The 70,347-nt window shown below is 51.0% G+C and overlaps 1 protein-coding gene and 2 long non-coding RNA genes across 4 annotated transcripts; 2 read left to right on the plus strand and 1 right to left on the minus strand.

The window, feature by feature from the left end:
- Positions 1–2,645: 2,645 nt before the first annotated feature.
- On the plus strand, positions 2,646–46,023 carry WSCD1 (WSC domain containing 1). Of its 2 annotated transcripts, none has more exons than XM_040243683.1 (9): positions 2,646–2,692; positions 14,052–14,754; positions 21,273–21,387; positions 21,733–21,917; positions 23,635–23,756; positions 38,453–38,612; positions 39,616–39,780; positions 43,101–43,301; positions 44,882–46,023. In XM_040243683.1, the coding sequence occupies exons 2-9, from the start codon at positions 14,328–14,330 to the stop codon at positions 45,232–45,234; spliced, it is 1,728 nt and encodes a 575-aa protein (XP_040099617.1). In that variant the 5' UTR covers positions 2,646–2,692; positions 14,052–14,327; the 3' UTR covers positions 45,235–46,023. The 2 variants fall into 2 exon arrangements, with proteins under 2 accessions (XP_040099617.1, XP_040099619.1); XM_040243685.1 differs by lacking the exon at positions 2,646–2,692 and adding an exon at positions 3,103–3,183.
- On the minus strand, positions 17,645–19,162 carry LOC120866140. Its single transcript, XR_005721598.1, has 2 exons — positions 18,872–19,162; positions 17,645–17,866 (listed from the first exon to the last, which is right to left on the minus strand). It is a non-coding gene; the product is annotated as an uncharacterized LOC120866140 (long non-coding RNA).
- Positions 46,024–46,131: 108 nt separating the features above from the next.
- On the plus strand, positions 46,132–55,516 carry LOC120866141. Its single transcript, XR_005721599.1, has 2 exons — positions 46,132–46,778; positions 54,639–55,516. It is a non-coding gene; the product is annotated as an uncharacterized LOC120866141 (long non-coding RNA).
- Positions 55,517–70,347: the final 14,831 nt, after the last annotated feature.

Raw genomic sequence — 70,347 nt, forward strand, 5'->3', positions numbered from 1 at the left:
GTGGATCTGTCTGTGACCTGAACAGGAATAAGCAGTCTCTGAGTTCTTGGGAAGACACATGCAGACTATTGGGAAACTGTTTGAGTTCCTTAAAAATATGTCATGCATATTGCCTTTTTAAAAACCAGTTAATTATTTATCTAGTAAATATGTGGTGGGCGTGCCTATGTGCCAAGAATTAAGCTAGACACTAAGGATATAGTTCTGAATGAGATGAGAATTTTCCTGGCTTTGTGGGGGCTGAAATTCTAGCTGTGGGGGCTGGGAAGGTCTCGGAGAAGACAGACAATAAGCAAGTAAATCCACAAGATGAGGACGGAGTATGCTTTATGCAGCCTGGGATGTCTGGGCAGGCCTCTGGGGAGGTGACATTTGGAGGATGAGAAGGTACTGTAAGCCCGTGGATCAAGAGACCGTTGCACAGGTGGCATTTCTGGATTGTAGCAAAGCCTTGGGAGAAAGCTCTTCATATCATGTTTACTAAAAGGCATTACGTGTGTATCCGGTGGCAGACAGTGCTACAAGCTCACCAAGCATTTCCTTTGATCCTCACAAAAGCCCAAGAATGGGTGCATTTTCTCTAATTTGCAGATGAAGATGGTGAAGACATGCACCACTTATTTTGAGTTCTAAGGGGGCACCAAGGGCATGAAATAGTTAGGGCCAGCTCCACCGGCATGAGACCCGTGCAGGGCATGGGGCCTGAACTCAGAAGGGCTCTGCGCTGGGTTTCACGCATCTGTTCTCCTTTCCTGAAGTTCTTACCCATTCCTGAACAAAGGCCCACATTTTCATTTTGTACTGGGTCCCACAAATGATGTAGCTGTCCTGGAGAGGGCTTCAAAAATCAAAACGCAATGCAAAAAATGTACAGTGGATTATTGTTGTTGGTAATAATAGCAACAATGGACATGAACTGAGCCAGCTCTGGGAAATAGCGAAGGATAGGGAAGCTTGGTGTGCTGCAGTCCATGGGGTCACAAATAGTCCGACAAGACTGAGTGACTTAACAACAGCAACAATAATAGCAACACACACATTCACACTTCAAAGAGACGTGTATGGGGGCTTTCCTGAAAGCATCACCCCTCACTTCCTGTTCCCTCCTCCAGGTCCTCCCGGGCCCCAGCACTCCCCACCTTCGTCCCAGGGAGGGTGGCTGACTCTCCTAATTCCTGCACTTGGCCTGACTAGCTGGGCTAACCTAAGCGCCTCCCTTTCCTCTCTGGGTGCCACTTGACTGACCTACATAAAGCGGGCTCCGACTGGTCGCCAAGCTAATCCTCTCCCCGCCTGCCCTCCACCTGTTGAAAACGGCTCCTCCCAGCCTTGCCAAACAGTGCTGCCCCTAGTGGGAGTCGGAGGCATGCGACTCCCTTTCAGGAAGACCCGCTTAGAGCCATGCCAGCGCCACCTGTTCCTGCAGCCTCTGCTGGTCCCCAGTCTTCGGAGCATCTCAGCAGCCAGCCCCAGGTGAGACAAGGGCCAAGGATGTGCCTGGCAGGGCAGGGGAAGCACGGTGGCCTGGGGACTTCTGAGGAGCAGGAGTGGGGCGTGGAGGGAGAATCCTAAAGGTTGGATCCAGTCCTTATTTTAAAAAGAGGATGGGTGTGTAGCAGTGTGGTTGTATGCCTGTGTGTCTGTATCAGTGCCTATCCACCTCAGGGGGTCTGTGGGCCAATGGCCAGTATGACTCTCTACACAGCAGTGTGTGTGTCAGTGGACTCCGGTGTGTGGACCACTGCACTTCGGAGTGGGTCTGGCACTGTAGGTCTGTGTGGGGCAGTGCAGCGGTTGGTGGTAGAGTCCTGAGTGTGTGGGCATGGGAGATGGTGTCGGTGTATTTGTCTGTGGGGTAGCGATCTGTGGGTGACTGTCTCAGAGTGTGTGTGTGTGTGTGTGTGTGTGTGCATAAGGATGTCAATGTTAGTGTCTAGCTCTGCATGGGACAGTGATCCAACGTCTGTCCGTCTGCCTCTGTGGGTTGGTATCAGAGCGCTACAAGCTGGGTGGCTGTCAGTGTCCCAGGACAGAGCCCTGTGTTTGTGTATGTTGTGTGTGTGAGTGTGGGTGTCAGAGTGTCTGTGAAACAGTGGCTCAGTGTGTTGGCATCACTGTCGTTCCGTGTGTTTGGGCGAGTGTGGGAGTCTGTTCCTCTGTGTGGCCGTGCTCAGTGTGTCTGTGTAGACATGTGTTGGTGTGAGCGCTAATGCATTAGCCTGGTGTGTATTACAGCAAGGGAGGCTCTTTGTGTGTGTATGGGAGTGGGTGCCTGAGACTCTGCTTCCCAGCTGCGAGTGTGGCTGCGCCGGGTGGGCTGGTCCCCAGGACCTGGGCGACCCCTCCCACGGGCGGCGGGAGGACGGTCGCCTCTAGGACCCGGCGGCGGCCGGCCGCTGTCCCTGGGCCGCGCGAGTGAGCATGTGCAGAGCCGGGCGCCCGCTCGCCCGCTCGCCCCGCTGCCCGCTCGGCGCCCGCTGGCTCTGCCGCCGCGGCTCAGCCCGGACGTCCGCAGCCCAGGGAGCCAGGCGGCGGCGCCCTATGCCCGGGGCGCATCGGGCCGCTCCTCGCCGCGGGCCACCCGGGGGCGTGCGGGCGCCGGGGGCGCCTAGGCTCCGGGCACTGCGGGGCTGCGGGCTCAGCGCCCCAGGGAGGCGGGGAGCGGGCGCCCCAGCCGGCCGCGATCGCGTGGGTGAGTGCAGTCTCTGGGTGCTCCAGCCGGGACCCCTGCGCGGGCTGCGGGCAGGGTTTCCCCAGCCGCGGGCCAACAAGTTTGTGTAGACACGGCCGGGAGCGCGGCGGGGCTGCACCTGCTCCGGCTCGGGGCGCGCTGGCGGAGGGTGCCTCTCGCGGGGCCGGGGCGGCTTCGCCCGGGAGTGTGTGCGCTTGGGTGGAGGGAGGTTTCGGACGAACGGGATGGGGCGGGGGTGCTCAAGGCAGTTTCCCAAGCCGCGTACCCGCCTTGGAACCCTCAGAGACTGTCCGTTTTCCGGGATGGAGCCTTGGATCCGGGCCCCGGGAAGGGGTGAGGACAGGATTTGGGGTGCGCACTGCCTTTTCTAAGAGGAGACGTTTACCTAGCGGCAGCTCCCTTCGTTCTGCCAGCACGCCAGGTTTCCGGTAAGCGGAGGTTTTTCTCCGTCTCTTGGTGAACTTGAACGGAGGCATGGGCAAAGGCGAAACGTATGTATTTTGTCCGGAAAATTACCCTAAGTAGAGCTTTTGCATCTTCCTAAGTGTAGACGGAGATTCATGACTGGAGGCTGCTAATTGCGGTGTTTCGTTTCTCAGGGGAAGCCTCCGGGGGGTCCTCTGCTCCGGATAACCTCCCGGGTGTCTGTTTGCCCAGAGCATCTGTGCCCACGAATGATGCCTGCTCGGTGCCAGCTCGCCCAGTGAGGAGGCAGGGGCGGGGAGGGAGACCTCTGACCCTTTTCTGAGCACTGGGAAGGCTGGACGTGAGGGTTCCAGCCTCACAGCCCTGCCCTGGGATCCCGCTGCTGCCCACACTCGCCTGGTCCCCAGCAGCACCCAAGATGGACAGACTCGGAACTCCACTGCACTTTTCTAACAACATTAGACTCTGTCGTCTTTCTTTTCGCTGGAAGGGCGGGCTTCAGTTTATGGAGCGCTTGGCTTATCCCATGTCGGAACGCCATGGTTGGGATCAGGAGATGGAGAGAGGGAGTGACTATTTCTTTTTCTCCTCTGGATCCCCTAGGTTTTCAGGCACAGGAAGTGAGGGCTGGTGGAGAGGGGAATACAGGCAGCAGAGGGCTGGCTTGCTGCGCTATGTCTGCCCCAACCTCGACCTGGCGGTTGCAAGTGCTGGAGAGAGGGCAAGGTCGGGGGAGGTTCTCTCCAGTATTCCCCTCACCGCCCCCACCCTCCCCATACACTTAGCTCTGACCTCACAAATCCCTTGGAGATGATGCCTCGGTGGGCCCATTGGTTGCCCCCAGAGCCCAGTGGTTCCATGGGGGAAGAGCAGTTGTGTTCATATCCTGTGCACACTCGCTAAAGGAAGCTTGGCCGACAGCTGGGCTGGTGGGGTTAGCCTGGCAGCCTTCATCTTCCTCGTGGAGAAGCCCCCTGGCCCTCCCCTGCCACTGCATCCTCTGGTCTTCAGCAGGACTATTTCCACAGCTCCTCTGGAAGCATGCTTTATTTGGGGATGAGGGGTTCCCTTATTCCACTTGGAGCCCTGTGGGGTGCTGTCCTGTGTCCTGTGTGTCTGGCTGGAAGTGAAGAGACGCCTGGATGAAGCAGATGGCCGGCCCCCTGCTCTTTCCCTCCTGTCTGCCTAGTCAGGCAGAAGTGGATATTGTGGGCCACCAGTTGGCTGCTAAAGCCTGAGCCCTCGGAGCACTGTAGAGTCTGCCTCAACAGGCAGCCCAGAACCTCCAGGCTAGGACTGAACTGTGTTTGAGCAGTGCTTCTTGGGAAGGTATGTTTCTCTATAGACACACCTTGCTTGTGCTTCCATCCGGCTCAGACCCCAGTCAGCCCTGGCGAGGCCAGTCCCCTGGATTCTCCATCTGGAGCTTCACTGAGGCCAGGGCAAAGGACTCTGGGGCAGTTCCATGTTTATTTTTTAATTTTTCAATCAGTTTCTATTGGAGTATGGTTGCTTTACAATATTGTGTTCGTTCTGCTGTACAGCAAAGTGAATCAGCTATAAATGTATCTCCCCTCTTTTTTGGAGTTCCTTTCCATTTTGGTCACCACAGAGCACTGAGTAGAGTTCCCTGAGCTCTATGGTAGGTTCTCGTTAGTTATCTGTTGTATACGTAGTATCAGTCATGTCTGTATGTCCATCCCAATCTCCCAATTCATCTCACCTCGCTTCCCAACTTGGTGTCCGTAGTTTGTTCTGTGTCTATGCTGCTGCTGCTGCTAAGTTGCTTCAGTCGTGTCTGACTGTGCAACCCCATAGACGGCAGCCCACCAGGCTCCGCCATCCCTGGGATTCTCCAGGCAAGAGCACTGGAGTGGGTTGCCATTTCCCTCTCCAATGCATGAAAGTGAAAAGTGAAAGTGAAGTCACTCAGTTGTGTCCGACTCTTCGCGACCCCATGGACTGTAGCATACCAGGCTCCTCCATCCATGGGATTTTCCAGGCAAGAGTACTGGAGTGGGGTGCCATTGCCTTCTGTGTCTATAAATGATCTTATTTGCAAAGCAGAAATACAGCTCAGTGTTTAGACCTTTATCCATAGGATGTGAGTGATGATCAGACCCACCAGCAGGAGCAGAACTGGGATGGAGGCAGGCCCCACTCATCTGGAGAGTGAGAGCTGGAACGTGGCCTTGGACTATCTTCTCCCTGGGCTTCTTTTCACTCTGCTGTTTTAAATCTCTCCTTCTCTCGGCTTTAGTAATCAGCCTGTGGACATATCAGGTGGTGGAGTGGTAAAGAACCTGCCTGCCAGTGCAGGAGACACTAGAGACACTGGATTGGATTCCTGGGTCAGGAAGATCCCTTGGAGTTGGAAATGGCAAACCACTCCAGTATTCTTGCCTGGAAAATTTCATTGACAGAAAAACCTGGTGGGCTGCAGTCTTTGGGGTCACAAAGAGTCGGATGCGACTGAGCACAACACACATGTTGACATGTCACCTGGAAAGTTGTTCGAAGGGTGGCTCTTTTGGAGAACATAGTTAGGCAGGAACTGTATTTCCTAGGGTGGATGTGAGAGTGGTTGGAAGAATGGGCTGGGTTAACCATATGCGGCTTCAAATACTGCGAGCCTCTTGGTAGCCATTAAAGCTTTCCTCCTCCACTTCGATTCTCTGTCTTACTGTTGAAAACTCATGAGGGGGCCAGGAGGGTCCTCCTGTCCTGCTGAGGATGGGAGGGTCCAAGGTGGTCCCCCCAGCATAAGTCCCCCATCCCAGTGACTTCAGGCACAGAGCCAGAGGAGGGCGAGGCTAACTTTGGCTGGATGCTCCACCCACTTGCCCATATTTATCCAAATCACTCAGTGAGGTCTGGACAACCCTCAAGAGTTTGCCACTCAGTGGAAGAAACATCCAAGCACAGGAACAAAATAGGGTTCTACCAAAGAGGTGGCCCAGAGATAGCCTAAAAGAGCCTGTAATTGGCTCTTGCAAGAGTGGGTTGGGCTCCAGACCAATCAACTAAAAAGGGGAGATGCTACCCGCCATGGAGGTGTTCTTTCTTTGCAGCCCTGGCCTCTAGCTGAGTGTCTGGAGGAATGGGTGGAGTTGAATGGATGAAGGAAGGCCACGTGATATGGTAGATGATATCACAAACCTGGAATCTGAAAACTTGAGTTCAGTCTAGCAATAACTGTTTGTCTTTGGTCAAGTTAATTGGGCCTCTCTCTCTGTCTCAGATATTGCTTGTCCATGATGGAGATGGTAATGATTTTGACTTCACAAGTTTATGGGAAGATCACTCATTCATTTGATGATCTGTTGATTCTTTCAGCACACTTGAGAGTGTGTGAAAGCAGTCTTGCAGTCTCTAATGTGGTACATACGGATTTAGTCTTTTTTGTCTGAACCTTCCCTTCTCCAGAGGGTCTTCCCAATCCAGAGCACTGAGTTTACTGGAAGAATCCCCCCTCCCACTACCTGCTTTGCTTTGACTGGAGTTTTGACCTTAGTGTTATGCTTTATACCTTTTAAGCACCACTTCTTAATCTGGAACGTTTCCCTTAAGTTCTGAAGTTCAGAAGATCAAAAGATTTGCCTCTTCAAAGGCAGGGACCCCACTGCATTCCCATTTCCCAAACCTTGTCCCATCCCAGGGCCCAGCAGATCTCAGTTTAGTGGGTCCTTTGTTCTCTTTCTGAGCCTCCAAGACCCAGAGCCTTGGGACCTGGAGGTGAGGGCAGTGTGGCCCTGAGCACTGGAGGGAGGGTGACCCATGGGCACAGATTTCTGGGGTCTGCCCTGTACCCCACAGGCACCGCCTGTGTCTATGAGGGTCCCATAGGCTGGGAGAAGAAGTGGACAGTGTACCTGGGACTCAAGGCAGGACACATCACCTGAGCATCCAGCCTCCCCATTGAGCTCTGAGAGCATCTCTGCTCTGGGGATCAGGAAGGCTTCATGGAGGAGGTGGCATTGGAGCTGAGGCTGGTAGCCGCAAAGCATTTCTGAGCCACAAGACAGAGCGCCCATTCCTGGCTGACAGAAGAGTATGTGTAAGGGGGCTTGAAGCATCACATGCTGGCCAGTGGGGTGTCAAGTTCTGGAAGGAATACTGAAAGGAGTTTGCTGGGAGACCGACCCAGGAAGGGCCAGCGAGTACCAGGCTGAGGGGCTTGAACTTGGTCATCTGAGTCCTGGAGAGCCATTGCAGCCTGGAGCTTTGCTCTTTCTTGGTGTCAGAAAGATCTCTTTGTGAGGCTGCTGGGAGAGGGCAGCCTCTGGGAGAGGGGGACAGTGTCCGGATGACAGGCATTGAGCCTGGGCAGGGCAGTGGCAGGGGTTGAGGGAGGGAAGAAACGGGGAGGGGTGCTAATTCACAGCGCCGAGCCCAGCTGGAGACTCTCAGTGGGGCTTTGCTGAAGTTTAGAGGCTGAGGCACCCTCCTACCAATCATGGAAGCTGGGGCTCTGAGCTGCTGGACCATGAATGCCCATCTCCTTGTCTGCGGCAGCCACACATGGGTCCCTGTCTCTTGTGTGTGGGGGGCTCAGCCAGCCAAGAGCGCACGGCTCTGGATCCGCAGATGGTCACTGGCCACACAGCAGTGGCCGTGGTGTTCCCAAGGCTCCTGGTGCTCTCTCCTTCCCTGACTGTCCTCTCTGGTGGGGGCGGGGGGGGGGGGTGCTAGAGCCACGTGCATGAACCCCAGTGGCTACTGGTCGGGCCTGGGCCCTCTCTGAGCTCTTTCTCCAGCCCTCAGGCCCCAGTGGCTGCCTTCTCTCCTCTCCTGGCTGTCACCACTGCTCCTTTGTTCAATCCTGCGGAAATCTCAGCCTGGTGCCATCTGCCCAACGCCCCCCGCCCCGCTTCAAACGGAGCTATGGCTGCCACCTGGGGTCCAGATGACAACAAAGTAACAGCTCAAGTTGTCTGTGTCCCCACCTGTGCTAGGCTCCTGCTCCCTCCCAGAGAACCCCCCCGAAGCCTCCCTGTCCCAATGTTCTCTTCTCATTCCTTGGAAGAAGCTGAAGGTCTCCCTCCCCTGGGCCCTGGTCTCCTCTGGGGTGGCTTTTGGGCCTCTGGCAGACCCCCAGGCAGGGCATCTGGTGTCCACCTTGTCCAGCCTGAGGCTCTGTGCCTCCTTGGTGCCCCTTCCCTCCTGAGAAGCCTGGAGTCTCAGGCAGGGGTGGGGGTCCCCTGCCCCCCCATCATTCTTTGAAGCACTTTGCATGGTTCCCAGATGGGAGGTGTCACATGGGAAGCATGCCTTGGGGGAAAATGGCCCAGACCTGCAGAGGAGGGGAGGGGTCAGGAGGCTGGGGCTGTCACCACATGGCAGCGTTGGGGAGGTCTGGCTGGGGGGGGTGCTCTGTGTGTGGCACCATGCCTGGGAGCTTCATCCTGGCATGTTTTCAAAGAGGTCTGATGGAGGCATACCAACCCCCTTTCAGGATTTCATCTTGCCTCCTTTGAAGCTGGGGTGGGGAGAGAGGCAGGCAGCTGAGTGGACACAGGGTGGGTTTTGGGAGCAGGGAGCTGGGGTCTGAATCCTGGCCCTGGTTTGTCTGGCCTTGACGAACTGAGCTTTAGAGACCCAGGCTCTTACATGGGAGTGATCAGGTTATCCCCCTCGATGGGAGATATGGAGTAAATGAGATGGTACAGGTGAAACACACAACCCCATGTAGCCTAATTACTAAATGCTGCAAAAGAAGAGGGATGGAAGTGTTAATCGCTCAGTTGTGTCTGATTCTTTGCAATCCCATGGACTGTGATGCCAGGCTCCTCTGTTCATGGGATTCTCCAGGCAAGAATACTGGAGTGGGTTGCCATTTCCTTCTCCAGGGGATCTTCCCGACTCAGAGATCAAACCCAGGTCTCCTGCATTGCAGGCAGATTCTTCAGCATTGAAAAAGCAAGCATGGGCTTCTCTGGCAGTCCAGTGGTTAAGACTCCACACTTCCACCTCAGTGGTGAGCTAAGACCCTACGCGCCTCTTGGTGTGGCAATAAATAAATATTCAAAAAGAAAGAAATAGCAGGCAGTTCGCTAACACCTATCTTAGCATGGAGGGAGCTGCAGGTAAGAATGGGTCCCACTCCAGGGAGTTGGAGGCTAACTGGAGGTGAAGGTGGCTGATGTCCCCCACAGCTCACTGCTGCAGGCCTCTCCTCCAAGGAGTTTCCAAGTTTGCTTCCTTTGCCACTGGCTGTAGGTAAGAGGTTTCCTCTCTCATTCAGTTCTATGACAATGCTGATTAACCCCCATTTCACAGATGGGAAGCCTGAGGTGCCATCCATTCGGTGACTTGCTCAAGGTGGATTTGCTCTCATGGAGGGCCTCCTGGCTTTGGGGTGCAGTGGGCACAGCTGACAGGTAGTGGCTAGATATAACCCCCTCCCCAGGGGTTGGCTGCTTCTGTTCTTCAGCTGCCTTGTGGCTTGGCTCTGAGTCCTTGTGCAGGTGCTGGGCTTGACTCAGCACCCCTCCCCCCACCCTCCAGGCTTTTTCCCATACAGTCACTCAACAGACATTTACAGGCACTGCAGGCTGCGTGCTAGGATCTGGGGATGTGATGATAAATCAGATGTTGTCTGTGTCCTGGGGGAGAGGTGAGTGTGGCAGAGAGTGGGGGATGATTGCAGAGCAGAAGCCTGGGCCAGGGGACAGGTTGCTAATACTGTGGGTTTACATGGCCCCACTCCCCACCCCCATCCAGGCAGCGGCAGGTATTCTGGGCTAGGAATCAGCTTTGCAATGTGAAAAGTTCAGAGTGGCAGCCTGTCTTATCAGAAGCAGGGGTCATGGAGCTCTGGCCTGAAAGCAGCTGTCCCCTGCCCCCTTGCCCAGTGTCCACCTCCCCAGACTAGGGGAGGGCCCCAGTGGGAAGGGGTGGCTCCAGAAAGAACTTGGTGGGGGGGAGGTGCCTTGGTGAACCCAGGTGTGATCACTCAATTCTGGAACGATCAGCGCTGACCATACCTCACCCCACTGCACCCTTTGTAGCGTGTTCGCAGATCCTCTATACAAACGTATATAAAATTCAGGCTGCATCTTGCCTTCAAAATTCTGAACTGTTGATCCATTGCCCACCTTTTGGCTCCATCTCATCAGAACCTTTCTTCCCACAGCAGGGATCCACACTCCCCTTTTATTTTAGTTTTATAGGATTTTTCACTGAAAGAATCTCAATCTTGTAACCAGAAGCCTTTTGCAAGCAGATTTGGAAGCCCCTTTTCCTAAAATGACAACACAGGAAAGATCACATATAAAGCTCAGCACCTGTATTAACTTCCACGTATCTCTAAGGCCTGAACTGGCGAAGCTGTGTCCTTTGTGCTCATGTATTGCTTTGTCTCCCACCTATCTAGGGAGGCCCCCACAGCTCTGGATAAGCGGAATTTGAGATTTCATTGCCCTAAGATGGTGGTTTAAAATAGAAAAAGGAGTACGTCAATGCTGTATATTGTCATCCTGCTTATTTAACTTATAGGCAGAGTACATCATGAGAAACGCTGGACTGGAAGAAGCACAAGCTGGAATCAAGATTGCCGGGAGAAATATCAATAAACTCAGATATGCAGATGACACCACCTTTATGGCAGAAAGTGAAGAGGAACTAAAAAGCCTCTTGATGAAAGTGAAAGTGGAGAGTGAAAAAGTTGGCTTAAAGCTCAACATTCAGAAAATGAAGATCATGGCATCCGGTCCCATCACTTCATGGGAAATAGATGGGGAAACAGTGGAAACAGTGTCAGACTTTATTTGGGGAGGGCTCCAAAATCACTGCAGATGGTGACGGCAGCCATGAAATTAAAAGACGCTTACTCCTTGGAAGAAAAGTTATGACCAACCTAGATAGCATATTCAAAAGCAGAGACATTACTTTGCCAGCTAAGGTCCGTCTAGTCAAGGCTATGGTTTTTCCTGTGGTCGTGTATGGATGTGAGAGTTGGACTGTGAAGAAAGCTGAGCACTGAAGAATTGATGCTTTTGAACTGTGGTGTTGGAGAAGACTCTTGAGGGCCCCTTGGACTGCAAGGAGATCTAACCAGTCCATTCTGAAGGAGATCAGCCCTGGGATTTCTTTGGAAGGAATGATGCTGAAGCTGAAACTCCAGTAGTTTGGCCACCTCATGCGAAGAGTTGACTCATTGGAGAAGATTCTGATGCTGGGAGGGATTGGGGGCAGGAGGAGAAGGGGACGACCGAGGATGAGATGGCTGGATGGCATCACCAACTCGATGCACATGAGTCTGAGTGAACACCGGGAGTTGGTGATGGACAGGGAGGCCTGGCGTGCTGCGATTCCTGGGGTCACAAAGAGTCGGACACGACTGAGCGACTGAACTGAACTGAACTGAAGGTCCCCCACTGTAGTGCTGGAGGAGACTCTTGAGAGTCCCTTGAACAGCAGAGAGATTAAACCAGTCAGTCCGAAGGAAATCAACCCTGAATATTCATTGGAAGGACTGATGCTGGTGCTAAAGCTCCAATACTTTGGCCACCTGATGAGAAGAGCCAACATTGGAAAAGACCCTGATGCTGGGAAAGATGGAGGGCAGGAGAAGAAGGGGGCAACAGGATGAGATGGTTGGATGGCATCACCGACTCAATGGACATGAGTTTGAGCAAACACTGGGAGATGGTGAAGGACAGGGAAGCCTGGAGTGCTGTAGTCCATGGGGTCGCAAAGAATCAGACACAACTTAGTGCCTGAACAACAAGACCCCCACAGAAGCAGGTTTCTGATATCAGGATCCACCTATCAGTGTAGCTTCTCATCCATTTAAAAAATGTATTCAGACACAGAGAGGGCTGAGCATGTATTTTGCTGGGACTCATATTGTGAGCTGGAGTTACCAAAATGTGTGCATAGCATATGACCTCTAGCCTGGAGTCAGTCACAGTCCTGCAAAGATGGTTGACAAGTACAAGGACAATTAAAATCATCCTAGGATGGCAAATGCTGGGATGAGTGTCAGCATGAGGAGACAGAGAAATCTATACCAGTGAGTGGGTGGTGGTCAGGGAGAGCTTCTTGGAGGAAGTGACACTTGGGCTGAGTCTTGGAGATACAGAGGGATTCACCAGGCAAAGAGGGAGGAAAAGACATCAAGTGAAGTATGTGCAAAGGTACCAGGGCAGACATGCTGTGGTTGTTTTGCTGGACCATAGTGTGTGTGTGTGTTTACACACACATGTGCACACCATGAGGAAGCAGAAGGGAAGGGCCCAGCAAGAGACGAGCTGGTTGGGCTGGATCAGGAAGGGGGCCTTGTATGTTACGCTAAGGAGCTTGGAGTTTATCCCAAAGCCACAGGGAGCTATTGAAAGGGGTTTTAAGCAGGGGAGCACTGTGATCAGATTTGCGTGTTAGGAGGATCACCTTGGCAGCCTTACAGAGGATAGATTGGAGGGGCCAAAGCTGGAGGCAGGGGGATCAGTCCGGATTTCTTGGGATTTTCTCTGTGGTTATACAAATCTGACGAGGCTGGCCAGGGTGGGCCTGGCACACACCAGCTTAGAGAGAAAATAAAAGCTTTGGAGACCCATTTGAAATGGCTCCCAGACTCAGCATTTAATTCCACCTTCATTTGCTGACTCCCTACCCTGCCACCCCTGCCCCAGCCTAAAGGACCCATTGGACCCCCCTAATTCTCAGATCCTGCCCTCCCCAGAAGCATCAGAACCTGGTGGCTCTCGGCATTGAATCAGAAAGGGTCATGCTGGTCTGATACCACCCCCTCCCAGACCCTGGAATGCCAGGCCACAAGAGCCCAAACGTTGTCTTTCCTCTCACACCCGGCCACTGTCCCCAGGGCACAGAGCAGCCATTGAGGGGCCGCGGGGTCCTGGCGGGGGTCCCGGGCCTTGTTAGTTACAGGCAGCGGCTTAGTCACGCTCCTCGGAGCCTTTCACCCTGGGACAAGCCTGTCCTTGTGTTCCGGGCTGTCCTTATCCAGCAGCCCAGCTCGCAGCAGCTGCGGGCCCCTTTGCCAACCCCCGACAGTGCACTTCAGAGGCGCCGTCAAAGGAAACCTAAGCCCAGTGTGAGAGCTGAGTCCTGGGGAGCAGAGGGGCACCCTGGGAAGGCTTCTCTGAGAGCCTTTCCCGCTTCCCTACACCAGGAGCCCAGCCTCTGCTGACAGGTGCACGGCCCCAGAGGCTCTCCTGCTCTGGTGTCCTCCCTTCAGGAAGCAGGGAAGACTATGCAAGCCCACTCCCTCCTCTGTGCCCTCTCCTGGGTTAAAACCAACCCACCTCTGCAGAAGCATTTCCAAAAGACAGTTTGCAACCCCAGTACACACATGCATTGAGCACCTGCTGTATACTCATGCACTGGCCTGAGTGCACATTAGGTAGTGGGGTTCATTACAGGCTGGACCACATGGGGGTTTACAGTCCAGGCTCTGAATTCAGGCTGTTCCAACCCTTGGCTCATCTTCTCCCCAGTTGTGTGACTGGGAAATTTACTTTGTCTCCCTTTGCCACAGTTTCCTCATCTGTAAAATGGGGGAAATGCTGTATGTATCTCTCTCTCTAGGTTGGGGTGAGGATTAAATGAGATGATACATAAAGCGTCTAGCTCAGAGCCTGGCACATAGTTTAAGGATTCATACAAGGTCACTGCTGCTGTTTTTCCTCCTTCCTGTTATCATTAGTGGATTGTCCTACTGCTCCAGGGTAGAGCGTTAGTTCCATTTTACAGATGAGGAGACTGAGGCCCCATGAGGTGAAATAGCCCACCTGCTGTCACATAGTCATCCAGTGGCAGAGCTGGGGTTGGAACCAGGCTCTCTGTCCCTCACTTCTGCAGCATAGCCAGCCCCTTTGGCAGACAGCACAGAGGCGTGGGGCTCCTGACCCTAGGGCAGTGGGAGAGGTGGACCCTCCTATTCCCTCTAAGTGCCCTTTCTCTTTTCCAGGTTTCGGAGCCAGGACATGAAGGTCGCTAGAACCCAGGGATGGCCAACTTCCTGACACTTGGGCAGAAGCTACAGCTGCAGGGCCCGGGGCTGGGGCTCAGTGATGGTGCTATCTGAGCACCTGTTGGAAACGGGGCAGGAGAAACAGTAACCCCAGGAGAGAACAGGCCGGTGCCAGCATGCGGGGATGACACCTCCGGAGGCTCCGGCCTCCTTCCGGCCTGGGTGCTAGGAGCCATCCCCGGGCTCCAGCTGGGAGCCCTGCCACCCAGGGGCATGGCCAAACCTTTCTTCCGACTCCAGAAGTTTCTCCGCCGGACGCAGTTCCTACTCTTCTTCCTCACGGCTGCCTACCTGATGACCGGCAGCCTGCTGCTGCTGCAGCGGGCCCGCGTGGGCCTCCCGCCTGGCCCCCGGGCCCCTGGCCCGCTGCAGGCCCTGCCTGTGGCCGCCGTGGCACTGGGCGTGGGCCTACTGGACAGCCGAGCCATGCACGACGGCCGGGTCAGCCCGGAGCTGCTGCTCGGCGTGGACGTGCTGCGGGGCCCCCTGGCCCGGCCCCGGCCCGGCCCCCGCTGGCTCCGCAGCCGCAACTCGGAGCTGCGCCAACTGCGGCGTCGCTGGTTCCACCACTTCATGGGGGACCCCCCGGGGCCTCCCGCACTGAGCCCCGAGGCACCCCAGCCAGCCACCAGCAGCCGAGGTAGGTGCTTAGCCTGGGTCCCCTTACACATATGGGAGCTCTTCCTGGGAGCCCCATTTGGGGGCACAGACTGGTGTCCCCTCTCCCTGGCCCTGGCTGCAGCCTGAGAATTGGGAACTGAGGGCCCGTGGCCTTCCCATATCCTGCTTCCCCCAGCCCCACCATAGACAGGAGGGGCCTGGGAGGGGAAGCCCTTGGGAGTTTTGCTCACTCCCTAGCTGGACTGCATGTGGCTGGGGGTTGAGATGTGTAAGCATCTTAGAGCTGAGACAGACCTGAGCTTAAATCCTGGCTCATTCCCCAAACTTATTGGGTGACCACGTCTCTTGATTTCTCCGTGTCCCTTGAAAATGGAGGTCGAGATTCCTGCCCCAGGGTTGTGGTGAGGATTAAATGTGATAATGTAGAGCAGCAGTTCAGTAAGTGGGATCCCATGCTGGCAACCCCAGCACCACCCAGGAGTTTGTTGCAAATGCAGGTTCTCAGGTTCTCTCAGACTCCCCAAATCTCGACCTCTGGGGCAAGGGCTGCAGTCTGGAGCAGTGTGGTCTCCAGGTGGTTTGCATGTGCCCTGAGGCTGAGGACCACTGGACTAGGGGGCCTATTGTATGCACTGGCAGTCAGGAATTATTATTATTTAATAACAGTAACTCACTCGTGCAGCAGTGACCACACACCTGTAAGTGTTGTATTTACAGGTGCTATTATTATTGTTATGGAGCCTCCCAGGTGGTTGCTAGTAGTAGTAGAGAAGCTACCTGCCAGTGCAGGAGATGTAAGAGACACAGGTTTAATCCCTGGGTTGGGAAGATCCCCTGGAGGAGGCCATGGCAATCCACTCCAGTATTCTTGCTTGAAGAATCCCATGGACAGAGGAGCCTGGCAGGGTATGGGCCATAGGGTCACAAAGAGTCGGACACGACTGAAGCGACTTTGCATGCACGCACTATTGTTATAGCTCAGTTTTGCCGGTGAAGAGGCATGGAAATTGTTAAGTAAATTCTCCAAGATCATTCTCTTAGTTTTCGTTCCTTGGAAGCAAACCCGGAAACTAGGATTCACATGGATGTGGTCTGCTTTGGGTCTGACCCCAGGAACCCTGGTAGGGAGCGGGAAGTGAGACGGGGGTGAAGGTGGCCAGTACAGGGTATGTTATGGAGCAGATAGGGACTTGGAGTGAGGGTAGAGCCTGCATCTGAGGGTGCAGCCTGGAGACAGCCAGGCCTGGGGGACAGGCAGGGCACTGACCAGAACTGCTGGAATCCCGCCACTGGGACTCCATCATGGGGTCAGCCTGGCTCCAGCTCGGAGCTCTTAACACTGAGTTATCCAGACTGCGCAGGGCCTCGAAACTGAGCTGTGTGAAGTGCGCACCCAGGGAGTGTCAGAGCCACTGATGGGTGGTGACTGATCTCAGTCAGTGTCTCAGCATCTCTGCCACCACCTTATTTGATCCTGTACCATGAATTGCAGGAAAACTGCTCTCTGAGTTTAAGAAGTATGGTTGAAGCTTAGAATCCTCAGTGGCAGGATATAGAAGAAGATGGTGGCCCGATACAACGAAGACTGCAGAACTAAGCCTTCCATAGAAGAAACTTCCATAGAAGGAAGTTTCATCTGAAATCCTCTAGGTCATAGCTCTTGGGTGGGATTCCTCAGCAAGGCTTTCACGTAAGAATGAGGGAGAATTAAGGAACCACTTCTGTAGCTCATTTCGTGTAGTTATAATTTCCATAAACTCCTCCCAACACATCAAGAAGCCGAGTCTCTATCAGGGTGATGCCAGTGTAGCTCATTTATACTAAAGTATAAAGGACTGACCAAAGTCACCATGGATTTCTTAAAAAGAAGGCATGGAAAGAGCATAGATTTTGAAAACAGACCTGGATTTGTCTCTTGGTATTGCCAGTTACTGACTCTATGACCTTGGCAGATTAGCCACAATTCCTTTTTTTATTTTTCTCAGTCCACACTTGGCACACGTGAGTCTCCATGTGTGCTATTCACTTTACACTTGAGGAGCTCCGTCTCTGGTGGTGGAATCAGATTTGCAGCTAAATGATTACCACCTAGCATGACTGAGGCATAAGAGAGGCATGTGCAAAAGGCTTGAGGCTCGTTACACAGAAGTGACAAATTCTTAGTAACCCGGCTTCAGGGTGACTGGCCAGAAGACAGGAGGACTCGGGGTGATCTGGTTACAGCCCTGTGTGTAGAATATCTACATCCAGGAGAACCAGCAAACACTCTTCAAGTCATCTTTTAAAGAGGCGATGGGAGAGGCTGTAGTAAAAGCTGAAGAGATGGTGTTGAGATCCAAACAGGACAGACCGTCACCTATTATACACCAGGGTTTCTGCCCTGAGTCTCTGAGTACCTTCTGCACTCTGATTGATCCTCCCTGGTGACCCCCAAACCTGGCCACGGAAGGGTTAATGCCTAGTTCAGCAGGAACAGTCAGGCTCTGGTGTTGAATGGTGACAATTCAGACCAGTCCATGCCTCTCATCAGTGATTCAATATTCGCCCTGGGAGAGGCAGTGGTGTCACACAGTTAAAGATCTTCAGAGAAAGTGGGGAGAGGCGGGCACTGGCCCTAGAACCCTCTGGGAGCCCCCTTCCTCTCTTGGGGCTCTGTGGGGCCCTGCATAGCCAGGCTGGCCTCCCTGGTGGAGGCCCGCCCTCGGGACAGCTGCTGGAGCTGCAGACAAAGAGGGCGTCTCTTCGTGGCCCCGGGCAGCCCGCCATCCTCCTGTAAGGGGATCCGGCAAGCCTTGGAAGCCGCAGGAGGCCCCATCAATCACTGAGCATTTCATTATACCTTGGACAACATCCATAATGGAATAAAATGTCAGTAAGTTTACTAGGGGAAAAATAGTAACTTCTCCATAGCCAGTTTGTTTTTTATTGATAGTAATTTCCAAAGACATTCCAATATCTCCGAAGCCATCGTTAATAGCCTCACGGCATGTCCATTTTGATGTGCAAATGAACAGATGCAGAGTCGCAGACAATAATGCATCGCCTCCGTTTCAGCCGAAAGTAATAAATCCGCCTCAGAATGTGTCCCAGTGCATCCCTGGGAAGTCCTTTCTTTCTACACATTCTCGCCTCTGTCAGGGAGTTAGAAAAGCCATTCATTATTTTTCCAGGAAAAAAGGCTCACCTCCTCCTCACGAATGGGGGGAGGTATCTGGGTCTTGCTACAAACAGAGACGGGGCCAGCCGGGCGTGGGTGTTCCTCCAGACTGGTCAGTTCCACCCACCAGCCAGCTGGGAGCTGGCTAGCCTCTCCTTGTTTTTGAAGAACCCAACCCTGACTGCTCGAAACCCTTTCTTTCTCTTTTATTAATGTGCTCTGCTAATATTTACGGAGCCATCGGCACACCCGGCCCCAGGTTACAGTGTAGGATGAGAATAATAATAGCTGTCGCTTATCCGAGCATCTGTTGTGTGCCAACCATTGTTCTGCCTAGATGGACATCTGTTACCTCATTTAATTTAATCTTCAAACAGCCTTATGATGTCAGCAGTGCTATCACCATTTTAATGATGAAGGGTTTGCATTTTGGGGAAGTAATCTAAAAGTGTTTATTATTAATAATGACACATTACAACAGTAACAATCACCTCTGAGCTCACACTACATGCCACGCCTGCATTAGATAACTTTCCATGTTATCTCGTGGAATTTTCACAACCACCCCATGAATTCCGTGGGACCATGTGTGCATTTTACAGATGGGGAAGTAGAGGCTGCACATGCTAGGTCACACAGCCAGATAGAGCAGAGCCTGGATTTGTATCTAAGGCAGCCCATTCCTGAGAGAGATTTCTTCCCACCCCACCCCCATGCCCCGCCCCACAAATGTGTATGTGCCAATCTCAGCCTCCAGGGGTCTTGAGCCCAGTCACCTCTTGGTGACCAGAACCTTCTGGTTAATTTCCCATCAGTGGTGATAAATGTTTAACAACCCCTGTGCTTGTGTTTTGGATGTTTACTTGAAAGCTGTAATAGAATTTCTTCTTTGCTGAGCACCACATGTCAGAAATCTCTCAAATATTAGTTTTCTTTTACTAAGTAGGCAGGCTAAGGAGAACGATTGATTCTCGCTGACCTGGGTGAAAGCTTTCTGGTCTCGGTAGTCCTGAGATTTATATGAAGAGAGAGAAGCTTGCAGGGCCTGGATGTCTGGAGCCCCGAGTAGAAGAGTGGAGCTTGTATCCATGGATGGACGCTGGGTGTGGCCATGTGTGTGCTGGCGGGCATCCCGGTGAAGGCAGCCTCAAGAGGGTCATAGCCTGGAAGGGAGCAAGACCCTGTGCAGACACTGAAGGTCTGTGCTTTCGCTGCAGCCCAGTGTTCTCTAATCTGAGGTTTCTGGATCTTCAACCATTTCTGGCGTGATAGAGTCCTGTTTCCTACCATCTTGGCCATCTTCCCCTTCCTTTTTTAACCAGGGGCGCTGGGAATTGCACATTGGTATAGCCAGTAGGACCAGCCACTGCATTTGGGCTCCCTGCTTTCCCTCTTGCACCCTCACAGGATGTCAGTGTGGGTTTTAGGAGCTCTGACCCACTATTGGCATCATGTCTGACCTTGGCAGCAAGTCACCAGCTAAGGGGAAGTTGTGGTCCCTGCCCTCAACGAGCCTTAGCTCATGGTACAAAGACGAGACACACAGGTGTACACAATTTTTAACAACAGTTAATGATCAGGATTTGGGTGACAGCAAGCTTTTCAGACGCTCAGTATGACAGTGCAGGGAAAGGAGAGGCTGCAGAAGACTACAGTCATCAGGGCTGTAAGCCATACCGTCAAGGATGAGTAGAAAGCAAAGAGTGGATGTGCAGGAAGGAGCAGGGACATGATCAGACGTGGGCGGGAGAAATGAGCAAGGGGAGGGGGAGGGCGGCATTTATCCATTTGACAGTTGAGGAAACTGAGGCACAGAATGTTGAAATGATTTAGTCAACGCCAGAGACGGATTTAAGCATGCTGTTCATACCCAGGAAAGTCACTGCCTGATTCACGTCCTCAGGAATGTGGGCTGGCAGACTCACTCCTTCAAACCACTCAGCTGGTGGCCCTGAGCTTCTGTTTTGGGCCAGCTTCTTGGCAGGAGTAATCAGCACCAGTCTCGCCTGATCCGGGAGCTCCAGGACTGGTGGACGAGATGGTCACTCCTCCCCGCAAAGCTGTTTGGGAGCTGGCTGGCTGTGGGGAGGCCTTGGGCACAATGCTTCCCAGAAACGCCCAACTTCCAGAGGCTACAGTGTGCTGCTCAGACGCCACTTGAGACATCCCGGAGCTCAGTGCCAATGTTTCCCCGGAGACGGGCAGCATCTTCATCATGGGTGCCCCATCCAGATCTGGGCGCAACTCTGTGGGTGTGCATTCACAGCTCGGATGGTGTGATGGCGTGTTTGCAAATCCCTAATGCATAGTTCCTTCAATGCGCTGTGGTGCGTGTGACATTTACACACCGAATGCACTTGGTAGCGTTCAGGTTCCGCAGGCTTCGCTGTGCATTTCTGGGAGGCAGCTCCCTGTTGGCGTGTGGCAGGGCAGGACTATTTCCCACTGACGTGCACCGTTGGGTCACTGCTTTGTGGAGTCTTGCCCCTCAACATCGTCCCCTCCCAGGGTATGTGCTGGAGATCCCTGACCTGCTGAGGGCTCAGGGTCCTGTGGTCCTAAGGATTCCCACACAGAACAGCCCTCTTACATGTTAATAGATGCCGCTTATACACCTCCAGTGATGGGGGCTACTGCCCTCCTGCGAGGGCTGATATTTTCTTTTCTTTCTTTTTCTTTTTTTGATGTGAACCATTTCTACAGCCTTGGTTGAATTTATTAACAATATTGCTTCGGTTTATTTATTTATTTATTTATTGGCCACGTAACGTGTGGGATCTTAGCTCCCCTGCATTGGAAGGCGAAGTCTTAACCCCTGGACCACAAGGGATGTCCCAGCAGATTTTTTTTTTTCTCTCTTGGACTAGCTCTCCCTGTTTGCAAAATCTCTATATTAGCTAAGATCAGACTTTGCGTATCTCACTTCTTCCTTCTGGATCACAAGGAGGCAAGAGTCTGCCTATCAGTTCATTCATGGGGGCAGACAGGCCTCTCCCGGCCTAGGAAGGGTAGGGGTGAAAAGGAGAGGGGTCCAGGTGAAGCAATTAAACCAGCCAGACTTAATTAAACCAGGTGAGGGCTGGTGGAGTCTTAATTAATAAAGACTTCATTAAACCAGGTGTGTTCTGGCTGATGCCAGGCTCCTGGCAGGGTGTCTACAGGACTGTTGGCCATTAACTAAGAAAGAGGGCGGGAAGGGAACAAGTTGGAAGTGTCCAGAAGCACTGTGGGGAAGGTTGGACCACAACCTTGTTCCCTGGGCTTCTCTGAGAAGTGTCATATCCAGGAAGGGCAATGCCAAGGGTGGGTTCAGGAGTTAGTACCCTCCCGCTCTCCAGGGTGTCTGAGTCTCTGCTGTGGTTCTCCCTCATCCCCTGCAGGCACCTATGTGGGATGCTTCAGTGATGACGGCCAGGAGCGGACTCTGAAGGGGGCTGTGTTTTTTGACTTGAGAAAGATGACCGTCTCCCACTGCCAGGACGCATGTGCTGAGCGGTAAGTGGGGGGCCCTAATGGTCAGCTCCACTGGAAATAGAGGCAATCCCAGAGAGTGGGAGTGGTGTCCCTGAGGTGGTGCTTCTGCTGCCATTTGGCTGTTGGAGTGCGATTAGAGCTTGACCGATCAGATGCAGTTGTCCAAAACAAAGAAGGTTTACTGACGAGACGGCAGGGGACTGTGGGAAGAGCTCTGGGCTCAGTGTCAGGAGACCCAGGGTTCCTGTCCTGAGATTCCAGGACTCACCCTTATCCTGGCCCCAGACCCAGTGGCCATTCCTAGATCCAGACCTCAGGGCCCCAGGCCAGGCTTGGGACTCACCCCAGGCCCCGTTCTGCCTGCAGGTCCTACATCTACGCTGGCTTGGAGGCCGGGGCTGAGTGCTACTGTGGGAACCGACTCCCAGCGATGAGCGTTGGGCCGGAGGAGTGTAACCACGAGTGCAAAGGGGAGAAGAGCTCCGTGTGTGGAGGTGTGGGCCGGCTCTCCGTGTACCGCGTGGAGGAGCTGCAGCCCGGCTCCAGGAAGCGTGAGTGCGCCAGCCTCTCCCTGAGCTCTGTCTGCCCCTGCTCTCTGCCACCTCTGCGTCCACAGCCCTTCATCTAAATTCTGTAGGACGGAAACTGTGCTCTGCCTTCCCTACCACCTTCCCTGGACAGGCCTGTGGCAGGGGGCGAGGTGTTAGGGTTTGCCAAAGATCGCTTGAGTTCATGACCAAATCACATCTTTCCTTGTCCTCTGCAGGAGAGAAAAACCGATCAGGAGGCCCAGAGCCTTGGCCTAGGTGTTTCTTAGACGTGCTGCGTGGCCTCCCGTCTTTGGGTTCCAGTCTATTTTGTCAAGGGCAGAGGCAGACTTTGATTACCGGGGACAGACCAGATAGTAGGGATGTTTCCTAGCTCTACAACACCCTGAAGTGCTGGTGAAAGTGAAAGTCGCTCTGTCATGTCTGACTCTTTGCGACCCCATGGACTATACAGTCCCTGGAATTCTCCAGACTAGAACACTGGAATGGGTAGCCTTTCCCTTCTCCAGGGGAGCTTTCCAATCCAGGGATCGAACCCAGGTCTCCCACATTGCAGGTGGATTCTTTACCAACTGAGCCATCAGGGAAGTCCATGAAGTGCTGGGTAGAACTGAACAAGTGTTGTTGTAAATGCAAAGCTGAACTATCAAGAAAGGAAGGAAATCCCTGGCTCCAGTGGGAACTAGGAATCACGGGAGTGAGATGAAGACAGTCGACGATGCTCTGCAGCACCGGGTCTTCATGGGGGAAGCTGCTGGTCTTGGCGGCCACACGGCTTAGGTTTTAGTGTCCATGGAGGACAGAAAAGGAGGTTTTGAGTCCACCAGCATAGGGACCTGGATTGAAACTTCTTTGTGAAGTTGGATTCAATTTCACTGAAGTATGTACATCAGTGAAATTTTAGATTAAAACAAACTCCTGCCAGAGACAGAAAAATGCGTCTGTTTGAACTGAGCTTCAGGTTGGGATCAGAGGAAGGTGCAGAGTAGGTCATCTGTGGCTCCATCTTGGAGGTGCCCTCCTGCCCTAAGTGGCCTGGGGCTCTCACCTGCAGAGCAGGGCAGAAGGGTGTGGAATGGGAGTGACCGCCTGTGCCACACCTGAAGTCTAGAGGCAGCTGAGGCTCTGCCAGCAGCATCTTAGATCACTAACTTCTCACAGCTCATGCCGCATCCTTACCTCTCAGCATGTATAGGGCACCTGCTGTATGTCAGGGTCAGGACTGGGTGTGGGGTGCAAAAGGGTGACCCAGATGCCGCCTCCCCCCAGGGTGCAGGGAGGTACTCACAGTGGAGCATGGGTTCAATCCCTAATCGGGGAACTAGGATCCCACATGCTACACAGCATGGTGAAAAGGAAAAAAAAAAATCAGATTTGTGGAAGGAAAGGAGAAAGAGAAAGGGGGAAGAAAGGAGGGGAGGAGGAAGGATGGACACTGTCCCCCGAGGGCTGGCGGGAGTTGCAAGTCATGAGTTCAGCAGCTTCAGCCAAGTGGTCCCTTGTCAGTGACCCTGGTGAGCAAGGTTCTGGGATCTGGTTTCTCCCAGGAGCCTGGCTTGACCACAGCCTGTCTGGGCAGTTTACCGTCTCTGATTTGGAATCTGCTTCTCCTAAGTGTAATTCCACCTATTTCAGGATCTGAAGCTGCCATTTCCCCCGGGTCAGGCCCCAAGAAGGGCAGGCTCTGCTTCTCACCAGATCCCTGTTTCTTTCCCTGCAGGGAGGACCGTCACGTACCGGGGCTGCTTCCGACTGCCAGAGAACATCACGCATGCCTTCCCCGACTCCCTGGTACAAGCCAATGTGACCGTGGAGACGTGCTCCGGATTCTGCTCCCAGAAAGTAAGAGGAATTATGACTTCACAGCTCTGTCCTTTAACCATCCAGCCAGAGTGGTGGTCTCAGGGAGGGGCAGGTGCCCGTGGGGGACTGCAGCTCTCTGTCCTCCATGGAGCCCGGGTGGGAGCTGAGGAGGGAGGGAGGCAGGCTTTGCAGCAGAGTTGCTGAGGACGCCAGCAGGGAGCCTGCTGATGCTGAGATCCAAGCCTGGGTGGGGGACTGTCAGTGAAGGTTGTAAAACCGAAAGGATCGTGCCTTTCCCGATGTGAGCTCTTGGCACAAGTGTCAGATGTTAAACTGACTTGGTTTGGAAGCCGGAAGATGCTGGCTTGGGACTTGGGGAGTGCTGATGGATTTTCTGTTATGGGCACTGACAGTGTTGGGCCAAGAATCTGACTTCAGGGGCTGTAGTCGCTCACGTCCCTTTGGTCCCTCAGCCAGGACTGAGGCATGGAGTGTGACTCTGTGCAAGTGCTGGTCTGGGTACCAAAGGCCATGTGCCTGCTCTGCCTGTCGGCTCTGGGGCGGGAGACATCGATCAAGGCCAGACAGGGTTTGCACATGGCATGATTGGGGTGGGGTGTGAAGCAGGGCTGGTGAGACTTGCAGGCTGCCCAAAGAGCTTTGAGATCTGAGGCTGGAGACCTGAGATCTCCAGACTGGGCCAGATGCTATGGCCCTGGAAATGGCCCTGAATGGCAGCAGGCTAGGACTTGGGGCTGCTCCAAATACTGGGGTCCACTGGCTCTGATGGGACTGTAACACGTGGCAGTGTAATCGAGTGGGACTAGGAGATAGGCGGGTCCTGGCTGTGATGGGGATGACGATGGTTGTCAACAGTCCTAACCAGTATTCATCATTTTTCCCATGCCAGTTTCTGTTCCAACTTCACATGGGTTAACCCATTTAATCCTCTTGACCACTGAATGGGACAGGTATTCTGAGTAATTCCATCTTGCAGGTGAGGAAACAGACAGCTTAAGCATTCTGCCTGAAGTCACACAGCCAGGAAGGGGGAGAGCCAGGATTTGAACTCTGCCTAGTTCTGTAGCCTTCTGGTGCTTTGAAGGGTGCAGGGAGTGGACTTCAGTGAAAGCACGTGGAGCTGGACACAAAGACATGCCCTCCACGGGCCCCTACTCACCAGGAGCCGCCTTCCCTCTGCTCTGTGCTCCCAATCCCCTTGAGATGCTTCCCTTGGAGATGGGGTGAGACAAAGCCTTTCCTCTTGCATAAGCGCAGCCTTTGAAGTGGCTCTCTTCCATCTCCAGCATTTCCAAAGCCACTGCCAAGGGTGTCTTGGTGTCAGGGCTCATGAGACACAATACTGGGATCCGAGAAGACCATTTTGTTGATTCACAGATGCCTGGACTGGGGCCCCCTTCTCCCCCTCTCCCGCTGGTAGGGCCAGAGCCAGCAGAGGTGGCAAGAACACCTGCTCGCACAGCAGGGAAGCAAACCTCCCACTCTGGGCTCCCTTCGCACCTGTAGTTCAGAGCAGCTCCCTGGAGAGACCCCCACTGTAATCAGAGGAACTCGACTGGTCCAGATCTGCTGGCCTCCTGGGTCAGCAGATGCACAGGCATCTTCTGTGTGCTGGGCGCTGGGTTGCAGCCTTCCCCCTGCTGGTCAGCTCTGATCCTCCCAGCACTCTGTGAAGGCAGGCGGGGGGGTCCTCTGACCCCTGCTTGCTGCAGAGCCAGCGCAGGTTTGCAGGAGTGAGAGTTCTCATACACAAGCATGGAGGGACCGGCTTTATATCCTACTCTTATCTGTCTGTCTGTTAGTCGCTCAGTCATGCCCGACTTTGCAACCCCATGGACTGCAGCACCACCCCGTCCCCCATAGGCTCCTCGGTCCATGGGATTTTCCAGGCAAGGATATGAGAGTGGTTTGCCATTTCCTTCTCATATATATATAATTTAATTTATTTATTTCTCTTTGGCTGCACTGGGTCTTCACTGCTGTGTGCAGGCTTTCCCTAGTTGTGATGAACCGGGGCTACTCTTCACGGTGGTTCGAGGCCTTCTCATTGTGGTGGCTTCTCTTCTTGCAGAGCACAGGCTCTAGGCGTGCAGGCTCAGTGGTTGGGCACACGGGTTCAGTTGCTCCATGGCGTGTGGGATCTTCCTGGACTCATGTCTCCTGCATTGGCAGGCGAATTCTTAACCGCTGGACCACAGGGAAGTCCCCCTACATCCCACTCTTGACCCCATGTCCCATGCTTTTCATGCTGCTGCCTCTCAGTGTGACATCGATGGAGGAAGGGGACAGGTGGGTGGGCTGTTGAGGAGGAGACAGGAAAAGAAACAAGAGGAAGGGAGCTGGCAGCCTCACAGCTGTGCGTCTTTGGTGCTTTAAATTATTTTTCATAGATAAGATGCTCGCGTGGATCACAGTGAAAGGACACCCAAGGGTGTCCAGGAGAAAGTCTTCCTCTCACCCCTCTGTGTCATCCACTCTGTCCTTCCTTGGATGCAGGTGATGGGCCTAACTTCTCCCTTCCACTCTCAGAGAAATTCTATGAATATTCAGGCAGTTGTTCCTTTATAGAGTCAGGATGGAGTTACAAACCCCACAGATGGTGACGAGCCATACGTACTACCCTGCCCCACTCTCCTTCCCTGTGTCTTACAGATTGCTCCAAATTGGCACAGGAAGCACTTCCTCACTCTTTTATGCCAATACATGGATGTCCTATAATTTATTTAACAAACACCCCACTGTTAAGCATTTAGGTTGTTTCCAATCTTTTGCTTTTACAAACAAGGTTGCAATGACTATCCTTATGGGGGGGGGTAGTTCTGTGTTGGTGATGGATCTGCCAGATACAATTCCTAAGAGGGGCTAGGTCCTTGTTCTGTGAGTAAACTTTGCTGTACTGCCCTGGTCAAAAGCTGTGTTCATTTTATGCATCCCTCCCCACCCCAGCCCTGTGTGAGAGAGAAGCAAGGCACCCCTGAGACTCTGCTGTTGGGGAGGATGGTTTCAAAGCCACATCCCAGGTGGATGCCCCAGTGTATGGAGGCACCTCCCTGGGGCAGCCCATGAGGGGCCCAGACACAGAATTCGAAGCTTTTAAACTCTTCAACGCCTATTTCCAGCCTTTCTTCAGATGTACTGACACAAATCCAGGTCGCTGCAGTTTCTCAATGGAGCATGTGCCAAATGAGACCTGCAGGATCTTGGTACCTTATGCCACTTTGCACCTTAACGCTTCATACTTCTCCCCTTGAGATGCATGTCGTGGATGGGTTACCTGCTCAGCTCTGGGCAGTGATGCTGCGAATTGTTCAGATAGAACAAGGATGAAGGGGCACCCAGGGTTCTCATAAATGGCCTTTGCCCTCCAGGCATCAGGATCTGTGCTAACGGCTTGGCTCCTATCCTCACCTCCCCTGTATCATTGGATGGGGGGTGAGGGCTGTTTTCTTGGGTCCCATTGTTTAGACCCACAGGATGTTGCAGCTGTAAGGAGTAGTCACTATTTCCAGCTTTCATGTCGCAAGCAGGTCTTGGCAGGACACACTTAGTGGGACAGGTGCATACGCTGACACCGGGTGGGGGTTGCCAGTCCCTGCTGAAGAGAGGCTAAGACAGGAAGCAGGGACTCTGGCATACATCAGAGTAAGGTCAGTGCCTGATGGAGATGAAGGAGACTGGGAGGAAGGCTCCGGGAAGAGGACTGCAACTTTTTGGAAGGGTTGTTAGTTGCTCAGTCTTGTCCGACTCTTTGTGACCCTATGGACTGTAGTTTGTCAGGCTCCTCTGTCCATGAGATTTCTCAGGCAAGGATACCAGAGTGGGTATCTCCAGGGGACGTTTCCAACCCGGGGACTGAACCCAGGTCTCCTGCATTGCAGGCAGATTCTTTACTGTCTGAGCCGCTGGGGAAGCCTTAGAGCTAGCAGATGCTGGGCAGTGTCAAAGGGCAAATGAGGGGTGTGAGGAATGCATGTAACTGGCAGGGGTGAGGGGGTTGGGAAAGCAGCCAGCCTGCCCACCCAGTGTGCAGGGCTCCATGGCACCATGTGAAAGGTAGGGCGGGGACAGATTGCGATGGGCCTCAGAGGCCTGCCTCTCAGTCCAGATGTTTTTCAGTTGGTAAGAGGGAGCTATGGACGGTGTTGAGGGGGAGAGGGTGGTGTAACTGGTGTGGGCTTCATAGCTGTGGGTGGGATGCTGGGATCCCTCTGGGAGGCAGTGGTCCTCAGGGCCACCCCCAGAGATGCCTTGGCTGTACTGTGACCCGAGTTTGCCTGTGACCTGCCTCTGGAATTAGGGATTCCAGGTAGGGCGAGGGTGACGCTACAGGTGTGCTTGCAGGTGAAGCCACCATCTCTCTGAGAGAGTGAGCCTTCGGTCCCCAGAATGTCTGTTCCTCCCTTCTCCCTTGTCCTGCCCTGTGGTTGTGAGTGTGACTTGGACTCAGGCCTTCTGGATGGTCCCCATCAGCTTTCGGTGGGAGCTGGACTAGGACCCCGATCTCACTCTACGGCAGGGTTGCTCATCCTTGCAACTGTTATCAGTTGGGTCAGCTAATTTGTGCGGGGATCTGTCTGTACATTGTAGGATATTTAGCATCCCTCTACCCTGCTACAGACCAGTAGCACCACCACACTCTGATATGACAACCCAGACTGTCTCCAGACATAGCCAGGGGTCCCCTGTGGCACCCCCATTGAGAACCACTGTCCAGCGGGCCACCTGGAACCTGTTGGCTCAGCCATGCCAAGACCCAGCTCACATTTGCCATGCATCTGAATCCTAGTGATCGATTATCTTCTACAACTATTTAGGGAGGATGAAGGAGCAAATTCCACCTCCTGGTAGATGCAGGATCAGTCAGAAGTTGAGGCCTGCAGGGGTCATGGTTCTATTTGCTGGAAGGGTTTTCTTTGTCCTCTCCTTGATGTGGAGGGTGAGAGAGAGAGGTGAATTTGGGGATTTCTGGCTGTGCTTTCCTGCCTGGAGTGCCAAGCACTTCCTCTCCAGAAAGGCCAGCAGCAACCAAGGCTGCAGAGACGTCCCAGTTGTAGCTTCATCTCATCCTAATTTGGCTTCTAGACAAGCTCAGATTTACTGCAATGTGGGAATGGTTACGTGATGCCACGGCCATACAGTGGACTGTAATACAGCCATTGAAAATGTTTTCAAAGTCTTTTATGATGGAAATGCTCACAGCAGAATGTTAAATGGGGCACAGCTAAATCGGGGAGTGGGCTACAGGCTTAATTAGGGCTGACTGGGCAGGGGCGCCAGGAGCAGCAGATGCCAGAGGTGGGGCACAAAGGCGGGAAAAGAGGGGGTGCCTTCCTTGTGCCATGCCCCAGTTTTGAGCACCATCTGAGGTTTATTTGTGGCTCCCGATAAAAATCTCTGCTGTTTTTTTTTTTCTTTGCTAGTTAGTTACAATGGATTTGGGGAGCTCCCAGAATGTAGTTTGACAAGGAAAGAACATTTTGGGCCACATCAGCATCTTAATGATCTGACTGTCTGCCAACAAGAGCAACTTGACCTATGTAAATGTGTTTTTAAACACAGTAAAATGATCTTGTCTAATTTTCTGCGATCGTGTCGGAGCTGGAAGAAAACCTGCTCATTCTCAGTCCTCCGGATCCTGTCACCTCCTTCATTTGGACAGAAGGTGAGAATGAGCTGAGCTGTTTGCAGTGCTGCCCATTTGGGTGAGGGGTCATTAATTTTGAAGCCCTGTATTGGTGCACAAGTAGACAGGCCCTTTATGGGAGCGTGTGTTCCACGGCAGGGCTGATGTGTGAAATCCAGCACCATCTGTAAATAGGTTACTAACGTGTGAAGCTTCAGCTATTAAGCCTTGTGATCTGAGGCTTGTTCTCCCAGCGACTGCTAGTAGTTCTACCGAGAAAGGCATCGCAGGGAGAGGTGTTATCCTTTCCGCCTGCCCCCTTTTAGCCTCTTTTGGGGTGTGTGAGTTCTGCATACAGAATAGTAACCACTTGGATGTTTTCCCATCGATGTATCTTCTGAGGTTTTTTCCCTTTGTCCATTTAACTGAGGCACTAACCCAGCCACCTGTGTGATGGAAAGGCACAGATTAACTCTGAGCCTACTTGTTCTCTGCTGGGCGGTGGCCTGACCAAAGCCCCTTGGATCTTGATAGATGCAGTCCATCCTGCGTGGCCCCATTCCATCCACTGGGCATGAAATTTCACATCTCTGCCAAGGACTGGGTCTGTACGGGTCTGGGTTTTGTGAATTAGTACCTCTGTCTGCTTTCTGGGGCTCCAGTCTGTGGAGAGCCGTCGCCCAAGGGGCCATTCCCTAGGGGACACTCTAACGTTTGCCCCAAGCTGTCTTGAGGTAGCACCTTTGAGGCTGGAGACATGTAAGGGGACTAGTGGGGCAGTGCTTCCAGTGGAGAAGAGAGGATACAGGGAGATGGCCCAGTGCCCCCACCGCCACCCCATATGTTAGCCTCCCCCAGATTCAGACCAACCAATCTGCCAAGAATCACTCTCTGAAAGACACCTTAATAGTATGGTTGTTCCTTGAAGAACATGGTTGGAACTGTACTCGTCCACTGATACATAGATTTTTTTCAATGAAAAAATACCACAGTTTACATCATCAGCCACTGGTTGAATCTGCGGACATAGAACCACAGACTTGAGGAGCCAAGGATTTTGTTATCAGCAGTGGGTTCTGGAACCCATTCCCTGCAGATACCAAGAGATGACTGTATTTCATTCCATCCACAAATCCCCTTATAGCTAGAGAAGTCAAGACTCCATCTGTCTGAATTTAAACTCATACCAGAACCCTTAATCATTAAACTATGCCCCCCTTTTACAGATGATAAAATCAAGGCTCACACTGTCCAATAGTCTGTTGACAGTCATGTAAATGGGATTCAAAGCCTGGGATTCCTGGGGCTTCCAAGTGGCGCTAGTGGTAAAGAACCTGCCTGTCAATGAAGGAGACATAAGAGACATGGGTTCTATCCTTGGGTGTAGAAGATCCCCTGGAGGAGGGCATGGCAAAGCCTGGGATTCCTTATGACAAGCCTTGAACTGGGTCCACTTCCCATAACTGCCTCTCCAAACCACACAGCTGCACACCTGCATTCAGGTCAGAGGGAAACATGCTCTCAGTTCCAGGATCAGTAGGTTTACATTCAATCTGACATTTGCCTGAAAACAAGAGTCAACGCCCTCACCCCCCCATCTCCCTCCGTGGGCATCTCCTCTCCTTTTTGTGTTTTGAATGTTACCCAGTTCTGCCTCTGGAGGTGAGAGACTGGTCAAAGCCAACCTCCATGCTGGTTCATGGATTTCATCACAAATCTACCACCTTCACGTGTTTGCCTCCCAGAGGTCAAGTGTGGTGTATGTCAAAGCCCTGGACTAGGAGTCTGGAAGGCTGGCCTCTGCTCCCACTCACATACCCTGACAGTCTGAGGTTGTTGTGGGCTTCCTTCAAGCTACCTCCAAGCCTCAGTTTCCCCTTCTGAAACCTGAAGCTCTTGTCTCTGAAGTTTGGGGTGATGCTGTGTAATCCTAGAGATCCTGAGAAAGATGCCTAGAGAGGAGCAAGGATGGAGGAGAGGAGATCCCAGAGGGTTTGCTGCTCGGGGCCTCACTCCTTGCCTGGTGGAATGTCCACTCCTTGACCCCTTGGCCATGGCCAAGCCTTTGCAAGTGGATTCCCACTCCACCCAGGGATTCCCAGGTGGCACAGTGGTAAAGAATCTACCTGCCAACGCAAGAGACACCAGAGACATGGGTTCGATGCCTGGGTACAGATCCCATGGAGGAGGAAATGGCAACCCACTGCAATATTCTTGCCTGGAGAATCCCATGGACAGAGGAGCCTGGCGGGCTACAGTCTATAGAGTTGCAAAGAGTCAGACAGGACTGAGCACGCATCACGCCCCACCTCTTGGAGAGTCCAGCCCTGGCCATGTCATGACCTGGCTCTAGGCTGAATGCCCACCCACACCACAGCCCCAGCCCGCACCTGAGCTCCCATCCTGGGCACCCAGCCTCAAGCTGTAGAGGAAGTACTGGGATGAGAACGTATATCCCCCCTGCCCTCGGACACAGGCTGAGCCGGCTCCCTTTTGAGCCCCTCATCTGCTTGAAACAGTGCCACGTCTGTGCTCCCATTTTTCTGCCTTGCTTTCTTGGTTCATTTTCTCCTCTTCTTTCTCTCTGTGCACGTGTTCTCTCTGTCTCTCCGTCTCTTTGTCTCTCACTGGAGCTTGGGGTGGAGGTACAGGAAGCAAGGAGGTCGGAAGAGAGATAAGATTCATCAATATTTAACTTTTATGGAAATCCTGTCTTGGAAATCCCCAAGGGGCTGAAAATTGTTCTGTGTTTTCAGAATCCAGTGATGTTGCTGAAGAGCTTATGTTGTAAATAAAACCACATTACTGTCTGCAGCTCTCCCGTTGCTCTGCAAACACCCGGAAACTTGACAGTTTAATCCACTCAAGGAAGCAAAAAGGTTCAGGTCACTGGTGGGGGCAGCCCAGGAATAAAGGCTCCTGAGGCCTCAACATCAGCCACTACCACCAGGGATGGAGACAAAGCCAGGCCAACGAGCAGACTTTTTGTTTTTTGTTTTTTACCATGTGGCTGAGATTCTTGTCTGAACAGGATTTTCAGGATGGCAGAGCCCCCTGGGGTTCCTGTTGTCAGAGAGGGTTTGCTTAGATGGAGCAGACTTTCTTCTCTTTACTCATGCCTGGGACACAAGTGACCCACAGAAGGCTCATATCAAGGTGTATTGCCAACAACTTTGGGGGGAATTGAGATCTGAAAAGGACATTCATTCATTTATTCCTTGGTTCCTCCATCCAACATTCATTAAGCATCCACCATGGTGTCAATACTGTTCTAGGTACTGAGAATGCAGCAAAGCATGCCAGGCACTCAAAAAAATCTCAGCTTACATTCTTGTGGGTAAAGGCAGACAGTGTGTGTGTGTGTGTGTGTGTGTGTGTGTGTGTGTGTTAGTCATTCCGTTGTGTCTGACTGTTTGTGATCCCATGGACTGTAGCCTGCCAGCCTCCTCTGTCCATGGAATTCTCCAGGCAAGAATACTGGAGTGGGTAGCCATTCCCTTCTCCAGGGGATCTTCCTGACCCAGGAATTGAACCTGGGCCTCCCACATTGCAGGCAGAGTCTTCACCATCTGAGCTACCGGGGACGCCCCAAAGACAGATAGTAAACCAGGTAAAATAAGTGAAATAGTATACTGAATGATGACAGGCGCTGTGGAGAAGAAGAAAGCAGAAACCTTACATCCTTATGTATTTTCCCGTGGGAAATGAAGATGTGTGTCCATTGAAATTCTTGTCCAGGAATGTTTATAGCAGCAAGATTCATAATAGGTAAAACTGGAAGCAGCCCAGGGGTCCATCAAGTGAATGAATCCACAAACTGTTATGTCTATACACGGAATAATACTCAGCGATATAAAGGAGCAATCTGCTGCCAGATAAAACAACATGCGTGGACTTAAAAACTATTTTTTTTTTTTCCTGAAAGGAGCCAGACTCACAAACATATGTGCCGAGGGATTCTATTTATAGGCTATTCTAGAATAGACAAAACTCATCTGTGGTGATGGGAATCAGACTAGGAGGAGGGGGGGAGAGATGAGTGGGAAGGGGCCGAGGAAACTGGTGGGAGGGAGGTGCTGTGGGTCCCGATAACCATTCATCAAGCAGGCTGGGTGGTACAAGAAGGTCAGAGCATTCTTTTTTATTTTTTCATTGACAAACTTTTATTTTTAATATTTACCATCTGATTTTTTTTCAATTGGAGTATAATTGCCTTACAGTGCTGTGTTAATTCCTGCTGTACAATAACATGAATCAGCTATATGTATACATATATCCCCTCCCTCCTGAACCTCCCTCCCACCCTACTCCCATTCCACCGCTCTAGGCCATCACAGAGCATGGAGCTGAGCCCCCGTGCTACGCAGCGGCTTCCCACTAGCCATCTGTTTCACACATGATAGTGTATATATGGCAAATCATGATGGACCTACTTACAGGGCAGGAATAGAGACACAGATGCAGAGAAAGGACTTGTGGACATGGGGCAGGGTGGGAGAAGGAGAGGGCAGGATGAACTGAGAGAAGGCTAGAGCACTCTGCTGAGGCAAGTTACGTGCATGAAAAAAAGCAGACAGCACAGTGAGGGGTTATGGCGTGTCTCGGTGATGGCAGGAGGGATTTGCAGCTTGAAGTGGGGTGGCCCTGGAAGGCCTCATGGAAGAAGTCTTACAGAAAGTAAGAGAGAAAACCATGAGGGTGTCTGGGAAAGGACAGTCCAGGCAGAGGGCACTGGAAGTGACCTGCTCGGCTGCCATAACTGAGTTCCACAGACTGCCAAGTGGCTTAAACAACGGAAATTTATTTTTTCTGAGTTCTGAAGGCTAGAAGTCCAAGATCAAGGTGTTGGCAGAGCTGACTTCTTCCGAGGCCTATCTCTGGCTCGCCGATGGCCTTCCTTTCCGTGTCATCACTCCGTCTCTGTGTATCTGGGTCTTAATCCCTTCTTATAACGACACCAGTCAGACTGGATGGGGGCCCATCCTAATGGTCCCATTTTAACTTCATTGCCTCTTGAAGGACCCTCTCTCCACATCCAGTCATATTCTGAAGTATTGGGGGTGAGGGCGTCAATATGGGAAGTTTAGAGGACACGATCCAGCCAGTGTCTTCAGAAGAGCAGGAACACAGATGCAGAGCGCAGTGTGCACTCTGCTGCCGGGTGGTACCCAGGCTGCTAATTTCCGCCGCTCGCTGTGATGAAGGTGTCAGTCTGGGACGAGGTGGGATGAGGGCTTTGCAGGAGAGGATGGATGGCAGTGAGAGAGGCCGGAGGTCGCAGTTCTTGTGATGGCTTTTCACTAACTCATAGCAGCAGGAGAGCTGGCTTCCAGAAAGCCAGCGGCCTTCTGATTGAGGGTCAGGACACAGATTCGCTTTCTTTTGAGAAATGACACGGGGCCCTCGGGGCGGGTGGAGTCTAGTCACAGTTACTGATGGGGCTTGTCAGGCTATTGTCCTCTCTTGGCAAGCCCAGTGGCCCCCCAAGTGCCGGGGCTGGATGTCACTGCAGCTCTGACAGCAACGGCAGCTGTGGCCAAGGGGGTCCTGGTTCCGGGGTTAGGGCCCTGTTGGGGCCACTGAGTCCTCAAAGCAGTTCTTTTCTTTATGTGACTGATCAAGAGAAATGGGACAGATGAACCTATTTGCAGGGCAGGAATAGAGACACAGACAGACGCAGAGAATGGGCTTGCGGACACAGCGGGGGAAGATGGGGGTGGGGTGAACTGGGAGATGGGGATTGACATATCCGATACCACGTGTGAAACAGCTAGTGGGAGCCTGTGAGAAGGCACAGGAAGCTCAGCTTGGTGCTCTGTGATGACCTAGGTGGGTGGTGATGGAGTGTGGGGGAGGGAGGTCCATGGGGGGGGTACGTGTATACTTGTAGCAGGTTCACTTTGTTGTACAGCAGAAACTAACGCAACATTGTAAAGCAATCACACTCCCCCCCCCAAAAAAATGGCTAAGGACCGCAAGTGCTACTTGGGAGAGGGGCTTCCAACCTTTGCTTGATCCTGAGCTTTTGAGGCCTTGGAGGGGGAGCCAAAGTGGGAATTTTAGGAACCAGACTCTCACATGCTCCAAGTGTCTGCAGGGTGGTCTGCGGCCTACCTCTATGATGAAAGGTCTTAAGAGCTAGGAGTAGGTGAGCACCTACTATATGCTGGGTCCTTTTTATGCATAATCTTCCCTCCATCTCCCTACACTCTGGCATTAATATTATTGCCCTCTGATGACCCATGAGACAACTGAGACTTGAATGGGCCGGGGTACTGGCCCAAGGTCACACAGATACTCAGCTGTTGCCCTGGGATTCGAGTCCAGGTCTGTTAGAGCGCAAACATGATGCTTTCTCTCCTACCCGGTGCTTCCTCGTTGGTGCCCCTGGACATGAGCTCGTGGACACCCAGAGTGACTGCTTGCCCCCAGCCTCCCATTCAGGAAAAAATCCTCAACTCACGCCTCATCCAGAAAAAGCATGGGGGGATAGGTGTCCCAGTCACATTGGTCCTTGTGGTGGATCAGAGGGAGAGAAATAAGATCCTCTGACTCCTCCAGGCAGGACAACTCAAGAGATGTATCCATTTTACAGATGGAGAAGCTAAGGTTTCAAAAAGGGACGTGACTTGCTTACGATCTCATAGAATGTTGAAGAGCTTTTCTAGTGCAAGACGAAGCACTGAACTCTGGAAGCAGGCTGTGTGAGCGTGTGTGTGTGTGTGTGTGTATGTAGGGGTGTGTAAGAATAGTGAAAGTATCCTGTCTCCTGTCCCCACGTGGCAGGAACCCTAAGAAGGAGATGTGGGCCTGGCCCCAGGTGAAATTCTGGGCACATTCTCGCAGAGGCAAAGCCTCCCCTGAGGCTGACAGAGGAGGTGGGAGGTGGGGAGGGGCCTTCACGGGGGCTGCAAGGCACCTGAGAGAACAAACCCCCTGTGTCCAGGAGAACACCCTCCACTGCGGGCAACCTCCCCTCCCCCTTCCTCCTAAGGGAATGTCCCACCCCCAAGCTCTGCATCACCCTCCCTGGCTGGGACACCATCCATTGTCTTTTCTGAGTGTCAAGATCCTTGGCTCTGCCAAGCCACGCTCAGAAAACGCTATTGATTTTCCTTTATTTATTTATTTATGAAATTTTTGCTGTGGGCAAAAAATAAAAAGGTTTGTTCAGCGTTTCCCCAAGCAGTGAGAAGTTTTCTCCGCCCACTGCCTCCTTTGCACATACTCGATAGACTCCTCTCATCTCTCTGCCTGGGGGAGGGGTGGGGACTCAACTCGCTCATTGTCTGCAAGAGCCACCAGAGGAGCAGAGTGGAAATGAGGCTGAGTGTCCTGGTACTTGGTGCCCTGTACACAGTAGGTGTTCAAGTAATAGGTGTGGGAGAGATGGGTGGAGGAACTGTTAAGTGAGCCTTGGCTGATGCCCACAGGGCTGGGGGAAGGAGGCAGAGGATGGCCCATTCCTCTGTGAGAATACCCACTGTGTGCAAGGCCCAGTGTTGGGCAATCTGGACCTTTCTCATCTAGTTTTCCGGAGAAGGCAATGGCACCCCACTCCAGTACTCTTGCCTGGAAAATCCCATGGACGGAGGAGCCTGGTAGGCTGCAGTTCATGGGGTCACTAAGAGTCGGGCACGACTAAGCGATTTCACTTTCACTTTTCATTTTCATGCATTGGAGAAGGAAATGGCAACCCACTCCAGTATTCTTGCCTGAAGAGTCCCAGGGACGGGGGAGCCTGGTGGGCTGCCGTCTGTGGGGTCACACAGAGATGGACACGAGTGAAGCGACTTAGCAGCAGCAGCATCTAGTTTTCAGGCTTCCCAGGTGGCTCAGTGGGTAAAGAATCTGCCTGCAATGCAAGAGACGCAGGAGACTCAGGTTCAATCCCTGGGTTGGGAAAATTCCCTGGAAGGGGGAATGGCAACCCACTCCAGTATTCTTGCCTGGAGAAATCCCATGGACAGAGGAGCCTGGCAGGCTATAGTCCATAGTTGCAGAGACGGACACAACTAAATCTACTGAGCACACATGCACATCTAGTTTTCACAACGGATGTGCAAGGTGGGTTTTATTACCTTCGTTCAATGGTGACATTCAGAGAGGTTCAAAGGTACCCAGCCTGTGAACCTGAATTCACATTCAGGCTTTTTGGAGACCAGCGCCCCAGCTCTCACCACTGTGAGGTGGGTGCAGCTTCCTGCTCAGAGGGAACCAAGAAAATGTATGTAAAAGACTTCCAGGTGGGACTTCCCTGGTGGTCCGGTGGCTAAGACTCCGTGCTCCCAATGAAGGAGGCCCAGGTTCGATCCCTGGTCAGGGAACCAGATCCCACATGCTGCAACTAAAGATCCCACATATGGCAACTAAGACCCAGTGCAGCCACATATATAAATACTAAAAAATAAATAAAGGCTGCGAGGAGCGACTTGTCCTTCTCCTAACTCTGGCAGATTTCAGCAAGTCCCCATTGAGTGGATCAGCTCAGAGCAATCAAGGCCTGCCCTTGTCCACTCCTCCCGTCCTGAAGAGATGCTATGTGGGAAACTGTCATCCACCCTGCCCACCACCCCAAAGCAGGACTGCAGAAAGAGGGGTTAGGTCGTCTCTTTCCAGGAGGCCTGGCAGGAATTCCACAGTCTGTTGGTTAAAGATGCTGAGCACCTCACTAAGCTGCCCTTGGGTGGGCTTCTCTGTCCCATTCTCACCCCTGCATACGTGCGTTCATGTGACTCCCTGACCTGGAGGGCTGTTCCCTCCCTGGCACTCCTGACATCTCCAAGATCTCAGATCCAGTCCCCCCACTGGAGTTACCCCTCCTACAAGCACCATTTGCACTCTGGTGTTAACTATAGGCTTGTCACTGGCCAGCAGTGAGCTGCTGGAGGGCAGAGTCCCATCTCGTTGAGCTTTGTCTCCCCGGGTTTGGCCTCAGTGCCTGGCCCTGAAAGGACGGATAGATACCCATGTTGGTCCCAAGCAGCTGGCAGGACATCCGCAGAGATCGCCCCAGTGCCTGAGCAGTGGGGGCGTGGCCCTTGCTTTCACCATTCACTGGAGACACACCTCTTTTTCTCCTCCCTGGCAGGAGTTCCCCTTGGCCATCCTCCGGGGATGGGAGTGCTACTGTGCTTACTCCACCCCCCAGTTCAACCTGCGGGATGCCGTGGACAGCTCACTGTGTGGCCAGGAGTCTGAGGCCCAGAGGCTGACGGAGTACTGCGAGGTCTACCAGACCCCTGTGCAGGGTGAGTTCCACCCCAGAGGTGAACTGGCATGCAGGGCTCTCCTTCTGTACTTGGTCTGGGAGTCTGGACTGAGTATATGGTCCCGGGATGGGGAAGGCATCTTGGTGGGTGGTCTTATCTTGGGATAATGTGAACGGAGAGGCCTCCGCCATCCCTGGAGGCTGGACAGAGGATGCAGGGATTGGTATGAAGAGCACCTGACTTTTATCTGACTCTGGGGATGAAGGTGGTTTGAGGAAGAGCAGAGAGGCAGGGTCCAGAGGGATAACATGGCAAGGTGGTGGGGCTGGGTGACATGGGAGCCCAGTGGCTGCTGGGACATCCCTGAGCCAGCCCGTACCTGGGGACCAGTGAGTCACCCGGGCTGTGCCCAGACCCCAGCATCTTCCTTCTCTGAGAAGCAGGTCTGCCCCAGCTGACCTTAGGGGTTGATAAGAAGAAGAGCAGGTGGGGAAGGTCATTGTCACCTTTATCAAACACCTATGGTGACCCGGCACAGCCCTGGGGTCTTGGGAGACTTTCACCTGAGGGTTCTATGTGCCCCTGACACAGCCCTGGAGGGCCTCCCGGAAAGAGGGGGCACAGAGACTAACACCGGAAGTTCTGAATCCTGATTCCTTGCTGCTCTACCTAGTGTGTGACATTGTTTTGCCTGGCCATGACCCCCAACCCACCTCCCCTGCAGAGTCCGGAATTATCTGAGTTGGGCCAGGAGGGTTTGGCTGTGACTGCTTGAAAGACAAGGTGGGCACCCTCAGGGCACCGATTTCCACTAGACTCGTCCAGTGGGGGGGGCTCGTCATCACTGGGGCTCTCTCTGGCCAGCCACAGACTTGTGCAGCCAAGGGCCAGGTGGCAAATCCCTTCCCCTCTTTGAGCCTCAGTTTTCCCATTCCATTAAATGGGGGGCTTGGGTCTGCACTTCCTGCCAAGAGGAATCGGGCTGTGAGTCTGGGAGTCACAGTGGAAATGGGGAACCCTGAGATGACTTCTGGACTTTCAGACACTCGATGCACAGACCGGAGGTTCCTGCCCACCAAATCCAAGGTGTTCGTGGCTCTGTCGAGCTTCCCTGGAGCCGGGAACACATGGGCGCGGCACCTCATCGAGCATGCCACCGGCTTCTATACAGGGAGCTACTACTTCGACGGAACTCTCTACAACAAAGGTGAGCGAGGGCTGCCGGGAAGGGAGGAGGTAGCTCTCAGGCCCAGACCCCAGCCTCTGCAGCCCAGGTCCGCCTTGGAGCACCAGAGCTGTGCTTCTCAGTCTTGAATGTGTGTCAACACCACCTTGTGTGTGCATGCTCAGTCGCTAAGTCACATCTGACTCTGTGCGACCCCAGGGACTGTTGCCCGCCAGGCTCCTCTGTCCATGGAATTTTCCAGGCAAGAATACTGGAGTGAGTAGCCATTTCCTCCTCCAGGGTATCTTCCCAAACCAGGGCTCGAACTGGCGTCTCCTATATCTCCTCATTGGCAGGCAGATTCTGTACAACTGAGCCACCTGGGAAGCCCTAAGCAATACCTTGAGGGCTTATTAATTCAACATAGATTCCTGGTTTGTACCCACCCTGCCACCAAGAGAGTATGACTTGATTAATCTGAGATGGGGCCTAGGAACTGGCATTTCTAACAAGTTCCTGTGTGATGCTGAAGCAGTCAGCTCTAGGACCGCACTTTGAGAGGAAATTCACAAGATCTGATATGGATTCAAAGGGAAAGCCTAGTCACTTAGATTCCCTCTCAATAAACATTTTTTAAATTTTCCTTAATTTTTATAGCCCTCAATAATTAGGGGAAACTGACTTCATCTGTTCATTCCCCCACCCCCCACCCCGAGGTAAATGTAGCTTATCAAAATACTGTTTCTTAAAACTAGGTCCAAAAATCTTCAAGAGTTTAATGATTTCTAATATTTCTCTTGTAGAAATAAGAGGCCTCATTATGTCAAGTAAATGAACTTTAAAACGGCTCAAATCTGTGCGCTGTTTAAGACTAAGAACCTCAGATAAGCCAAGTGGGATACATATTTGGTGAAATAGATTTCTCTGTAGTCAGGTGTTACAACAGTTTCTCTGGGATTCTTAGCTCAGAGTTTGGTTTAGGGAAAGGGGATCCTATCAGTAACCTCTTAGAGAAAACAGAAAGTTCCTATGGTTCTGTGATTACCCACAGCAGTCTTGATCTGGTTGGTAAAAAAGCCAAGGGTGTCCATATAACCCAGTCTCATCATAGTTGGGAGTCTTTTTAAAAATTTTTTTGAACTCGTGTTTATTTATTAGTATTATGTAGCACAAAGCTTGATGGGTGGTTTTCTTTTTATGTATTTATTTGTTTATTTTGGGGCATACTGGGTCTTTGTTGCTGCACACTTTTCTCTAGTGGCGAGCATGGCTACTCTCTAGTTGTGGTGCAAGGACTTCTCATCGCAGTGGCTTCTCTTGTTGCAGGTCACGGGCTCTAGGGCACTCGGGCTCAGTGGTTGTGGCTCATGGGCTTAGTTGCTCCACAGCACTTGGAATCTTTCCAAACTGGGGATCAAACCTGTGTCTCCTGCATTGGCAGGCGGATTCTTTACCACTGAGCCACTAGGGAAGCTCATCCTTGGGAGCCTTGAGTGTTAGAGCACTGATAGGCAAAGTAGCCAGATGAAGACTGTGGTCCTGCTCACTCTGGTCTAGTCCCCTGGGAACCACCTACTGTGTACAGGCTGTAGCTGCCCACCATATTCATCTAGAAGGCCTTTACCTCATTCAAACAGCTGGCTGACTTGGTCGACACATGGCTAAGTGACCCAGTGGCTCGACAGCCAGGTATCAAGGGTTGCAGTGACACTGTCTCTGAATGGCTCTAGAGATACCTGGGTGCATCTTTGAGCCTTACGGGACTGGTTAGGTATAACCGCAGGTCACAGAGCACTGTCAGAGCAATGAACACATGCACACGTGAAATTCTCAAGGCAACTCCAGTGCCCAAACACCAAACCTGTCATGGGTGAGCCTGGTCTGAGTTATAAGGAAAAGTGGTCACTGCTGAATTAGGCTAAGACAGTACAAAAGACACCCTGGGTCTCAGGGTGTCAAAGACCAGCTCGCATGCTTCCTTGGCCTATGGGTTGACTCATTCTTTCCTGGAACTTCCCAGCTGTTTGACAGAATGAATCAAAGCAAAGACTTTTGGTGTGTAGCCCATGGCAGAGATGAGTTTGAAAACATATGTTGAGTTTCAGCTGGTGACCCCAGACTTTCAGATTCAAAAGAGACTTGATTTTCCAGGCATCAAAGACTCCCTTGCTGCTGGCTGTAGATATGGATGCTTCCCAGCCATTCATGGGGGTGGGGGTGAGACTCCTTTATGTTTCCAAGAGCTGAAGACCAACTCATGTACATTTATGGAGTGTGTCCCCAGAGCTGATGGCATGGGCTACATTGGGATTTGGCCAGGAGATTAGCTTCAGGGAACATCTTTGCAGGAAGCCTTCTATTACCTCCCACCACACTCCCAAACTGGTCCCCCTACTCTTTGTTCCCATAAGCCCCTATCCTCTGTATTACATACACTTGGGCTGTCCCCCAAATAGCTGTTGTTGTTATTTTTTCTCTAAGTTGTGTCCAACTCCTTATGACCCCATGGACTATAGTCTGCCAGGCTCCGCTGCCCATGGGATTCTCCAGGCAAGAATACTGGAGCAGGTTGCCATTTCCTTCTCCGAGGGAGCTTCCCATCCCAGGGATCAAACCCGAGTCTCCTGCATTGGAGGTAGATTCTTTACCACTGAACCACCTGCCCTCCCCCAAATAGACTACAAGCTTAAAGACAGGCTCTGAGTCTTACCCCTTTATCCATGACATAAAGTTCAGCATGGTGTGGGCACACGATGATCTTTGTTGATAAATGCATGACGCTATGTAGGGCTGGGGAGAGTCTCCGAGGATGCAAGACTGGAGTTCAGTTACAGGACACAAGGTCAGAGGGTGGGGCTACAGTTGCTGACTGCCCTTGAGCCTGTTGATGGGGATCCTGCCCACTCCATGGGAAGGTGGGTAAATGGCAAAGGCCTCCCAGGGACACACAAAGCCACATGGAGAGAGCCCTGGCTCTGATGCTGTGGTGCTGTGTGATCTTGAGCAAGTCACATACCCACTCTGAGCCTGCAGCCATGGTTCATTCATCAGGCTCTCTGCAACACTCATGTGAAATAGCCATGAAGGTGCCCAAATGGATGCATCATCAGGCCTCTGCCTCCTGACTTCCGGGACCCACAGGAGGTGCCTGATCTGCTTTCTCTTGCAGATGCCATCTTTTCCCACTTAGATGCCTCCCTCGCTCACTGTCTCTTGGGCAGGCTCAGACCCTGTGGTTAGAGGCTGCCCCAGTGGCCCCTCAGTGCCCACCAGTGTCGGCTATCCCTGGGGGCACAGGTTAGTGTTCACACCTGTCTGCCACTGTGGCAGTGGGGTCTCCCTGATGCCTTTCTCATGGGCAGGGTTCAAGGGCGAGAAGGACCACTGGCGCAGCCGGCGTACCATCTGCGTGAAGACCCATGAGAGCGGCAGGAGGGAGATTGAGATGTTCGACTCGGCTATCCTGCTCATCCGAAACCCGTACAGGTCCCTGGTGGCTGAGTTCAACAGGAAATGTGCCGGGCACCTGGGCTACGCAGCTGACCGCAACTGGAAGAGCAAAGGTGAGCTGAAGGAGCCAGCAGGGCAGGGGATGGGCTGCCTCTTTATTCCTGGAGTCATCTGCTGACACATAGTAACCAAAGTCCTACTGTGTACCAGGCTCTGAGCAAGGTGCCAGGGGTTGGCTAAAGGGGTCACGATTGCCACCCTCAAGGCGGCCACACAGTCTAAACTTTGGGTAATGGATTAGAGAGACACAAGTCAGGGCAGTAAGTGATACAAAACGAAGCTGTCAGAAATACAGCTGTGTCCAGCAGAGTGGGTGGCATGGTGAGAAACGAGGCTGGGCAGGCTCCTGCTTCTGTCCCTGTGTGATCAGCTGAGGCTGGTGGGTGTTCTCCCCATTCCCTGACACCCTCCCCCTAGGCCACTCCCTTCTCCAGCTATTCCTGCCTCCCTCTGATTCCCCTTGAGCCAGCCGGCCGGCTGAGCTCTGAACCCTCCTGGGCCTCTTACCAGCCCAGTGACCCCAGGCAAGCTGCAAACCCTGTCTTCTGAGCCTTGCTTTTCTCACCTTAAAACCCTATGGCCACTACCTCTTAGGGTCGTTAAGAAGATCAAAGAAAGCAAATGCTTCCCACAGCATCGCAGAGTGGCACTAGTGGTAAAGAATCCACCTGCCAATGCAGGAGACACAAGAGACGAGGGTTCAATCCCTGAGTAGGGAAGATCCCCTGGAGGAGGAAATGGCAACCCACTCCAGTATTCTTGCCTGGAAAATTCCATGGACAGAGGAGCCTGGCAGGCTACAGTCCATGGAGTCACAAGTGTCAAATATGGCTGAGTGACTGAGCACAGAGCAATAACCCAGTTATGGAAGCTTATTTTGTTGGGGGTGATTCTTGATATTGGCACCCTTCTCTCCACTGAGGCGAGGGGTGGTGGGGGTACCGACTTTCTAAATTTGCTGGAAAAAAAAAATTTCATGGAGCAGATCATCTGTCCAAGATTGCAGCTCCAACCCTTGCCTTGTTGTACATCACTGGTTAAACCAGCGATCACACCCATGTGTCAATAAGCATCAATTATGCACCCCATGTAGCTGCATAGGAGCACCTGGGACAGGAAACCCAGCCTGCCCAGCATCTGCCCTCACACACTGCTCAGCCCCCATCACCCAGACTGGATGATGTGCACAGTTGCCAAGGCAACATCAAGGTGAACTGAGGGTCATCTCAACAGAGATGCCCAGCCTTGCTTGTCTAACTCCGCTGTGTCCCATAGGCCTGAAACCCTGGGCTCTTCCTGTCCAGGGATGGTCCCAGAGGTCAAGGTCCATCAGAGGGAGAACCAGTTCTTGGAACACTCAGGCCCCATGAGTCTTGGTGTGTTTCCAAGGAAACTGCTAGGGGAAGGTGGACCCAAGGTCACATCTGCCAGGCAGCCTTGGGGCCCTTCAGAGCCCAGCCTCATAGTAACTGTCCCCCTCACGAGGACACCCCTCACGAGATCCTTCTTTGGTGGGGGGATCCGGGCAGGTTTGTCCCAGTCAGAGGGGGATGGAGCATCCTGGCCCCCAGGAGGGGAGGCCCCAGGCCCACCGGGCTGGGCTCTGACATGGTGCCCCTTCTTTTCTCTACAGAGTGGCCGGACTTTGTTAACAGCTACGCATCGTGGTGGTCCTCACACGTGCTGGACTGGCTTAAATATGGCAAGCGACTACTGGTGGTTCACTACGAGGAGCTGAGGCGCAGCCTGGTGCCCACGCTGCGGGAGATGGTGGCCTTCCTCAACGTGTCTGTGAGTGAGGAGCGCCTGCTGTGCGTGGAGAACAACAAGGAGGGCAGCTTCCGGCGGCGCGGCCGGCGCCCGCATGACCCCGAGCCCTTCACCCCGGAGATGAAGGACTTGATTAACGGCTACATCCGGACGGTGGATCAGGCCCTGCGCGACCACAACTGGGCCGGGTTGCCCCGGGAGTACGTGCCCAGATGATAGGCTCCAAGCCTGCTCTGCCCGCCCCACAGGGAGCCGGCCGCCTCCACGGGGCTGAGCAGGTGCTTGCTGGGACGCTTGCCTGCCGCTGCCTCCCTGGGATGCTCAGGGGAGGGGCCTGTGCCACCTGCACGGAGGCCCGCCCTGGAGCTGCGTCCCTGCCGCACAGGGACACCTGGACCTGACTCCTGGTCAGCAGACCCGATGTCACAGGACAGATGCAAAGAGACACACACTCCTTGCCAGACCCGCTTAGACCTGCCACGCTCCACGCACGGTGTCCCGTTAATGCGCCTAAGCCACCACCCTGGGTGTGCCTGACATTCTCAGACTTGCAAACACAAACGTCAGTGCAGGCATGCAGACGCCAGGTTATGTGTTCCCAGGGGCTGCCTGTCTGTCTCTCCGACACACTGACACACACATGCACCCCGAGCAGGGACCCGGGGTTTCTTGTCACCAGCCCAGTGCAGGCTTGCTGCTCAGGGGCTTTGACTGCGGGATGCTGGGCTGGGTGGGCTTAGTGCCCCGAGGAGCCAGGACCCTGGCCTGGAGACGGGCTCACAGTCTGTGGCCGCTGGGCCAGGCAGCCCTGAGTGCACGTCTGTATCCCCCAGTGTGTGTGGTGTTGTGACCGGCTCTGTAGTCCAGCCTCTCCCTTCTCCTTGGATGGGCTGGTGGCCATACGGGCAGAGCAGAGCTGCCCACAGACACCCCCAGCTCAGGACTGGCTGCAAACTCTGTGCGCCCCCCACCGCCCCATCCAATATCAGCACTCCTTGAATTGGCGCCTCCTTGTTTGGCTTCTTTCTCCGACTCTCCCCATAAAGCTGGGGACTCACGCCTTATCCCAGAAGCAGGGTGTAGGGGTGAGGAGACCAGGGATGGGAGTGGCGGGTTGGGTGGGAGGGGGCTGGGCTTCCAGGAGAAGGCCTATATGCCAGCAGTGCCAATGGAGGGGGGCACTTGGACTGGGCAGACCCAGGAGAGATGAGTCTTGGGGGCCACTGGGCTGGTTGCCCCACCCATCTTGACAGCTCTCCGCAGGATCCCCCCACACCTGGTCATGAGGAAGTGGGGGGCGGCATGGCCCATCAAGACCCTGGGGGGAGAGGCCACGGCTGCGGCTTCTGCCTGCCCCCTACCCGCCAGCCCTCTCGGTTCTCTGTTGTTCACCCTCCACTTCCTGTCACTGGCCTCTTTGTCACACCCTCTGTTTTGGTGGCACTGGCATCTTTCCCACTCGGGGATGTGGGAAGCTGGCGCCACTGTGTATGAGCTTACAGGCCTCCTGAGAAGATGGCCGCCTCCTCACAGCTCAGGGCCTAGAGGGGCTGGTGGAGGGGAGTGAGAAACCCAGCAAGAGAGGAGTGTGTGTGCTGGGCGTGGGGGTCGGAGAATGCACTGCAACGGCTTTGAACTGGTCCTGAGGAATCTGTAGAAGTTATTCCAGTGGAGCGAAGGGGAAGGGGAACTGAAGCAGCGGGAACAGCACGTACGAAGGCTCAGAGGCTTGGAAAAACCCTTGTGTGTTTTGAGAACAGGTGAGTGGGAGTGGGTGCGTGCCTCTGAGTCTGTGCAGGAAGAAGGTGGGAGTGGGTGGGTGAGGACAGAGGAGGGGACAGAGAAAAGGACTCTCCTCACTGCCAGCTAGTGCTCAGCCTGGGAGGGGGAGGGGTGCTGATGCTAATTACCTTCTTGGGTCACCCTTCACTACACATCTTGGGCTCCGAAATGGGGCTGCAGAGACCAGGGGGCTGAAGTCTAAAGGGTGAGGTGAAGCTGGGAGCACAGCCCAGGACAAGTGGGACCCAGGGAGGGCTGTTGAGAGCTTGGCCACACACTGACCCCTGTGAGGGAGAAAGGTGGATGGGCTTGAACTTGGGCAGCCCCTGAGTCCCTTTGCAGCTTCTCCAGGCCTGGGCTGGGCCTGCTGTTCTGACCTCTGCATTAGCAGGAGAAAGCAGCGTGAGGGGTTTGCGAAAGCCGGGCATGGGAATGTGGGACCATCCACTCCCTGGCTGGAGATCTGGAGCTGACAGCACCCCAGTGGGGGCAGGCAGAGCTGAGGGCCCTGGAGGAGGGCCCTTCCTCAGAGGGAAGCCTCCCTAGCCTTCAATTTTTAATGAATGGCCTTGAGCATCCGTTCCTGGTGGCCTCCAAGTTCTTTTTGAGTCTTCCCCAAACCCACACCGATACTGAGGCCATTTTAGATCCTCCTAAAGCATTGTTGGGGCTCAGCTCAAGGCTGGAAACTCCAGGGTCTTGATAAGTAATTATTGATACAGCATGGCTCGAGGATCAAGTATGCGATGAGCCCTGATGAGGCTGATTCTCCTGAGTAGTAGGAGCAGTTGAAATCCACCAGGAGTTTTCACCCTGCCTTGGAAGGGGGCCCAGGGAATACCTGCATCCCAGAGTGAACCTAGAATCTCAAAGGAGATTGCAGCCCTGAGTGATGGAGGAGAGGGAAGCCAGTCCAGAGACTGGCTCCCTGGCAGTGACCCTTACTCTCCTGGCTACGCAGACAATCTTTGGGGAGAAGACTCAAATGTCAAGGAGTCTGAAAAGGACAGTGGAGGGGCTGGAGGACCAACTAGGACCGCAGCCAGGGCATGGCCCCCTGGGCTTTCCCCACCACCCCAGGGCTCTGGAGAACAGTGGTCCCAGCCTGTTCTTCCTGATAGATGATGAGACTGTTCCCTGCTGTACCCAGAGACCCTCGCTCCTTCAGGTGGAGGGCCACTTGCTCAGATGGCCTTGGAATTTACTGTGCACCTTAGCCAGGGATGCAGATAAGTGGAATGTTGGGATTGGGGTGCACTGTGTTGAGTCAGTCCACCTGGCAAGACACCTGAACCTGGGCACCTGATCCTGGACGTTGGGTGAATAAGATGTTAAGGCCCCATGTGCTAATGGTTCTCAGCAGTCACCCCCCGCCTCCCCAGCTCCTGAGAGGCACGGGAAGGGGATGTGTCTGTTCTTTTGGGAAAGTCTGTTTGTCCTTCTTCAAGTTAGGTCTCATCTCTAGCTCTCAGCTTCTCCATAAAGAGGATGCTGTCCCAGCCAGCCAAGGAGTAAAACAGGCTTGGATTTAGGAGAGAAGCATGGCAGATGTAGCTAATCAGACCAGAACAGAGTACTCCTGTTTACAGATTCCAATTTTAATAGCAAGGCTGTGGAGTTGCACAAACCTGTGTTAAAACATGTAATTTTCATGGATTTCATCTCCCGTTGTGGATCAATTTGGAAAAACCAAAATATGTAATTTGAAAAAACTGAAACTCATTCTTGATAATCCCAGTGATGTGTTAATGAGAGAGAAGAATAGACAGGCTTCCAAACCCTGGGAAGAAAACTGCTTAATTATGTGAGCGTCTTATAATGAAGTCTCGAGCAGCTAAAATTAGATTTGGAGTGCATGAATATGCGAGAATATTTGCACACCAGAATGCATTTTTTCCCCTTAAAAGTAACAGGAGCCACTTGGTTCTTAGGGGGCCCCAAGAGGGGAAATGGAAGTGCTGGGGTTGATCTTTGTGGCTGCAAGAATTCCTGGGACTGAGGTTTGTTTTCTTTTGGCTGGAAATTTGTTGGAGGTGTTTAAAACGTGATGCTTCCAAAGTAGTTCATTAAGGTTTTGGGAGAAATTGATTGGTCTGAACCCACATTGATGACCACTCAATATTTCCTGAGTTGGCCTGAACAAGGTCGAATTAGAATAGAGTGGAAATAGGATCAAGTCTGCAGATTAAAGGGGTGGGTCATGGTCCCAGCTCTTCTCTGCTGTGATCTTAGAACAAGCCTTTTCTCTCTCTGGTCTCAGTTCCCCATCTGTAAAATGAGAGATGAGTTGGAGGCTGTTGGTTGCCTCCCTGATGTTCCTTTCCCCATTTCCTTTCCCAGCAGCCCCTGATGTCTCTTGGCAGGGGTGGGTTATGCTCTGCTGGAGCTGTCTCTGTCATCATTTCTGGGGTGGGACGCATGATCTGGACTAAGCCCACACCTCATCCCATCTCTCTGGCTACAGTGATGGTCATGTTTCCTAAGGCAACGGAGCCAGAGGGAATTTCAAGACTTTTTTTTCTGGAAATGTTGAGTAAAGGCTCTTTTTATTCACCTTGCTAGATGTCAGTGAAGAAGTAGGTAATCTTGGATCTTGACAGTGGCTGTCTTGGGAATCCTGGAGGGGACCCCTCCCAGCATGAAGCTGACAACTGAAGGAGAGTCAGGAGGCAGAAGGAAACCAGATCCTTGGTGATGCTGTTAAGTATAGGATCTATCTTTGCCTGTGACTGGCCCCACCTGTGGATGGTTTTTTACATGAGCCAATAAATTCCCTTTATTATTTATGTTGAGTTGAGTTTGGTTTCTGTTACTTACAGCCCAGAGGGTTTTTACAAAGGGCTTGGATTGAGAGACCCTGGGATTCTGATATTCTCTATCTCTGTGGCAGAACTAGATGAAGACAGAGACACGAACAACAATGAGCTGTTGGATTAAGAAGTTGCTTTTCACAGGAATGGGGGTGGATGCTCAGTAGGAAGCTGTGCTATGTTAGCCAGGACAAGTAGCATTTTTAAGTTGGTACATAATGAGGTCACCTGGGTTTCCTTAGAAAAATCAATCCTCTTGATTGACCAACCCAAACCATAAATTGTCTCATTCAATCCTTACCAAATTTAGTTTCTGAGACTGAGTTGCCTAAAGTTCAAATCCTTTATTTTACAGATAAGAAAAATGAGATTGGGAACCGAGGTGGGTTTCCTATGAGGCTTTGAGAATGAGTTGTGGGGGTGGCTAGGGCCAGAATATGGGCTCCTTCCCTGAAACCACCTGATTGCCCCTGTATTGCATCCCTATAACTCTTCCAGAAGTTTCTAGAATTGAGGCAATTGTGCACATTCAGCTTGTTTGGAAGTGACCCCATTCATTTCACTGCTAATTCTTTACCAAGATATTTTTGGTGGGCACCTGAGTTCAATGTTAAGGGCCATTTATCAAGCATCCCCAGGACTTGAAAACTTCCTCAGAGGGAGGAGGGCTTTTCAAAGGACTGAGGTTAGAGACAGGGACCATAATTGCCCCTTGGAAGGAAAGCTATGACAAACCTAGACAGCATATTAAAGAGCAGAGTCATTACTTTGCTGACAAAGGTCCGTATAGTCAAAGCTATGGGGCTTCCCTGGTGGCTCAGCTGGTAAAAAATCTGCCTGCAATGAGGAAAACCTGGCTTCAATCTCCAGGTTGGGACGATCCCCTGGAGAAAGGCTATCCACTCCAGTATTCTGGCCTGGAGAATCCCATGGACTGTATAGCCCATGGGTCTCAAAGAGTCGGACATGACTGAGTGACTTTCACTTCATTTCACTTCATGGTTTTTCCAGTAGTCACGTACAGAGTGAGAGTTGGACCATAAAGAAGGCTGAGTGTCAAGGAATTAATTCTTTTGAACTGTGGTGCTGGAGAAGACTCTTAAAGAGTCCCTTGGACTGCAAGGAGATCAAACCAGTTAATCCTAAAGGAAATCAACCCTGAATATTCATTGGAAGGGGCGATGCTGAAGCTGAAGCTCCAGTACTTTGGCCTCCTGATGGGAAGAGCCAACTTACTGGGAAAGACCCTGATGCTGGGAAAGACTGAAGGCAGGAGGAGAAGGGGGTGGCAGAGGATGAAGTGGTTAGATGGCATAACTGACTCAGTGGATGTGAATTTAAGCAAACTACGGGAAATAGTGAAGGACAGGGAAGCCTGGCGTGTTGCCGTCCATGGGGTTGCAGAGTTGGATATGATTTAGTGACTGAACAGTCAATTAAATCAGGAGCTCAGAGTTCTCATTCCTTAGTCATAAGCATTCCAGGCAACAGAAAGGCCCTGCTCCTCCAAAGTAGTATTAGATAAGCATCTTTGGTGGATCTGAGCCCAGCAGTCTGTATGTGTTTATGTGTACATGCAGGTGTGGGCTCCGGCTGCTGAAGACAGCTGTCCCTTTAAATCACACGCCAGCCATCCTGACCACTGCAAGTGACAAGAGTCTGGATATTGAAAAAGCCAGTCTTTGTCAGGTCTCCTTCAGAATGGATAGTGCCCTGCTGCTGCTGCTAAGTCGCTTCAGTCGTGTCCGACTCTGTGTGACCCCAGAGATGGCAGCCCACCAGGCTCCCCCGTCCCTGGGATTCTCCAGGCAAGAACACTGGAGTGGGTTGCCATTTCCTTCTCCAGTGCATGAAAGTGAAAAGTGAAAGTGAAGTCGCTCAGTCGTGTCCAACTCCTAGCAACCCCATGGACTCCAGCCTACCAGGCTCCTCTGTCCATGGGATTTTCTAGGCAAGAGTACTGGAGTGGGTTGCCATTAGGAGAAGTAAAATCTTCTTAACATAAAAATGATTTTTGTTTATTTCTTCTCTTCTTCCTCTTCATTTTTTTAATTAGAAAATCAATTCAACGGGCTTCCCTGGTGGCTCAGACTACAAAGAATCTGCCTGCAATGCAGGACACCCGGGTTTGATCCCTGGATGGGGAAGATCCTCTGGAGAAGGAAATGACTGCCCAATCCAGTATTCTTGCCTGGAGAATCCCACGGACAGAGGAGCCTGGTGGGCTACAGTCCATGGGATTTCAAAGAGTTGGGCATGACGGAGCAACTAACACAGCAACAATCAATTCAACAACACTTTCCATTCACTTGAAAAGCTATATTTACTTATTTGTTTCACTGGCTTTGAAACCAGTGAAGACAGGAACAGTGTTGTATTTTTTTATTTATTTTTTACTTATTTATTTGCTGCACTGGGTCTTAGTTGCGGCACACTGGATCTTTGATCTTCCTTGCAGCAGGCAGGATCTTTAGTTTCAGCTTTCGAACTCTTAGCTGTGGCATGCCGGATCTAGTTCTCTGACCAGAGATCAAACCCAGGCCCCTGAATTGGGAACACCGAATCTTAGACGCTGGACCACCAGGGAAGTTCCATCAGGCATCGCTTCTTGATACCAAGGAGGACTGTCCTGGTTCCCCCCATTCAGCCTGGCAGGGAACCAGCAAGGCAGGAAAACGCTGTCCCTGGCCTGACATCCTAACAGGATGGTCCACTTCCCAGGGTTACCATTGAAACCAGCTCTTAGCATAATCCATTATTTCCTGTTATACTCAGGCTTCCCCTGTTCCATAGCCACATTAACCTCCATCAGATAATTAAGGGTTTGGCTTTCCATGAGAGACCTTAAATGTCACCTCTCTGCCACCCGATACGTCTTTGAATGACACAGGCTCTAATGAGATGTTCAAATATAGAAAACTGAGTGACTCCTTGCTTTGGTCATGACATTTATTCAGCCGGAGTGATCTGACTACACCACTACATTACTTATAATTTCCACCTGACCTTGGATGGTGGAGTGTAATCTTTAAGGAAACTATCCATTTAATCTCCTTCGCCTTATTAGCATTTAACTACTATGACAAATTTTCAGATGTACAAAAGATGTTAGGATTATAATTCAATTTTCCCTTCAAACGGCCCAGTAGCCAAGGACAGTGGGACCATCTCTGACATCAGTGAGTTCTGACTGAGGAGGCATCCTGGGCCTGACTTGGTCTCCAGTCCGTTGGAGCAGCAAGCAGGGCTTATCCCAACCATAGCTGCCCCGGCCGGGGACCCTGTGCCCAAATCTTCTCTCTCTCTCTCTCTCTTTCTCATCACTGGGCTGAGCCTTGTTTTGCTGCTCAGGGTAAGGCCTAGTCATGGGACCGGGAAGAGGACATAAGATGCGAAGGATGTCAGCTCAGATCTGACAGCTGCGCTGGACAGTGGAGCCCATAAGTGAATTGTTTTTTAAACTTTTACTTATTTACTTATTTTATATTTGGCTGCACTGGGTCTTCGTTGCTTCTCGAGGGCTCTCTCCAGTGTTGGCGAACAGGGGTTACTCTCTAGCTGCAGTGCATGGGCTTCTCATTGCTGGGGCCTCTCTTGTTGAGGCACCACCGGCTTCAGTAGCTGCAGGCCTCGAGCTCAGCAGTTGTGGCACACGGGCTTAGCTGCTCCATGGCAGATGGAAACTGCAATGCGGGACACCCAGTTTCTATCCTTGGGTTGGGAAGCTCCCCTAGAGGAGGAAATGGCAACCCACTCCAGTATTCTTGCCTGGAAAATTCCATGGACAGAGGAGCCTGGTGGGCTACAGTCCATGGGGTTGTAAAGAGTCCGACTGAGCAACTTTCAATTTCGTGTTAGGAATATTTTCCCATTTTGCTATAGTCTTTTTGAAGATCTTCCCCCCTCCCCAATTTCCTTTCTTTTCTAACTTTCCTGTCCTGCCCTCAATAGAGTCCCAGTAGTGACAGCCTGGTATAATCCATTCATACTGCTTTCTATAATCTTATGAATATGTAAAACCATGTGTGTGTGAGTGTGACTATATCTATATCCATGAATGATAGTGCATCAGTTAGTGGAAGATAAAAAGGCATAACAATCTGTGTTGTACAATCACGCTTTTGCAAAATCAGATGATGGTCCCCAGTATTTGATTTCCCTCTTTTAGGAAGGTAGCATGATATTCTCTAATAACCTCCAAAACAGGAAGCCTGCACCCCACTGGCACAAAGAAAAAAATATTCAAAGTTCTATCTCTTTATTTTTAATCTCATCTCTTTAAACTTTCTATTTTGTATTTGTTTACCCTACACTTAAGATACTCACACGTGCAAATAAATATCCATGTTCTGGAAGTACATGCTATCATTAAATGAGCAATGAATAATACTTAGAGACCACCAGTCTATAGATTCAGGACTGCTTTATTCACACAGTTCCCTTTTGATGAATATCTAGGCAGTTTCTAGCTAGGGCCACTACAAACTAGGCTGTACAAAGCATCACTCTACATAGGCATTTCTGCACGAGTGCTTTTAGATCTATAGGACAGATTCCCAAAAGCGAAATTGCTGATTCAAAGGATATGTGTACTTACAATTTTAAAAAAATTTCTTTCTTTCCCTTTGGCTGTGTTGGGTCTTTGTTGTCATGCGTGGGCTTTCTCTAGTTGCAGTGAACAGGGTCTACTCTCCAGTTGTGGTATGTTGGTTTCTCATTGCAGTGACTTCTCTTGTTCTGGAGCACAGGCTCTAGGGCACAGGGGCTTTAGTAGTTGGGGTGCGGGGCCTTTGCTGCTCCGAGGCCTGTGGAATCTTCCCAGACCAGAGATGGAACCCATGTCCCCTGCATTGGCTGGTAGATTCTTAACCACCGGATCACCAGGGAAGTCCTGTACTTACAATTTTAATCAATACTGATGGCCCACTCTCAAAAAAGTTTGTAACGATTCATATTCTCATTATCAATGTATACAATGTTTATCTCCCTGCATCTTTACAGGCTTTAGGAATTATCACTCTTTTCCAGGTTTACCAATCCAGCGGATGAGTTGAGAAATGGCATCCAGTCTTTAAGGGCACTATCATGTCATGGACTTCCCTGGTGGCTCAGAGGGTAAAGCGTCTGCCTACAATGCAGGAGACCCGAGTTCAATTCCCGGGATGGGAAGATCTCCTGGAGAAAGAAATGGCAACCCACTCGTATTTTGCCTAGAAAATCCCATGGACGGAAAAGCCTGGTAGGCTGTAGTCTATGGGGTTGCAAAGAGTCGGACGTGACTGAGCGACTTCACTTTTCTTTCATGTCATGTACAGGTGAGGACATTGGACAAGATGACCTCAAAGATCCTTCCACTTCAGGCCCATGCTTTTCTAGTTAGCTGTTTTCAAAGCTCACCTGCTCTAGGTGTGCCTCTACTCTCCATTCACGAGTCATGTCTGAATCCCAGAGATGTCTATGGAACAGTTGCCAGAAACCAACAAACCGAGGACTGGAAAGAAAGCGAGCTGAATGCCATCCAGAGGATCATCATGCCAGTACTGCTCAGCTTGTAAAAACCATCTTGGCCAAACCCCTGCGATTTCATCCAGAACAAATAATAAAAAGCAGTGTGCAATATTTCTAGGATGAGCATATTCATAGTAAATATTTTAAGATCAATGGCTGCACAAAATGTATTTTCCTTGGAGTTTCACTTTTCAAATGCCTTTGTATTAAAAGTGCAATTTCAATAAATATTCATGGGGAAATTCACTGATGTGTTTTACCATTTACAGCTAAAATTTGTAAGGTTCTGGGGGGAAAAAAAGATGTACGATGCGTATTTTAGCCTCTTAGGAGAAAAGTGGTGAAAAATGTGTGATACGCTTTTGTTTTTTCTGACAATAAACCCTCTGAGGCGGGGAGCTATCTTTGTACTCCTGCTCTTCTCCATCCAGTTCCGGGGCTGTTGGCAGGGTGGGCAGAGCGGAACTGCAAGAAGATCTGACAGAGGAAGGTGTAGGAGGCGAGGAAGGCCTGTGTGCAGAGCCTTTTAAAGTCCCCAGAGCCCCTTTTATTTTATCCTTTTAATTAATTGATTAATCTTTGGCTGTGCTGGGACTTTGCTGCTGCATCTGGGTTTTCTCTAGTTGCGGCGAGCAGGGGCTACTTGAATTGCAGTGCCCAGGCTTCTCACTGCAGTGGCTTCTCTTGCTTTGGAACACAGGGTCCAGTTGTGATACACAGGCTTAGTTGCCCAGTGGCATGTGGGATCTTAGTTCCCAGACCAGGGGTCGAACCCACGTCCTCTGCATTCACAGGCAGATTCTTAACCACTGGGACACCAGGTCCTTTTAACATCCCTTGTGGCTCAGTTGGTGAAAAATCCACCTGCAATGTGGGAGACATGGGTTCGATCCCTGGGTTGGGAAGACCCCCTGGAGAAGGGAAAGGCTACCTACTCCAGTATTCTGGCCTGAAGAATTCCAGGGACTGTATAGTCCATGGAGTTGCAAAGAGTCAGACACGACTGAGTGACTTAAAAAAAAGTCATCCATATCACCTGCTCTAACATGAGCACTTACTGCATATCTAGCGTTACGCTTAAAACTTCCTCTACCTTCTCCCACTGAGAAGGTACAGGAAGAAACAGTCACTATGATTCCCATTTTACAGATGAGGAAACTGAGCCTCGAAAAGGTTAAACAATTGGTCTTCGTGGTCACCCAGCTAATTAAGTGGCAGAATGAGGATTCAGACTCAGATGCATCTGGCTCTAATGTGCTTTGTTATTGGTTCCTCCAGACCTCAGCGTCCCATCTATAATTTCCCCAGAGTGACAGGAGTCGGCTGGAGCTGCAGGGATTGGAGGAAGTGAGCCTTCGTGCTAAATGCCTTCCTGTTTACCTCCTCAGCCTCACAGTGCCTGCTAGGCACGATTTGGCCACCTGCTCTGCACACGAGGCATCCCATGGCCCCCGTGACATCATTCTTCTTGGCCCCTTTGCCTGTGGCAGGAAGCTAACTCACATAGGCAAAGCACTGAAAATCTGGCTGCTTATTCCTGCCAATTTCCTCAGAGTCTCTGGTGAATGTATTTATTTTTATAATGGCAGGTTGTACCCTTGGCAACAATCAGAGCCTATTGTTCCCTTGCTTAAGGTGCTGGAAGCACTGCCCAAGGCCAATAGAATAAAACCCAAACGCCCCCTCCCGCCCCTGCCTTGGCTTGCTATTCAAAGCCCTCTGTAATCTGGCCACACGACCACCCTCTTCCTTGTTGTCATCTTCACATGATGCTCAGCTACTATAGATGGTTAGCTGTCCTTTGCCCAAGTTCATGGTCTTCTATTTCCCTGGAATGTCATTCTTTCCCATCTCTGACTATTAGCATCTTAAATACCATTCAAGACCCACTTGAATGGACCTGCCTCCCCTGAGGAGCCTTCTCTGTTCCCCCAGGTGGGGTTCATAGGTCTCTCCTCTGTAATCCCCACAGCCCATTTCCATGGTTCTGCCGCTAACCCTCAATGACCCCGTCTTATCTGTATCTGCCTTTGCAGTTGGACTGTGAGCTTTCTTAGGGCAGGGACCATGCTATTTCTCTCTGCTTCCCCAGCATCCCCCCAGACACTTGGCTAAAAGTAATAGTAACAACCTCAGATAGGCAGATGACACCACCCTTACAGTAGAAAGCAAAGAAGAACTAAAGAGCCTCTTGATGAAAGTGAAAGAGGAGAGTGAAAAAGTTGGCTTAAAACTCAGATTCAGAAAATTGAGATCATGGCATCTGGTACCATCACTTCATGGCAAATAGAAGGGGAAGCAATGGAAACAGTGAGACTTTATTTTTGGGGGCTCCAAAATCACTGCAGATGGTGACTGCAGCCATGAAATTAAAAGATGCTTGCTCCTTGGAAGAAAAGTTATGACCAACCTAGACAGCATATTAAATAGAGACGTTACTTTGCCAACAAATGTGCATCTAGTCAAAGCTATGGTTTTTCCAGTGGTCATGTATGGATGTGAGAGTTGGACTATAAAGAAAGCTGAGTGCCGAAGAATTGATGCTTTTGAACTGTGGTGTGGGAGAAGACTCTTGAGAGTCCCTTGGACTGCAAGGAGATCCAACTGGTCCATCCTAAAAGAAATCAGTCCTGAATATTTATTGGAAGGACTGATGTTGAAGCTGAAACTCCAATATTTTGGCCACCTGATGTGAAGAGCTGACTCATTGGAAAAGACCCTGATGGTGGGAAAGATTGAAGGCAGGAGGAGAAGGGGATGACAGAGGATGAGATGGTTGGATGGCATCACCAACTCAATGGACATGAGTTTGAGTAAACTCTGGGAGTTGGTGACGGACAGGGAGGCCTGGCGTGCTGCAGTCCATGGGGTCGCAAAGAATTGGACACAACTGAGCAACTGAACTGAACTAAACTGAACAATGACAGCCATCAGCGACAGTAATAGTAGAGGACTTTAATGGAAGATTTACAAGGTGATTTTACTGAATCCCTCAGAACAGTAAAATGACGGTGATACTATATCTAATTGTATTTCACAGATAAGGAATTGGGGGCTTGAAGAAGCTGTGTGGAAATGAGGGAGCTGAGAATTGAACCTAGGGTGCCCAGTTGCCAGCTAACTGCTCTTACCCAGTGGTTCCATTCAGTGCTTGTGAAATGTTTGTTGAGTGAATAATCAAACTCATCAATGAGCAAATGAGTAATGAGGGGGAAAATCACACAAATACAGAAAAATTATCCACTCCATTGACTAAAGCAAGGCATTTCCTAGAATCTAAGTAATGATCATAAACATTTTCCTCCATCATCCAACAGTGGACCCCTCACAACTCAGGAAAATTCCATGGGCATACTTATTACAGAAGCCACACCAGTGGGTGTCATTCCAGATATGTTCCTAAGGGATACAGAGAAGCATGTCTCATCCTTTTGGGTCCAGGACAATCCTCTGATGACCCCCAGGAAGACAGGAATTTTGTGCTGCAGCCAGGCTAGCAGCGATGGGGGTTTCTGGCTCATTTTCTCAGCCCCTTCCATGATCCTCCAGGGACAAATACTGATTTGAAAGCTGCTACACAGTGTCAGAGAGCAGTGCAGGCAGGAGATGTCTGGAGAGCCCAAGGAAGCCAAATGGAATGCAGGAAGTGAAAAGAAGGGCAGATGGAGAGCCGCCATGGCAGAGCGGGTGCCAGGCTGCAGCTGGGCTTTGCTTGTGGGGAACCACAGGTACTGACAAAATGGAGGTCACTGGTGCAGGAATGTGGGAAGAGTAACCAGTGTCTCAGTCCCAGAGACACCTAGCGTGCTGAATAAGCACTTGCCAGACAAGCTTAACTCAGGGAGGGGCCATATTTACCTGCAGTTCAGCTGGGAGCAAACATACAGACTGTGGCCTGGTCTGCTGGCCTACTGGCAGCCACCCAGTCCTGCCTGATGCTCAGAAGGAGGAGAGCAAGTCCTAGAGTGTTCTCCATCCTTCCTTCTCCCGCCTTCCCCCTCATGGGGAGAATTCTAGAAACATGGGCTCATATAGACTTTCACTCGCACATGCACACACACACTCGTGCTGAGAAATTTGGTCAGGCTTCCAGCATTTCAAAGCATGAGTCAATTGGTGGATCTTGTTTCTGGAGAGAAACCAACATGTCCTGAAGGCTGCTGAGCTGGGTTCCAGTCTCTAAGAGGCTGCCAATTGACTCTTCAATCTCCATTGTCAGCCTTGGCACTTTTCTGGCCTTGCACATGGTAGAAAGGGAACCTAGATGCCAAGGGGGCCACAAAACAAAGTCGCGCGGCCGAACAGAAGAATGAAAAGAAAACACAATTCATAGGGAGGATTGAATTTCTACTTAGGAAGATTGAAATAATTTCCTAAGGTGTTTTTGGAAACACATGAAAGTGTTTTCCTTTCTGAACTTGAGAGGCAGATCCAGAGATTGTAACTAGCTCCCTGGGAGCTCAAGAATCTGCTTGTCCTTCCATAAGAGCTAGGAACCAATGGCAGTGAGATAAACAGTCTCTGCCAGAACCACAAGAAATAGGATATGGGAAGTCCCATCCAATTCAACAGAATCCACCCATCCGTCCATCCATCCTTCTATCCATCCAGCCAGCCAGACCTTCCATCTACCCATCCAACTAACATTCATTCATCCAGCCAGCCAGCCTAGGGTCATTCACTCATACAGTTAACATTTATTATCACCTGTCTCAGGTCCAGTGCAGGAGACATGGGTTTGATCCCTGGGTCAGAAAGCTTCCCTGGAGAAGGAAATGGCAACCCACTCCATTACACTTGCCTAGGGAGTCCCACAGACAGAGGAGCCTGGCAGGTACAGTCCATGGGGTCCAAAAGAGTCGGACATGATTCAGCAACTAAACAACAAAAGCAAACCTTGGGTTTACCTTTGGCCTAGCTGGAGTACATGTATCCTGAATGGACCAGGAGCCCCCTCTTGATTATCTATGGAAAGGCAGGAGTGCTAGTCAAAAGGACTCATCCAGTTCTAATTCAAATGCAAAACAGAGGATAAACCCTCTCAGGTGTGAAAAGTCTCTTGGCTTGAGGACAAGGCATCGGTTTGTCTGGGGCCTGGCCTGGGCCACATTCTGGGGAAAGACCCGCTGAATCAGGATAACTTGTACCACCATTGTTTAATCCCCTCTCTGAACTCCACACTTTCCGTCTGAAAATCTTCCATTAATGTTTCGTGATGGAAGGAGGCTGAACGATTATGTAAGAGTGTTTTTTTTTTTTGGTAACAATTTTACAGAGATATTTTGAAGGAAGCAAACATATGCCTATTAAGCAGGGGGAGAATTATCAGTGAATGTTTTTAAATGACCAATAAAAAGGAAATGATCATTGCTCATTGTTTTTTATGGATCATAATGTGGCTTTTTTTTTCTGATGGAAATATCCACCAAACTCCCCTCCTTAGACGCTGGCCGCTAATTACACAGTTAACACACAGTAATGCAGGCAAGTGGGTTCTCGCCTGTCGTAATTCATCTTCATAAACGTAATTGGCCCAATGAATGAGACCACAAAATAATTCTGCAAACAGGAGACAGATTCAATAAAAACTGATTTTACTCTTCTCTCTGCCGAACCTACAGGCTTGAGAAGGGAGTTTTTAACAGCATATCAGATTTCTCCCCAGATGGCCACTCCCACCCTCATTTGTTTATTACTGACCAATTTATTGAGGACCTTCTCTCTTCACATCATTAGCTAAATACTAGGGAAAAGCACAACTTGAAACAAATTTCCCATGACAAGGAACTGGCCATCAGGTAAGGAAATATGTAAGCGGCAGACAAAAGAAATAGTGACACAAGGTGCAAAGTTAAAAAAAAAAATAAAAGGATGCTCCAGAAGAGAGGCAGAGAGAGGGCTACGGGAGTTCAGAGGCAAAGCAGGCGTCTCCTGAGGGAAAACCAGTGAAAGCTTTGTGGAAGAGGTGGCATTTGAACAGAACTCTGAATGAAGAGGGCTTCTCAGGTGGCACTAGTGGTAAAGAAACTGCCAGCCAACGCAGGAGATGCTGGAGATGCAGGTTTGATCCTTGAGTGGGGAAGATCCCCTGGAGGAGGGCATGGCAACCCGCTCCAGTGTTCTTGCCTGGAGAATCCCATGGACAGAGGGGCCTGGCAAGCTACGGTCCATAGAATTGAAGAGTCGGACACTACTGAAGCTACTTAGCATGCACGTACGTGAATGAAGAAAGGGTAGGAGAGAGTGGGGAGGTGAATGGTGACTCAGACAGACTACTGAAAGTGAAAGCTGCTCAGTCAAGTCCAGTTCTTTACGACTCCCTGGACTGTAGCCTGCCAGGCTCCTCTGTCCATGGAATTCTCCAGGCAAGAATACTGGAGTAGGTTGCCATGCCCTCCTGCAGGGGGATCTTCCCCACCCAGGGGTCGAACCTGGGTCCCCTGCATTGCAGGCAGATTCTTTACTGTCTGAGCCACCAGGAAACATGGTGGAGCACAAATGGGTGAAGGGTGGAGAGATGGAATGGAAAGACGGGTTAAAAGTGGTCATGAAGCGGGAGAAGCAGATTTCTAGCGTTTTAACTCACGGCTGTGCCTTCTGCTCTGCATGCATGATACATGCTAACTTGACGCCATCAATAGAGCACGCCTACTGTGTGCCAGGCCCCATCCTAGGGCTGGGTGGGAGACCCAGATGATTCAGCTTCAAAATCTCCCTCCAGAAACTCAGAAAGGGGTTATAAATGTTGATGTGGCCAATACTGGCTGTATTTATTACTGAAAGTAGTAGGAGGTGGGGGGGTGGGGTCACTGTTCAAACAGGCAGTATAACTCCCAGATGAGCTCGTGATCCATCCAATTCCACATCACAGCAGGCATTGTTAGCATCAGGCTCTAGCTGTTTCCAAGGCAAAAGATTTTTGGACCATTTACTGCCAACTACTTCTCTTCTCTGTCTCCATCGCCAACATTTCCCTCCTTGGAAATTCAAAAGAGCCAGGGGAAAAAAAGACAGTGAGAAAAAATTGTTCAGGGAGATAGGAGGGTGATGCAAATGGAAATCACAAAGAAGAATCCCAGGGAATGGGAATTTCAAGATGGGAGTGGTTGACAGTGTCCCATGGTAGAGAGAATTAAAAGGAGAGGTGGCAGGTGTCCATTGGATTTAGCATGGAGAAAATGACTGATGAGCTGGTGAGAGTCATGTCAGAAGAGTGGGGACCAGAGGGGAGCAGAGATCAGGCGGCAGGTAGGTGAGAGGGGAGTTGATCGGCTGGGGAAGGAGTCCCACAGTTGATACCGGGTGGGTTAGCTACATGCCCACCATCTTACCTCCAGCTTTGCTTTTTGTTCTCTAGTCTCATCAATAGACTTAAGACCTCTTAGGAAATTACAATATTACAGAATAAGTTTTATGCCACGATATATCATTATATTGGAAGGTCTTTGAGATGCCTTAGAAAGTGTCCTGAGTGCAGGAATGCCCAGCCTACAGTAGTGGTTCTTATCTTTTCAGGGGACTAGAGTCTTGGCTTGGTAACCTAGATGTATCTTAGATTTCCCCTGCCTCTCCCTGCTTACATTCCATCTGCCCCACCTTCTATGTATTCTTTCTGTCTATCATCTCATTTATCTGTTCTCCTCTGTACTCCTGTGACTTACTTCATGGTAGTCTGCATTTTTGGCTTTAAAGCTTCACTGCTTCCTAATAAATTGTACTTGCCCACCCTTTCTATGGCCTCCTGTTATTCCTCACTCCTTGACTTTTGGGTGGACCATATGACTTGTCAATAAGATGTTAGTATTTGTGAAGCAATCAGAGGCTTGAAGTTTTCTTGTGCAATGAGTTTGGTTCTTTTATACTCCAGTGATCCACCTGAGAAGATTATGTACCAGGCAGATGCTGCCACTTATGACTGGGCCCCAGAAAGAAAACACAAGTGAAAAAGGCCTGAGTCTATCCTGTAGGTTGGAGCTGAGCCCACCTAGATTAAACCATACTATAATCAACTTGCAGATCCAAGACTGTGAAAACAATCACTTGATATTTTAAGCCACTGAGTTTGAGGGGGTGGTTTGTTATGCAGAATGACTGTAGCAATAACTGGCTGATACAGCCTTGCCAGTTCAAGTCCTCCATTGTCATTCCCTAAGTCCAACTGCCATACAAGCTGTTAGACCACTTCAATCACTACAAGCAAGAGACGCTTCCCTATTAAAGTTTTTAGTTTTTCTTCCAGAAGGTTCATTCCTTTATGCATTTTGTTCATACATTCAATAAATGAAGGCTTGTGCTAAGCCTTAGCAAGGGCAATGGGGGGCAAGGAAGGGTGGCTATAAATTGAAATGAGGTGCTTTCTATTAATACTTCTTGAAGTGAGACAGAGAGACGCGAAAGCAAATAATTACATCCCAAGGTGTTAGCCATATTTCTTAAAGCAAACCAAGTGGAGATAAAACAATCATTCTTGCAAATGCCCTTGTTTATACTTAAAAGCAATTATCTGTGGGTATTTTAGAAAGTAAAATCTATAGTAATTATGAATTTGCCTTTTTTTTTCACATATCACATGAGCCAGTCTTACCATATGTCAATATACATTTTCCTTTAAAGTTTGTTTTGCACATCCTTCTGGATGATGGGGAGAGAGATGTACTTGTAAGCAGACAGAAATGATTCACAGGATCATGACTGCTTTCTATCAGCTGCATCAATTATATACAGCAATGGGACTTGGTGAAATACATTTACAACTTGTTAAAAACACTCCTTGAAACAATTCAGATCTTGTTAAGTCCTGGTGTGCTCAGCTAAGCATGGGCTGGCAGTCAGCATGCCTTACTCTTCACAATCAAATCCAAGATGACCTTGACCTGGAGGAAGGCAGGCCAGGTTAGAGTTTCCTTCTGATGTCTCTTTCTGTTGTCATGAAACAGAAAACAGGGAAGCCAGCTAAGGAATGAGTGGAGACTTCTATCAGATTGTCAGTAAAGCATCCAGTCAGTCATCAAGCCAATTAATACTCTGTCAAGTGATGGAGATACAGCAATGCAAGTAAAAGAATAAATACATGGTCACACCCCCAGGTTACTTATGGTCTCATACAGATTTGAGACCCCCATGGACTGTAGACCACCAGGCTCTTCTGTCCATAGGATTCCTCCAGCCAAGAATATTGCCATTTCCTTCTTCAAGGGATCTTCCAAATCTGGGGACCAAGCCCAAGTCTCCTGCGTATCCTTGCATTTGCAGGGGCATTCTTTACCACTGAGCCACCTGTGAAACCCCCTCAAAGGAGATTACAGATGGTTAAGCATGTCATTTCCAGCTCCTCCTCCTAACTATGTAATCTTTTAAAAAATTCACCTAACTTCCCAGTCCCTCAATTTATTCATCCATAAAATTTCAAAACTAATAGAATTCATAGTCAAAAACAATAAAATTACAAAAATTGCATCATGGAATTGTGAGAATTAAGTTAGTATATGTTACAGCAGACACAACCAGTTGCCTACTCAATGTCCATAATCCCTCTCCCCCCTTTTTTTTTTACTAAGAGAATCCTAATTTTGTTCGAATGGCAATGTATCCTGCCAAAATATTCATTTCCCAGCCTCCCTTGCAGCTATGGGGGCAGTTGCTTCAGTTCTGGCCAGTGACAAATAGATAGAAGTCTTGGCAAGGGCAAGACCTAATAAAAGGACAGCATTTCACAGGATATACTTTTCATCATCTTCTTGTCAGAAACACACATGTGGAACATCCAACCTCTACCTTGAGACCATGAAGATGAAACCACACACTTGGGACGGTGGAACAGAAAACTGGAAGGAATTTGACTTTCAGATGATATCTTTGGACACCAGCGTCAACTCCATTCTATATACTTACTTCCAGACTCATCATGGGAGGAATAGTTCTCGCTTAAGGCCCTTGCTTGCTTAAGCCACTCTTTGAGGGGGTTGGTGTCTGTTCTACACAGGTGAATAAATTCCTAACTGAAAACAACATGCCTGGCATATAGGAAGCATTCAGTAAATGCCGTTAGTCCTATTAATGTTATGACCACACCATGTGACGGTGGCGTGGTGCTGTCAGACCACTGGTCAGCTTTCCCTGGGGGTCCAGGGGTTAAGACTTCATGCTCCCAATGCCGTGGGTATGGGTTTAATCCCAGGTAGGGGAACTAAAGATCCCCCATGCCATACATGCACACAGCCAAAAAAAAAAAAAAAATCTGGGTCATTCAGAGAACACAGGGAGCTGTCAGACCACTTAGGAGGGCCTCTAATCCAGACTGGCTGTTAAAATTCTTGGAGAAAGAGACTTCCAAGCCAGACCTGAAAACTTGGGTAAGAGTGCTGTCAACTGTAAGTCTGAAAGATCTTTTCAAGTAGACCCCTCTTCTCAACCCCACTGTCCTTGCATTCAAGAAGCCTCAACTTAGGGCATCCCAACAGGCTCTCAACAGGATCCCTGCTTTCAGTCTTGCCCAGACCACCTTCCACAGCAGTTTCCAGAGAAATCTTTCTTAATGTGTTTGGTTATATCACACCCCAGATGAAAACCTCTTGAGAGCAACCACTCACCTACACAGAGCTTCTCAAAGTCTCAATCAAAGGGCACTGAAACAAGCTGTAACCTCCCTGGAGGCTTTGGCAAGACCTGAAAAGCTAGAAAATTTATTTGAACTTTTCTAATTCAATCCTTAAAAAAAAAATCATGTAGTTTTTGCATTTTCATTTTGTAATATATTCTTGTTGGCTTTAATATGAAAATGTTGCCATGCCCTCCTCCAGGGGATCTTCCCAACCCAAGGATCAAACCTGCATCTCTTGTGTCTCCTGCATTGGCAGGCAGATTTTCTACCACTGAGCCACCTTGGACGGCCCCTTCCTCCCTGACTGCCTGGAAAGTCCCAGTGTGTACAGCTGTGTTAAAGCACTCACTATGCCATAGTTGGGACAGTGATTACAGAGTCTCCAATCTCTAATAAAATTGTGAATCTGTCAAGCACAAGGGCTGAATTTTATTCATCCTTGAAAGTTTTCCATTGACTATGTAATAAATATTCCCAAACCTAGAGGCTCACAACAATCATTTTATTTTGCTCACACTTTTGTGGGTCAAAAATTCCAGAAGGGCTCAGCTGGGAAGTGTTTGCTTGGAGTCTCTCAGGCAGTTTGCAGTCAGGTAGCAGCTGGGGCCACAGTCCTGTGAAGGCGTGACTAACCTGGGAAGTCCAAGATGGTCCCTCCAATGGTGGGCGGTTCATACCGGCTGTGGGCTGGGGGCTCAGATGGTGCTGGTGACTGGAGGGTCTGTGTGTTACTCTCCAAGGTGGCTGGCTTCCCTCAGAGAGAGTATCCCAAGAGACCAGGAGGAAGCTGCATGCTGCTATGTTTAGTTGCTCAGTCATATCCAACTCTTTGAGACCCCATGGACTGGAGCCTGCCAGGTTCCTCTGTCCATGGGGACTCTCCAGGCAAGAATACTGGAGTAGGTTTCCATGCCCTCCTCCAGGGGATCTTGACAACCCAGGGACCGAACCTGGGTCTCCCACATTGCAGGCAGATTCTTTATCATCTGAGCCACCAGGGAAGCCCACATATGGCCTCAAAAATCATGCAACATCATGGCCAACCACATCCTAGTTGTTACAAGTGAGTCATATGCCAGTAGAGATTCAAGGAGTAGGGAATTAGGCTACAGCTCTTGATGAGGCCTCATTACAGAAGCCATTGGTACAGTCATCTTTGGAAAATACTGTCTGGCATAATAAGCATCTCAGCATTGAGCCCAATTTATGGTGAATGAATGAATGAATGGAATAGGGATCTAAGTGTTCTGAGAACTGCCACCATTCCCAGGGCAAGATTTTGATATGGAAGAGAAGTGAAATCTCTCTCTACTTTCCTGTTCAAAACCTTCTTTTGTCTAGGACACCCTCTGCCTCTCCCTACCTGAGGATGAGCACTGAGGCCGGGAGACGTAGAAAGAACAACAGAGGGAGGGAGAGAGAGACACAGTTGGGGGGAGCAGAAAAGAAGAGAAAGGAAGGAAGAGGATGTAAGATGTCCAACTCTTGGGAAGGTGAGAAATAAAACCCCCTCCCTTGATATTTCCTGCTCAAACCAGCTTCTGTTTTTTCCAGCTTTCCCCAAATAAAAAATGGAACAACTGGGATGCGCTTGAACCCAGACCATGGGCTTTCTTGGTGGCTCAGACAGTAAAGTATCTGTCTGCAATGTGGGAGACCTGGGTTTGATCCCTGGGTTGGGAAGATCCCCTGAAGAAGGAAATGACAACCCACTCTAGTACTCTCGCCTGGAAAATCCCATGGACGGAGGAGCCTGGTAGGCTACCGTCCAGTCCATGGGGTTGCAAAGAGTCGGACATGACTGAGCAACTTCACTTCACTTGGAACCTTTTCAATGACTGAAAAGGACTTGACTATAAATCAAGCGTGATAGTCCACGTGTCCCCGTAGGAATTGTTTCTGCCTTCCTGGCTCCGGGCCTCAGCTTCCCTGTCTTCCAGTTAGAACAAAGAGGGCTTTCCGCCAGCTTATCTCCTAGGAACCCTCCTGCTTAAGCTCTATGATTCCACACCAGCCACCCCCAACCGTCCTAGCAGGGCATCAGCCTCCCAGGGAGAGGCAGCCTGTCATTCAGAGAACTCTCCTTCTCCAAAATCTAATATCCCCTCATCTCCCATTACGAGTTCAGTTATGGGAGCCTTCATAGCAGCATAGCAGGTGTCATTAAATAGACATTAAGACCCAACAGGGCATGTTTTACAGGACCATTACCATATGCCTGATGTTTGCTGTGACAAACGCAGATCCAGCCAACCACGCCGTGTGATAATGGGCGGGAAACACCCCCTGGGGTGAGGTAATGTGACTAGGAGATGAGGCGCTATTGTTTAATGCCATACATCCCCTCGGAAACAGGCTGCTTCCTCATGGCTGCTCTGTCTGAAAGTCAGGCTTCATCTTCATCTTCCTGGGTCCATCGGGCACTCAGGCCAGGAGAGGTGGGCGCCACCGACAGGCCATCGTGGCCAGCCCAAGCATGTTCCAAGGAGGTTTGCCTCCTGATTTAAAAACAGTGGATTGCCCTGGTGATCCAGTGCTTAAGAATCTGCCTGCCAATGCAGGGGACTTGGTTTGACTCCTGGTCCGGGAAGAGCGCACATGCCACGGGGCAACTAAGTTCATGCACCACAACTACTGGAGCCGCGCCTGAAGCCTGTGCTCTGAAACGAGAGAAGTCAACACAGTGAGAAGCCTGTGAACTGCAACTAGAGAGTAGTCCCTGCTCGCTGCAACTAGAGAAAGCCTGCATCCAGCAATGAAGACTCGGTGCAGCCAAAAAGAAACAAAACAGAACAAAACCCTACTCTTTTTTTTAAAAAAAAAAAAAAAAAGCAAAGACAAAGGACTGTGCTGTCTCTCTTTCCTCCAAGCCGATTGGTCCTTGGAAACCAGAGGCTCAAAGGTAAAAGTGAGATGAGCTCATTTATCTATGTTCATCTGAGTAGGAAGTCAAACTTGTCCAGGCGTGGAGAACTCACCTTTATTTAAACATCACGTCATTACAGGTCACTAGGCATTGCTGCCATGCTCTCTTAGCTGGAGCCTCTGTGACCCAGAGGCAGCTCAGTGTGGGGAGTGAGCCTGAGCTTCAGGTTCTGACTTCCTTGGGCATGAACCCAGCTCTGCTCTTTGGTCTCTCACAGACTCCCCTTCCCCATCTCCTGGGCAGAAAGGCAATGAGAATAACTCGGGAAGACTCATCGGAAGTATTCAGTAAGCTTAGTTTTCCTAACCCTCCATTGCTTTTCACTCCGGGTCTCCCACCCTCAGTCTTTCCGAGAATTCAGAGGCTGGGATCCTGGAGTCTAAGACCTGCTTGTGTCTGCGGCTCCCTGGGGACTGGGGATACGCAAAGCCTGACACTCTCAGTCGGCGGCTCTGAGAACCTCATCCCGCACACTGTGCAGACTCTCGATGGTCTGTCTCCTCTGGACCACATCTCAGTGACACAGCTTTGCTGGGGACAGTCCTCAAACCTACCAGGCCACTGGCTGATCAGACCTCTCACTCCTCCTCTAACATGTCCACCTCCCAGCCACAGCCTGGCGATGTTCTCGGAGACGACCTTCCTGACCCCAAAGCCCTTGACACTTTGATAGGTATTGTTTGATATCCCCATGCCCACAGTGTGCCCCTTCCTTGGCACTTCCTTGGCCCCCTGCCCTCCTGCCTGCTCTACTATCTTCTCCCCTCATCTATCCTCACTCCACTCCCACCCCTACTCTAGCCCTCACCCTGACGGCCTCCTCCCAGCGGCCATCACGATTCCCTCCATCCCAAAGGGAGCATTTATGAGCCACTTGCCACACCATCCTGCAGAATCTCTGCCCTCACTGCCAACACTCTCTCTCACCGCATTTCCTCAACACCTTGAAACCTTAGTTCCAGCCCCACCACTGCACTAAGATGACTGTCTCCATCTTGTGTCCCAATGTCTCCTAGCAAGTCTAAGTATCCTTTTTCCACCCTCATTCACCCTCATGCCTGGACAACATCTGAGAGTAGCAGTCACCCCTATTGCTTTTGAATTCTGGGTCACTGATGACTGGTCCCCTTCCTAGCTCTCTTCATGGGTTGCCTGTTTTCTCCACCAGCTCCCTTTTCTCCCCAGGCACCCTATGCCTAATCACTCACCAAACTGCTATTTCAGAGCTTTTTGCTCCTTTCTCTAAACTCTTTCTTTTCTCTGCTGCCTCCATTCCAAGGCCTCACCATCATTCTAGGCTGCTGACTTCTCCACTTTCATGCCATCCTTGACTTCATTTTCTAAGTCCAGCCTCACATTCCAGTGGTCTGGGGGACCAGGTGTCCCCCAGGATGTCCCTCTTGATGTCCCACACTGAGGTCATCTCATTTCTTCTCCAAATCTGTTCCTTCTCCTGGACCTCATTTGGACAGATGATGCCTCCTGTCCCATCAAGAGGGAGATGCCAAGATGGCTTCTTTTCTTCCCCATCTCTTCTTTCTTCCCCCTTATTCTTCCACTGAGACCTCTATTATAAAGGTCTCTCCGTGGGGCCCCATCCTAAGCGTCTCCATGTGGTGACGATGGTACAGGGGAACCAGTTCCTTCCAGGAGGATGGACTCAGGTGCTCTGAGTTGCCTTCAGGCAGGTGAGGTGACTCTGA

The sequence above is a fragment of the Oryx dammah genome, unplaced genomic scaffold (genome assembly GCF_014754425.2).
Source record: "Oryx dammah isolate SB20612 unplaced genomic scaffold, SCBI_Odam_1.1 HiC_scaffold_8, whole genome shotgun sequence".
Lineage (NCBI taxonomy): Eukaryota > Metazoa > Chordata > Mammalia > Artiodactyla > Bovidae > Oryx > Oryx dammah.

What these genes read in the sequence shown, in the direction of transcription:
- WSCD1 (XM_040243683.1), top strand. Translation starts at nt 14,328, where the DNA reads ATGGCCAAACCTTTCTTCCGACTCCAGAAGTTTCTCCGCCGGACGCAG. An exon ending in CCGGATTCTGCTCCCAGAAA is followed by an intron (nt 23,757 to 38,452) that starts GTAAGAGGAATT and finishes CCTCCCTGGCAG; the next exon opens with GAGTTCCCCTTGGCCATCCT. An exon ending in CCGCAACTGGAAGAGCAAAG is followed by an intron (nt 43,302 to 44,881) that starts GTGAGCTGAAGG and finishes TTTTCTCTACAG; the next exon opens with AGTGGCCGGACTTTGTTAAC.